The sequence below is a fragment of the Polypterus senegalus genome, chromosome 12 (genome assembly GCF_016835505.1).
Source record: "Polypterus senegalus isolate Bchr_013 chromosome 12, ASM1683550v1, whole genome shotgun sequence".
Taxonomy (NCBI): domain Eukaryota; kingdom Metazoa; phylum Chordata; class Cladistia; order Polypteriformes; family Polypteridae; genus Polypterus; species Polypterus senegalus.
The window spans coordinates 18,280,424-18,352,512 of record NC_053165.1 but is presented as its reverse complement, the minus strand read 5'-3'; the positions used below and the strand labels follow the sequence as shown (position 1 = coordinate 18,352,512).

General features: G+C 40.7%; 1 long non-coding RNA gene across 2 annotated transcripts; it reads left to right on the top strand.

Moving 5' to 3' along the window:
* The first annotated feature begins 17,347 nt into the window (after window positions 1-17,347).
* Window positions 17,348-50,992, top strand: LOC120541293. Of its 2 annotated transcripts, none has more exons than XR_005635976.1 (3): window positions 17,348-17,593; window positions 36,641-36,738; window positions 50,146-50,992. It is a non-coding gene; the product is annotated as an uncharacterized LOC120541293 (long non-coding RNA). The 2 variants fall into 2 exon arrangements; XR_005635977.1 differs by lacking the exon at window positions 50,146-50,992 and adding an exon at window positions 43,687-43,714.
* Window positions 50,993-72,089: the final 21,097 nt, after the last annotated feature.

Genomic DNA, 72,089 nt, shown 5'->3' with positions numbered 1-72,089 from the left:
GGAAGGAATTGTAGCCGCCAAGGTTTGTGGCTGCCAGTAACCTTTGTTCCGTCTTTTTCCTTAGAATGGAGGAGGAAGAGAAAACCTAGAAGACTGTTGAATTCTCTTCCTTCATTCACAAAGCCATGTCCCTCACAGTCACATCCTTGGTGTTCATTTGTGAGCCAGCTGCTGAGGACAACAGACCTCCAACCTGCTAAAGTCTTTTTCTTTATGGTGCTATGTTAATATCTTTTTAGCACGTCTGTGCTTTGTTTTTTAGTCACTTGAACAGCAAACTTGATAACAATATTAATACAAACAAAATGAACAATGCACAAAACTTTCATTTCTTTGTTCTTGTTTTCATTTTACATGATTAATCACACTCAATTAAATAAAAGTTAATTTCCTGCTCCTTCAAATTCATACATGATGCAACTAATTGGAAATTATGTTTGTGTTCACCTTGAAACCATCATGATCACCAAAAATTGTTCAGGAGGTAAAATTTGGAAAAAAAAAATGTTTACCAATAAAACGCACAGACAGGTAATACATCTTAATCATAAATATTATTTTCAAATAAGTCTCTATTTAAAGAACCATTTATTCATAAAAAGTAGAAAAGAAATCACATATTAAATTTCTGACCTTGGTGTTGTTTTTGTGCTCATCAGACAGGCTTCAGTATGACAGAAGTATTAGCGGAATAATTAGTGTTTACTAAGAACAACATCTGAAGTACTATAGAAAAACATGCATAGCGCTGGTGTACTTATCATAAATATCACGTTGTGCCATGTGGGTCAGTGTCAACACATTAGGATTGCTGCTTTTTCATTCTCTGGCACACACCTGCATTTTCTTCCAGCTCAGGGTCATACTTTTACCAAGTAAAGAAAGCACATTGATAACAGTTAATATTCCCACCATGTAAACACTGGACTTATTGTGGCGTACAGTTTTAGTTAGACTACAAGGTAGAGTTCTTGCAAACAGCTCCTTGTTTTAAAAAAGAGTGTCTTCATCAAGGCTGTTTCTTTGAAATGAACTAAGACAAAGCCACACGGTCTTCAAATTAAAGATAACAATGGTGAAGGCAATTAGAAAAATGCAAATTGAAGGCTTTTTGTGAAGAGATCTGCCTCCTCAAATATTTTGAATTCTATGAACAGCCATAGTGTGCATTAGATTTTTTTGTTCTTATAATTGAATCTTCCTAATAAACGAAAGGTTGTTGTGAAAAGGTTGTCAGCTTCAGCCTTGTAGTTTATGGTCCGGACCCTTAGATATGCACAATACATGAAAAAAGCAATAAAATGCACTGAATTTATATTATCTAAGGAAAATGTAAAAATTTTCTCATGGTTAGGCTATATCTGGTCAGACTGCTGAAGATCCAAACCTGCTTTTTGATACCATTTGGAGATCTCATACAGTTTTTGCCATTCTTTTGTCCTCTTCTCACAAACTTTCTCTATTGTATGTATTGTGTTGCACTATCATGTCCCACCAATTTTAGATGTATCCATGCGTTCAATTTATTTTTTAAATTTTGCTCTTCATTTTTACAATAGATAGATAGATAGATATTTTAGTGAGGTACGCAGGATAAAATAGATAGATAGATAGATAGATAGATAGATAGATAGATAGATAGATAGATAGATAGATAGATAGATTTTAATTTATAGTATAGTAGGTAGGATTAGATAGATAGATAGATATTTTTGTGTAGTATGCATGATAAAATAGATAGATAGATAGATAGATAGATAGATAGATAGATAGATAGATAGATAGATAGATAATTTAGGCTACTGTGCTGAAAGTTATATATCTCAACGCTTTGCTCTTTTGGCCAATAAATGATATTCCTCAAATACTTTGTAGGTTTTATTTAAAAAATTGAAGCATCATTCTTCCAAAAATAGGCTGCATGCTTTTAAAACCAGAGATTGTTTTGTGGCTTCGGGATTTAAGCGGCATGGCCTCTGTATAGAAGCGCTGCAGTGCTGGTATTGAGTGTGAGTTCCATGGGGCTTTAAGCCGATGCTACTTTACATTAGAGGGAAAGGAAACTGGGACCAAATTTTTCAAAAATGCACCAATCTGCATACATCTGAAAGCAGTATGACATGAGGTAGATAACTAATAATCTGCATTTTAAAACTGAGGAAAAGTGTCAATAAGCATAGAGTGACAATGGCAGGGCCCGAGCCTCCCAGTGTTCCACAATGTAAATCAATTCTTTAGGCCTTATTTTTTCCCCTCCTTTACTGCTTGCATTCTGACCTGCTGGTGATTTGAAGAGCAAGGCCATTTTAAAAATCAATTTTGCTCCCTCCTGAGGCATTGAAGCAGTCAACAAAAACTCTCTGGGAGATCTTTTACCGGGCTCTTTTTCTGTTTTCTCTTTCATTTATATAAGCTATATATATTTGCATTTTGGAGTTGCCCATTACCATTGTATACGAATGCATGTGCAGGCATGGTGTTGCAAAAAACAAACTTTAGTGGAAGATTACTTTGGAGTCTGTGTTATCAAACTGTTTTTTTTTTTTTTTTAAATCCTTTACTAAATGTTATTGTTTACTTATTGATTACTACTCTGTGGTTATTTATTTTTTTATTTTGCTTAAAACTGAAGCCAATACACTTGACAAGGATCATTCATCGTCTTCATTCCATGCATGTATTAGTTTTGAAATAAGTATGGTTGCACAGATCAGGATTCAGACTGTTTTCCTCTTGGTAATGTAAGAGTCAACCTTTTTTTCTGTTGTATAGCATTATAATCCACATTATTTCACTGTGATGTGATTGAGTTTACATTTGTAATTGAATTGGCTGTAAGAAAAGGTTCTGTTATGATCTGCAAAAGTGAGATATTTAAAGGCCACATTATTTTACAATCTATCCTCGGAAATTAGCTATTAGCACACAATACAATTGAGACTAAACAGGGCAAGGACATCCAATTAGTGTGATATTCTTCTTGGCTGTGTGGAGTGTGGAGAACATATGTCTCAGCACTGAGATTTCTGTTCTTCTCATCTTTATTTGCAATTCATACATAAATCATCACAATCCGTGTGGATTAGTCCCGGTGGTGCAACAATCACTTTCTCACACCAAAGCTGTTGATCTGTTGACAGCTAAACCCTTATTCACTACCATCATCTGACCATTTGTGATATCTTGTGTCACAGTGGAAATTTTGAGTACACTTTGCACATTCCAACTACTGCATGTACAACCTGTATTATCATCTGTACAGAGTTCGGTGAAAATATTACTTTCTTGCCTGTCAAACATGTAACAATTCATATAATGATTCTAGATTAGCTCCATGTGTGTGAATGGGCCCTTAGATAGATAGATAGATAGATAGATAGATAGATAGATAGATAGATAGATAGATAGATAGATAGATAGATAGAATTTAATTTTAGTGTAGTAGGCAGGATTACATAGATAGATAGATAGATAGATAGATAGATAGATAGATAGATAGATAGATAGATAGATAGATAGATAGATAGATAGATAGATAGATAGATAGATAGGATGGACTGAAGTCCAGTGCTGCTAGGACAGGCTCTGGCTCCACATACTCTGAATTAGACTAAGCAGGCTTTATTATATTATATTATATTATATTATATTATATTATATTATATTATATTATATTATATAATTACAGAAACACGTAGTCCCACAGTCCTAAAATAAAATGCAGATAAAAACCAAGTTAAAGATAAGGAGCTGTTCATGCTTGTTATTTTCTCTAAATAGTTACTTCTTTCAGTTCCTCTAGAGGTTGTAATGCATTTTATTACTTCTGGTGAGTCATTTAGAACAAGAGGAAAATTTTTATTTTGGTATTTTTTTGACATTCGCCTTGACTTTGATCACATCGCTGATGTAACTTTGCTAAGTAGCGATCTTCAAAGCAATACTGATGTAAGGATGTGAAACAAAGAAATGCTTTCATATGGTTGAAAGTTTTGACTAATTGACCATAATTGATCTTCTCGATTGTCATTGTGTATTTCTGTCTCTGTGACATTCATGCATTCTGCATCCTGGACTTTGACTTGTTTGTGGGGGGGGGGTTTGGGGCTGGATTAGGGGTGGGTTCATAGGACAGTTTTATACACAATTTACATGACATTTCTATTATTATTAACTTAGAATATCATAATAGAAATAATTTAGCTTACCATAATGCAGAATCAGTGGGTCCAGAATCAGCAATCAGACGATCCCATCTGGGGACGATGGAAGACAGTGACATGCGAAGTGTGTTGCTTATGTTCAGTCTACTCCGTAATCTCGTTTTGTTTGCTGTCACTGCAGAAAATGCTGCCTCACAAAGATAGGATGTTGGAAGTGGAAGCAGCTTCAATAGCTTCTTTCGCGTTATTTTAATCTTCTCCTGTCTACAAGTTGTACATCCATCCATTATCCAATCCGCTATATCCTAACTACAGGATCATGAGGGTCCCAGCCAACATAGGGCCAAGGCAGTAAATAAACCCCAGGCAGCACGCCAGCCCACCGCAGGGCACACAGAAACACACACACACACCAAGCACACACCAGGGACAATTTAGAATCACCAATGCACCTAACCTGCATGTCTTTGGACTGTGGGAGGAAACTGGAGGACCCGGAGGAAACCCACGTAGACACATGGAGAACATGCAAGCTCCACGCAGGGAGGACCCAGGAAGCGAACTAACTGCGAGGCAGCAACTCTACCCAATGCGACACCTTTCCATCCATCTACAAGTTATGCTGACGAGAATTCTTCTCAGCATTTCCTTGCAATATACACTTTCAGGGTGCGATTGATGCCCAAACCCAATGGCTGAAGCACTGCTGTCCAATTGAGTGGGAGGAATTCAACGCAAACATTATCTAAATGCGGAAGCATGTTGTGGGCAGCACACTTATCAATCAGAAGCCGAATCATCCTTTTCTTCTTCTTCATATTGTGAGATTTCTTTTGGGATGGGATCCTCCCCCCCACCCAACGGGAACGTCACACTGAAGTGCGTCCCGAAGCGCGATTTGCCGCGTCTATGTAAGATTGTTTGTCCATTGCCAGGGCAGGGAAACAGCAGGCTAACAGTGTGATGTCCCGTTGATGGAGGTCCCAAGAGAATTTTAAAACCTCACATTTTCTTGAATGAGTGCCGCATTAATTGGAATGTTTCTTGAACGAGCGTCACTGAACCACATAAAAACGGCTTCTTTGACGTCTTCAAATGCAGCAGTTCGCATACGTTTTCAACCTGATTTTTCTTTTTTTTTTTGTATATAACAAAGACATATGCATTGCATTTGTCATTCAAACAGATTGCACATCACATTAACACTATTATCGTTTTTTCGTGCCTGCCGTTTCTATAGGAGGGTGACATTGAGTTAAATTCCAATGGATGTTTTTCAAATGTTGATGAGCAATAAGCAAAAGGTATCACTGAAAACCACAGAAAACAAAAATAGCAAAAGAACAGTACAAGGAAAGTTCGAAGAAAGAACATTTTTTTACAGTGTTTCTGTTTGGGGATCGTTGTGCAAATGTGCACAACTGAGCTGCGAGACTCATGTCATACGGGGAAACTGTCAGAAACATAGAAATACTTTGTTGTAATACTCTCTCACCTTGGTCCTCAGTTAAGGGGGCAGCCTTTTTGCTGTAGCCCTTCACTGAGTGAGTCTCCGTTGTTGGCAATTCTCTTGTGGCCCGGCTGTGAGACCCGGTTGGGGACCCCTGCTCTAAAACACACGTAGCTCTGATCTCTCTCTCAAAAATGTCAAATGTTACTCTTTAACAATCTGTAGATGATAATGTCTGTTGAACAAACAGGTATCACTAGCTAAGTGGAGGTGAGGTAACACATGGTGAGAGGTACAGTGACTCGAATGGAGGCTGTCGTGAGTGAAGAGGGATCCGCCCCCACTCCCCTTGGCCCACCACCTCTGTCTCGGATTCACATGAATAAATCACTCCAGCAAGCGAAATATGATACTTAGTGCGATGAGAGGATATTCAAGCAAATTATAGACAAAAAACCTGATCTAAATCTGTTAAGTAGTTCTCTCGTGAAAAGTGGACAGACAGGTAGACAAACAGATTTTTTTCCTTCTGGTGCAAAGATCTCAAAATTGCAATAAATAACTCAAGCAAGACTGAAAGTTATACTTTAAGAATCTGAGTTATGTTTTGAATTAGATTAAATAAAATAAACTTTACTAATCCCATGGGAAATTAAAGTATACAGTGGTGCTTGAAAGTTTGAGAACCCTTTTGAATCTTCTATATTTCTGCATAAATATGACCTAAAACATCATCAGATTTTTCACTCAAATCCTAAAAGTAGATAAAGAGAAACCAGTTAAACAAATGAGACAAAAATATTATACTTGGTCATTTATTTATTGAGGAAAATGATTGAATATTACATATTTGTGAGTGGCAAAAATATGTGAACCTCTAGGATGATCAGTTAGTTTGAAGGTGAAATTCGAGTCCGGTGTTTTCAATCAATCGGATGCCAATCAGGTGTGAGTGGGCACCCTGTGTTATTTAAAGAACAGGATCTATCAAAGTCTACTCTTCACAACACATGTTTGTGGAAGTGTATCATGGCACAAACAAAGGAGATTTCTGAGGACCTCACAAAAAGAGTTGTTGATGCTCATCAGGCTGGTAAAAGGTTACAAAACCATCTCTAAAGAGTTTGGACTCCACCAATCCACAGTCAGACAGATTGTGTACAAATGGAGGAAATTCAAGAACATTGTTACCCTCCCCAGGAGTGGTTGACCAACAAAGATCACTCCAAGAGCAAGGCGTGTAATAGTCGGTGAGGTCACAAAGGACCCCAGGGTAACTTCTAAGCAACTGAAGGCCTCTCTCACATTGGCTAATGTTCATGTTCATGAGTCCACCATCAGGAGAACACTGAACAACAATGGTGTGCATGGCAGGGTTGCAAGGAGAAAGCCACTGCTCTCCAAAAAAAACATTGCTGCTCATCTGCAGTTTGCTAAAGATCACGTGGACAAACCAGAAGGCTATTGGAAGAATGTTTTGTGGATGGATGAGACCAAAATAGAACTTTTGGTTTAAATGAAAAGCATTATGTTTGGAGAAAGGAAAACACTGCATTCCAGCATAAGAACCTTATCCCATCTGTGAAACATGGTGGTGGTAGTATCATGGTTTGAGCCTCTTTTGCTTTAGCTGGGTCAGGACGGCTTGCCTTCATTGATAGAACAATGAATTCTGAATTATATCAGAGAATTCTAAAGGAAAATGTCAGGACATCTGTCCATGAACTGAATCTCAAGAGAAGGTGGGTCATGCAGCAAGACAACGACCCTAAGCACACAAGTCGTTCTACCAACAAATGGTTAAAGAAAAATAAAGTTAATGTTTTAGAACGGCCAAGTCAAAGTCCTGACTTGACCAATCAAAATGTTGTGGAAGGACCTGAAGTGAGTAGTTAATGTGAGGAAACCCACCAACATCCCAGAGTTGAAGCTGTTCTGTACGGAGGAATGGGCTCAAATTCCTCCAAGCCGGTGTGCAGGAATGATCAAAAGTTACTGGAAACGTTTAGTTGCAGTTATTGCTGCAAAGGGGGGACACACCAGATACTGAAAGCAAAGGTTCACATACTTTTGCCACTCACAAATATGTCATATTCAATCATTTTCCTTAACAAATAAATGACCAAGTATAATATTTTTGTCTCATTTGTTTAACTGGTTTCTCTTTATCTACTTTTAGGACTTGAGTGAAAATCTGATGATGTTTTAGGTCATATTTATGCAGAAATATAGAAAATTCTAAAGGGTTCACAAACTTTCAAGCACCACTGTATACAGCAGCAAAAACATAAAAAAACAAGGATATAGACTCACGGGACAAATAATACATCCAATCAATCATCAATCAGTCAATAAATGTATATTCTGCAGATATTTCAGAATAAACTTAATTAGTGCCTCGGGAGGAAGCATTGAATTTGTCTGATAGCAGTGGTCAGAAAAAAAACCCCAGAGGCGCTTCTTAGCACACTGTGGTGGAATATGTCTGTGCCTAAAAGGATTTTTCATGATGACATCCTATTCTGCCATCATCCTCTTTTCCACAAAAGCTTCCAGTGTGTCCAGGGTCTGTTCTGTGATGTATCAGCTTTCCCGATGAGATGAACTTTTTTGTTTGCCAGATTTTGAGTGTATGGCTTGAAAAACAAACCTGTGTGTAAAGAATAAACAAACAAGCAGAGATTGTGCTTTGTAGATACAGAGATGATACATAATAAGCGTTAATCGATGAATGACTAAAAATGTTGTGGTGTCTCAGGTGGTTGAGAGTTATTGGAGCTTTTGTTACTAATTAAGAAGCAGACAAGATCTTTTTGATCATAATAGTATTCATTCCTGGTTGGAGAAGTAAGTGCTTCAGAAACTTTCACTAATGAGTTCAAATAAGGAGGTGCACTGAGCTTTTTAAATCTAAAATTAGCTGATTAAGCCTCCTGTTTAGTACTTCACACAAATATTCTGGAACATTTAATATCATGCTAGACCGATTTCTGCAACAACAAAAAAAAGCAGCAGTTCTCAGGCCTATAAAATCTTGTAAATTTCCTGCACATTTTATTGTTTTAGTTAGTTATAATATTGGAAAGGCCAGAGCACATGTCATATCTCAACACTAATCTTCCAATACTATTCATTAAAGAACTGAATATTAGGACAATCTAGACAAGAACAGGCCATTCAGCCCAACAAAGCTGAGTGGTCAACAATGAGTTTTAAAAGTCCCAAACGTCCAACTGTATACCACACTACTTGGTAGCTTATTCCAAGGGTCTATGGCTCTCTGTGTTGAGAAGAACTTCCTAATTTTAGTTCAAAATTTACCCTTAACAAGTTTCCAACTGTGTCCCCGTGCTCTTGATTAACTTTCAAAGTCATAGTCTCGATCCCTTCATAATTTTAAACACTTCAATCTTGTCTCCTCATAATCTTCTTTTTCTTTTGAAAAGGCTCAGCTTTTTTCACCTTTCCTCATAATTCATCACCTGTAGCCCTGGACTCAACCTAGTCGCTCTTCTCTGGACCTTTTCTAGTGCTGTTATGTCCTTTTTGTAGCCTGGAGACCAAAACTGCACACAGGACTCCAGATGAGGCCTCACCAGGGTGTTATAAAGCTTGAGCAGAACCTGCTGTGACTTGGACTCCACACATCAAGGCGCTATATAACCTGACATTCTGTTAGCCTTCTTAATGGCTTCTGAACACTGTCTACCAGTTGATAGTGTCATGTCCACTACGACTCCTAAATCCTTCTCATAAGGTGTACAGAAATCCCTCCTCGATCGCGGGGTTGCGTTCCAGAACTCCCCGCGATAGATGAAAATCTGCGAAGTAGAAACCATATGTTTGTGTAGTTATTTTTATATATTTTAAGCCCTTATAAACTCTCCCACACTGTTAACATTATTAGAGCCCTCTAGACATGAAATAACACCCTTTAGTCAAAAGTTTAAACTGTGCTCCATGACAAGACAGAAGTGACAGTTCTTTCACACAATTAAAAGAAGGCAAATATATCTTCTTCTCTTCAGGAGCAGAGAATTTCAGAGAGAGAGAGAGAGCGCTCGCAAAGAAAAGCAAACAATCAAAAAATCAATACGTGTGCTTTTAAGTTTGCCGCAGCATTTTTTAGAGGAGCGTCAGTATCTTCTAAGCAAACAGCCCCTCTGCTCACATCTCGTCCGTCAGGCGCAGAGAACGTCAGAGACAGAGAGAGAGAGATTAAAGCAAACCATCAAAAAATCAATACATGTGCTTTTGGAAGCACCGCGATAAAGCGGCATTTCTTAGAGGAGCGTCCGTCCGTATCCAGTAGGCAAACAGCCTCAGTGCAAACAGCACCTCTACTCACAGCTCCTCCGTCAGACGCAGAGAATGTCAGAGAGGGTGAGATAGAAGCAGAGAGAGACAAGCAAACAATCAAGCTCCGCGTGGGATGCATATCTTATAGCATTGAGGAGTTTTAGTTAATATGTAATACATGCTCTGATTGGGTAGCTTCTAAGCCATCCGCCAATAGCGTCCCTTTTATGAAATGAACAGGGCAAACAAACTGAGGAAGCGTGTAGCATAAATTAAAAACCCATTGTCCAGAAATCCATGAACCAGCAAAAAATCCGTGATATATATTTTGATGTGCTTACATTTAAAATCCGCGATAGAGTGAAGCCGCGAAAGTCGAAGCGCGATATAGCGAGGGATTACTGTACTCTCAATTTTACGACTGCCCATTGTGTATTCAAAACCTAACAATTTTACTTCCTATGTGTAATACTTTACATTTACTGACATTAAACTTCATCTCCCACAAATCTGTGCAAGCCTGTTGGCTGCCCAAGTCCTTCTGTAATGATTTAACAAATTCCAGATTATCTGCCAATCCACCCATCTTGGTATCATCTGCAAAGTTAACCAGCTTGTTACTTATATTTCTATCTAAATCATCATTGAAGGTGAACTTTCTATTTTCATATAATAGAAAGTAATTGCATAGTTGAGTACACTACATACTGTAAAATGCATGTTTTTAAATCACATTTATAATATCATGTAATTAAAATATGAGCCCAAATGGTGGCTGAAATCACTTCAGTGACACCAGATTCCAACTCCAGTGATATAAAAATGTATTTTTATATTATCATTAACTTTTGGCTCTGAGTAGTTTTAAACATAACACTTTTGAAAGATGGTGTGTTAAAATCTATGATTAAATCAAGTTTAAATTATCGACAGAAACAGATCCTAATGAATCATGACGGATAATTGTGCCCCATTGCCAATAAATTATGCTTGTAAATGAAATGCTCATAATTTTTTGATATTGGAGTCGTGAGGTTGTTTTTAGTGTGATGTAAATAATGAGTACTCGTTTATTCACATTATACATTTTTAAAACAAGAACCAGACAAAGATAAACAGTCGGGGACCCAGAAGATGGCCCCCAGTTTGACTGGTAGGAGAAATGGCCAAGAGAACAAGGCTGGAGGTGTGTACCCTGCCATGCCTGCTGACATTACAATACCTCGTGGAGTTATTCTGGAGTGGCTATGGGACGAATGAAAGAGGAAAATGTACAAATTGAAATAATCCCTCATAATCTAAATTAGACAGTCAATTAATCAGTAACCAAAGTCACATGGAATGTTTCTCTGCTTTAAGATGGAAAATCATTAAAATTTGCCAGTGCTTTCTAAATGGGAGTGTTTCAAATTCTGTACATAGACAGCACTAATTGAAATATCTCAGCAGAAAATAAACTTCCTGACACATTTCCTCTAAGAATAAGCACCAAATTTCAATGATAACGACGACAGGAGGTACTGAACCAAAAAAAGACAGTGATCTCTTACAAAGCCTTACCATGGATACCCCATCTTGTAAAAACGGAAGAGATGAAGGCCGGAAACCTGTCTATTCAGTCTTCAAACCACCTTTTAAGACACTGGCCTTGACAAGCTGTTTGATTTATAATGATTTTTAAAGTTCAAAACAGAACAATGTAGCTGAGGACAATCTTCTGAAGGTCTGTCGTTAATTCATGTTCTCAGCAGGGTCCCTCACAAGAGCAGCCCATGATCGGCAACAGGATGTTTTTAATCAGAGGTGTGGGAATCAGTTTGTGGCATATCATAGGGAAGACAATGGAAAAGAAACATGAAATATAATAATAATGGAAAACATAATTAGACATTACTAACAGGCAAAACAACTAAAAAATTAAAGACATTGATTCCATGACATTATTTTGGAATTTTATCATTTACTTATATAGTGTGGTGTATTCTTGCCGGAAGAGTCATTTTGCTTGACTTTTCACCACTTTAAGGAAAAAAAACAGTTGCCTAAGATAAAGATAAGCTGAAAACAATATGATGAAGACCAGACTAGGAGTTTAAAAGCAATGTCTGTTAATTCAGGTGCCAGTTTCAAGTATGACAGAGTGAGGAAGATAAAGGACAGTGAAACTGCCTGCCTTCAGCTCTCTGTAGGTAGAGGAGTTTTCCTTAGAAACAGTACTGGTCATGATTTTGGTGGTTTAATAAAGTTCACGTATTTAGTAGGTGTTAATCATTTTCTTTCCAACTACTGTGTCTTGAAGGCCACCCCAGTATGATTACAGTAAGACTAATTCATTTCTCGACTTTATGAATATATTAGTATTCAACCGTTCTGCACATGTGCCATTATTGACTGCTAATCTGAGTTCCCCTTGTATTATTATACTTTAGGAATGGTGCTTTCAAACTCACCTCATGAATCATAATGCCATTTACTGTGCTATTGTGCAAAAGACTAAATTGAATCATTATTTTCAAATTTATTTCTTCATAGAGCATGAGCTAATAATATTTTCTTTTTGTTTTCTTTTATGGCCCCATATCATATAACCTTTAGTTGTTATAATGCATTTTCACAAATCACGTAACGGCACATTCTGTGGAGCCACTAAACTGGGTACGTGTGTCTTTACCTGTACAGAAGACCACCACTCAGTCAGATGTGCAGACGATTCTATTCAGAGTAGGTAGGTAAGGACTAGGGCTACATCCGCACCATAGCTCAATTCTCACTTTTTCACTCATATCTAACAAATGTGATCACTCTAAAGAAGATTGAACAGCAAAAAACTGCATCAAGTCACAGCTTTTCAGATTTTTTTAGATCACTTTTGCATGTGTTACTAAATCGAATACACTTGAACATTTGCACTGGAAATTTTTAGATATTTACAATTACTTAACTAAAATCTCTCTCTATATAAAATCTAATGTCTGTCTGTTTGTCCACTTTCCATGAAAGAACTACATAATGGATTTAGATCAGCTTATCTTTTTATAATTTGCTTGAACATTCCCATTGATTTTGCTACTTCTCTCATCGCGCTAACCCTAAACCTAACCCTAACCCTAAGTATCATAGTTTGCTTGCGGTACTGATTTATTTGCAAAATTCCAAGAAAGACACAGCGGGCCGAGGGAAGAGGCCCTCCTCACTCATACGCCTGTCTTGGAGCACAACTTACATCTGCTTAGCTAGCTAACGAGAGAACTACTTAAAGGATTTAGATTGGTTTCTTTTTTTTTAGAATGTTTTTGAACATTCTGGTTGATTTTGAGACTTCTGTCATCACACTAAGAATCAAAGTTTGCTTGCAGGAGCAATACATGCATATTCGCGCTAATCCGAGACAGAGGCTGTGGGCCGAGGAGAGGGGAAGCGTGACGTCAAGAGTGGGCAGTCAGTCTATCTCTACGTTTCGGAGTGTCGCTTATCTATAAGTTTTTACTGTTTCACTAGGGACGCCTAGTCTACTATATAATAAAAACACTAAGGTCAATTTGTTCAGTTTCTCAGAGCAATGTGATTGGTCTGTTTGGGTTTCTTGTGATTCGTCAGTTTGGTTTTGGTGAAGTGATGAAAGAGGAAGTGTAAGTGTGTGACGCACAAGGAGGAGTAAAGAAATAGTAGCAGCGCAGAGATTGTTGCCGAGAATAAATACAGACAGGAGGTGAGAACGACGCCTCGCAAATAATAAAAGAGTGTGAGATGCTGGCTTTACAGGAACTCAATCGAAAGAGGGAGCACATAAGGGATGTTCACACACACACATGCAAATATGGAGGAAAGGTGCTGAAGGTACACATAGGGCAAGAGTCAGAAAATATTTTTATTCATTATCTATTACCTGTCTGCGACAAGTGCTTTGGAAAAGTTTGCAAAACTGATTGACTGGTTGGATTGTTGCTTTTCAGGGAAATTTAATGACTGAGTGATTCAGGGTCACTGCAATAATAAGAGTAACAACAATGACAAAAAAGATGAATTAGCCTGTGGCGGCAAACCATAAAAAACAAAACTGTTAAGCCTTTAATTAAACTCTAAATCTCTTTCTAATGTTCCTAAATGCAAGAAACATGCCATAATTTTACCTGATAAAATCTTTATCTGATTTTTGCAACTTTTAACTGATATGAGTGCAAACTACAAAGTATTGACTTAAACTTTGAGTCTTTACTGATTTGAATCTTTATCTACTGCTTCATTTTTTGGAAGGTGCAAAACTGCCTTTATTTATCATCCTGGTGTAATTAATATCAGGAGAGGCAGTCAGCCTTGTTTTATGTACAGTATATTGATTATTAATGTAAACATAGTTATATTTATGCAAAGTGGGCCTTTTAAAGTTTTGGAATATTGCTAATAAAAGAACGGAAAAACAGGAGAGAGAGGATCATCACACACACAAGACATCTACATTCCCAAAAACACTGAAAGATACAACACCCTGTGGACTAATGAAAAAACTGACACAGCTATGCACCCAGACACGCCATCATCTGTATGCAAACGTCAGTATCTTTCAATAGGACTCATTTCAAATATATTTCCCTGCTTTTTGATACGATTGGTTTTCCTGTGTTTTATTCATTTTGCTGTATAGTAATATTGATTTTATATTGTAATTATATTGTTTAAGGGCACCTACTGTGGTTGTTAACAACTAAAAAAATGGTGCCTTCAAAAAGAAGCAGCGCAGCAAGTGGGCACCTGTCTTGGTGATTGGCACAGGTCTGAACACAACTGTTTGGTCTGCTTGTGTCGAATTAGCTAGTCTGTTCACTTGATGTATCATTCCATGTGCAGGTAAAGCCGTACATGTGGGCTGTTATAAAACAGTTGTATTAAAGTACAGGCAAATGTCCTCAGTAAAGCAACACCTATATGGCATTTTGAGCACTTGCTAAATTAATCTGAGCAGTCAAATGAATGAATGAAAAATTCACTTAAAGGCCAAAAATCATATTTGAGCTGCAGTGCGACACAGCCAAACGGATTGTGCATTTATGCATCAAGAAGACATTAGAATTTGATTTCTGACATTTCAAAACTTCATTTGGATACCGTATATATACTCGTGTTTAAGTTCTCACGTGGATAAGTCTGGACTTGATTTTACTGTATAATTTCCGGTATTTTATAATGTTGGTCGTATAAGTCGAATGCGGAAAACTCACGCAATTGGCCCAAGAGATTGCGATATGCTAACACCCACCTGATTGAGCAACCACGGAGCACATGGCCTTTTTTTTTGTATGTATTGTGTCTACGTGACCACACGGTAATATCCAAACTATTCGAAGCAACGTTTGCACTGTTTTGTGCTTTTTGTATCTCACACCCTCATACACCTTTATCGTAAGAGCATCCCTTATCTATGATGGAGCATTTGATCAGAAGAAAATATGAAGTTGGTTTTAAGTTAAAAGTTTCTGAAGTGGTGAAAGAAACTGGTAACTGCACTTCTGCAACAAAATTCAATGTGTCTGAGAAACTGGTTGGAGATTGGAGGAGGCATGAAGATGTAAAAATAAAATAAAATAAATTAAGTGTTGTATTTTTGAACAGGCGTATAAGTCGGGGTCTGATTTTATGATTGATTTTTTGGACTTATACGTGAGTATAAACGGTATGTCATTCATTTTCATTTCTTCATTATTTTCTTTTTTATATCGTTGCGTGCTTAACTATGGGGACTAATGTTTTGTGTTCTTGGACACAGCACATTCCTATTCAACAACTGTGTAACAAGTTCAGAATCAGAGTTCACTTTATTGGCCAGGTACACTAATGTGTACAGTACTAGGAACTTGTCTTGACATTATTGGTACAACATATAAGGACAACATAGAATGCAACAGATGAACGTAAGAAGATAAAATATGTTTTGGTCATCCAAGGGAATGACAGACTCAACAAAAATAAATTTTGGGGCGCCAATCTTGCCATCACCGTTTACTTTAAAAAAATTACAAAAACAAACACTCAATGGCATTAAACCAGAACAAAATAATAGCCTCCATTTCATGTGAGGCCGGTTGTTTCTAGGGGTTATTTGGAAGTTACTGAGGAGCTCCTTCTCTCGAGTTGCTCGGTTGTGAAGTGACGCCTCCTTCCAAGCAGTTGTGCTTTTATGGCCCATGAACCATCAGTTACCCTCATTGGGTGTTTTTTTGTACTGTGGAGGAATAGGAAGACAGCAGAATTAGTGGATGTGCCCCCTTTCAGTCCACAACTACATACCTGGGAGGTACCCAGAGGGTGACCCTCTGACATGCATGCTTGACAACAATAAATCAGCACTACTGCATTTTAAAAGAAAGTAGTGTGTGCGAGGCCCTGGGTGCCCACAGCCTTGGTATCTTATGTTTCTTGGCACATTGATAGTCATGTGCTGAAATGGGCAAGCACAATGAGGAGACAAACAATAAGAATGGTGCAAAAGTCACCAGTTATGCATTAGAACATTAGAACAATTTAGACAAGAAGAGACCATTCAGCCCTATAAAGAGTGCCAGTCTTATCCACTAATTTCTTCCAAAAAAACATGAAGTTGAGTTTTGTAAGTCCCTGAAAGTCTTACTGGCCACCACACTGCTTGGTCTCTTATTCCAAGTGTCTATAATTCTTTGTGAAAAGAAAAACATACTAATGTTTGTGCGAAATTTACTCCTAACAAGTTTCCAATTGTGTCCCCATGTTCTTGATTAACTTATTTTAAAATAACAGCCTTGACCCACTGGACTAATTACCTTCATAATGTTAAACACTTCAATCATGTCATCTCTTAATCTTCTCTTAGTATTCTCAAACAGTTTGCAAAAAGTACAGATCTTCAATAAATGAATAATCCTTGATAAAGACAGTGTCTATGTGGATACAATATTACAATCCATAAATAATTTAATCTAGTAAACAGGATAAATAGGTTAATATTTAGAATAAGAACACAGTCACAATCAGGTACTTTTCCCTTCTCTAATCTCCGAGCCAAACCCATCCTCTGCTCACCAGGCTGGCCTGCTCAAAAGACAGAGATGCCAAAGAGCACAGTCAACAATCTGCGGCTCTTGTCCACCACCCCTGCTCCCTTTTCCCATAATCCTTTGGCACATGTAAAACAATCACCAGATGAACTGGCCACTCCTGCTCCTCTAGAATGCTCAGCATGAACGACCCCACCCACTGGAGCCCCGTTATCTTCACTCTGCCTTTCCTTCTTTTCTCTGTGCTGGCTCAGTCCCATCCTGGCATTCATTCACTTCCACTCTCCCATGATGATTTTTTTTTTTTATTTTTCTTGTTGTTCTTGATCTTCTCCTTTTCACTCCCCTTTTGACCTCACTCTTAGACCCCTAAATGAGCTGCTGAGCTTTGATGAGGGTCAGCTGTGCCAACTGCCATGTAGCACATTATGAGCATTTCACTAACGCCCTCATCAGGTTCTCCACGGCCGCGTGACTTTCGTCCCACTTAACCACAGTCACGGGGTCAGAGCTGCCTCACTGTTTTACTAAAACCTCTATGCTGCCACGGACCCCTGATGCATTTCTCAAATGCACACAGCTAAGCATCCTAAACTTTGATTAAGAAAGAAAAGACATTCTTGAGAGAATCGAACAACACACCATCAGACAAAAAGGTAAGCCATTAGAGAAACAATTACTTCATTCAACTCTTGTTTCATTTTGTGGATTCTTTTTTTTTGTTTTTTGGAAATGTGTCAAAAGATTAGTAATGTTTCCTGTAAAGTAACTGCTGAAATCTTCCAGAATTTTTAAATAAAATGCAGCATATAAATTGCTGAAAATCTATTATTATTGAAAGATCAGATTATTTTATTAATGAAAACTGACACTTGATTTTATTTACAGTAGACAGTCAAGGACAGATTCAAAGACATGCCTGGCAGAACAAGAAAAGATACAATAAAGAGTTTTTAAAATAGGGCTTATTCACCATTTCATAAATTAGAAAAAATTCAATGATTGCATTTTTATGTTATTCCAATGTTGACTTTTCCTTGTATTTATCAATAAACAAACAAACAAATAGATCATGTTGTGTTAGATGTGCCCTGCGTTGAGCTGGCACCCTGCCCGGGGTTTGTTTCCTGCCTTGCGCCCTGTGTTGACTGGGATTGGCTCCAGCAGACCCCCGTGACCCTGTGGTTAGGATATAGCGGGTTGGATAATGGATGGATGGATGTTGTGTTAGATCTTCATGGGATACGGAAAAGTTATGACATTTCTTTTTCAGCAATATTCTAGTAAAAAGTGAAGTTCAGAAGCCATGTGAAAGGTAAAAAGTAGATGTCTAAGAATGTCAGCCATTCAGCTTACCTTAGCCACTTATGACAAGGAGTCTTTTTTATCTCCATTGAAAATCTGGGAGACATGTCCAGGAAAGCCAATCTGCCATTTCTAGTTCAAGAAGTAAAGCATGAATCAGTGCTTCAGTTCACACTGAACATTCATCAATCAATCCATCAACCAATTTATCTTTATTTTATACAATGTCGTTGTGACGGGTCTACAAAACACACTTGAGAAAATGCATGAAAGACAAGAATGTATAGAAAAGTCAACGCAGTTTAATGAAAATGAGTAGCACAATTGCAAAAAAATACAGAAAATGGTGAAAAACAATGGAGCACGGAGTTCTTCAATGCTGATCTTATTATCAACCTAGAATGAAGATGTTTGTGACGCCTACTTGGGAGTCTTGAATTTCACACTTTGAAATAAATTGTCTCAGATGTAAAACCATTGATTTTTTTCTTTTACAGGTGCATCTCAATAAATTAGAATATCATCGAAATGTTTATTTATTTCAGTAATTAAATTCAAAAAGTGAAACTCATATATTATATAAATTCATTACACACAGAGTGATATATTTCAAGCGTTTCATTTTGCCTATTATGGCCTAAATGTAATGAAAACTCAAAATTCAGTATCTCCGAAAATTAGAATATTACATAAGACCAATTAAAAATAATGATTTTTAATTCAGAAATATTGGCCTACTGAGAAGTCTGTTCATGTACGCACTCAATACTTGGTTGGGGCTCCTTTTGCATGAATGACTGCGTCAATGCAGTGTGGCATGAAGGCGATCAGCCTGTGGCACTGCTGAGGTGTTATGGAAGCCCAGGATGCTTTGATAGCGTCCTTCAGCTCATCTGCATTGTTGGCTCTGATGGCTCTCATCTTCCTCTTGACAATACTCCATAGATCTTCTATGGGGTGTAGCTCAGGCGAGTTTGCTGGCCAATCAAGCACAGTGATACCATGGTCTTTAAACCAGGTATTGGAACTTTTGGCAGTGTTGGAAGATGCTGAGTCCTGCTGGAAAATGAAATCAGCATCTCCATCAAGCTTGTCAGCAGATGGAAGTATGAAGTGCTCTACAATGTCCTGGTAGATGGCTGCGACTTGATAAAACACAGTTGCTTAACACCAGCAGATGACATGGTTCCCCAAATCATCACTGACTGTGGAAACTTCACACTGGACCTCCAGCAACTTGGATTCTGTGCCTCTCCATTCTTCCTCCAGACTGGGATCTTGATTTCCAAATAAAATGCAAAATTTACATTCATTTGAAAAGGATACTTTGGACCACTGAGCAACAGTCCAGTCTGTTTTCTCCTTTGTCCAGGTAAGACGCTTGTGATGTTGTCTCTGGTTCAGGAGTGGCTTGACACCAGGAATGTGACAGTTGTAGCCCATGTCCCAGATACATTTGTGTGTGGTGCACCTTTTTCTGCAGTCACATTTTTTCCATCCACTCAACTTTCCATTAATATGCTTGGATACAACACTCTGTGAACAGCCAGCTTCTTTAGCAATGACCTTTGGTGGCTTACTCTCCTACCCTCAATGACTGTCTTCTGGACGACTGTCAAGTCAGCAGTCTTCCTCATAACTGTGTGGCCTACTCAACCAGACTGAGAGACCATTTCAAGGCTCAGGACCCCTTTGCAGGTGTTTTAGGTTCATTAGCTGAGTGGAGTGAGAAACCATGAGTCTACAATATGGAACTTTTCACAATATTCTAATTTTATGAGATACTGAATTTTGGGTTTTCATTAGCTATAAGCCATAATCAGCAAAATGAAAAGAAATAAACGCTTGAAATATATTACTACGTGTGTAATGAATCTATATGATATATGAGTTTTACTTTGCATTTTTTTTCAACATCATAGACCACCACCAACACTGATATTGAACTAGTTGTCTTTCATCTACCATTTGCAAAACACTTAGAACTGTTCAGAATACAGTGAGCACCATATCCACAGTATTGATCCGTCCACCTCTTACCTAACCTACTATATCTAGTTCAGGGTAATGGAACCTGAAGCAGGCCCTGGCAGGAGAACCCAAATCTAGATAGGCTGCCATGTCTTCATATTATCTAAAGGTCCCACAATAGTTAACATATTAGAAGTCTTTAGCACAAAGACATCATCCTCTAAAAATAAGCTTTGTATTTATAAATTCTTACAAAAAACACATACAGTGCACCCAGAAAGTATTCACAGCGCATCACTTTTTTCACATTTTGTTATGTTACAGCCTTATTCCAAAATGGATTAAATTCATTTTTTCCTCAGAATTCTACACACAACACCCCATAATGACAACGTGAAAAAAGTTTACTTGAGATTTTTGCAAATTTATTAAAAATAAAAAAAACTGAGAAAGCACATGTACATAAGTATTCACAGTCTTTGCCATGAAGCTCAAAATTGAGCTCAGGTGCATCCTGCTTCCCATGATCATCCTTTGAGATGTTTCTGCAGCTTAATTGGAGTCCACCTGTGGTAAATTCAGTTGATTGGACATGATTTGGAAAGGCACACACCTGGCCATAGAAGGTCCCACAGTTGACAGTTCATGTCAGAGTACAAACCAAGCATGAAGTCAAAGGAATTGTCTGTAGACCTCTGAGAGAAGATTGTCTCGAGGCACAAATCTGGGGAAGATTACAGAAACATTTCTGCTGCTTTGAAGGTCCCAATGAGCACAGTGGCCTCCATCATCCGTAAGTGGAAGAAGTTCAAAACCACCAGGACTCTTCCTAGAGCTGGCCGGCCATCTAAACTGAGCGATCGGGGGAGAAGGGCCTTAGTCAGGGAGGTGACCAAGAACCCAATGGTCACTCTGTCAGAGCTCCAGAGGTCCTCTGTGGAGAGAGGAGAACCTTCCAGAAGGACAACCAAAATTCTCTGGTCTGATGAGACAAAGATTGAACTCTTTGGTGTGAATGCCAGGCGTCACGTTTGGAGAAAACCAGGCACCGCTCATCACCAGGCCAATACCATCCCTACAGTGAAGCATGGTGGTGGTAGCATCATGCTCTGGGGATGTTTTTCAGTGGCAGGAACTGGGAGACTAGTCAGGATAAAGGGAAAGATGACTGCAGCAATGTACAGAGACATCCTGGATGAAAACCTGCTCCAGAGCGCTCTTGACCTCAGACTGGGGCGCGGTTCATCTTTCAGCAGGACAACGACCCTAAGCACACAGCTAAGATATCAAAGGAGTGGCTTCAGGACAACTCTGTGAATGTCCTTGAGTGGCCCAGCCAGAGCCCAGACTTGAATCCGATTGAACATCTCTGGAGAGATCTTAAAATGGCTGTGCACCGATGCTTCCCATCCAACCTGATGGAGCTTGAGAGGTGCTGCAAAGAGGAAAGAAACTGGCCAAGGATAGGTGTGCCAAGCTTGTGGCATCATATTCAAAAAGAATTGAGGCTGTAATTGCTGCCAAAGGTGCTTCGACAAAGTATTGAGCAAAGGCTTTGACTACTTATGTACATGGGATTTCTCAATTTTTTTTTTAATAAATTTGCAAAAACCTCAAGTAAACTTTTTTCACATTGTCATTATGGGGTGTTGTGTGTAGAATTCTGAGGAAAAAAATGAATTTAATCCATTTTAGAATAAGGCTGTAACATAACAAAATGTGGAAAAAGTGATGAGTTGTGAATACTTTCCGGATGCACTGTATTTAAAATGATGATCTCAATGCTCACTGGGTAACTTGTTCAAGACATAGTAGGTACAGAATACTTTAGTTATACAGAAAAGGCCCACTCAGAGCACACAGAAATAATAAAACACACCAGAACGCACTTTTGGGTGTTTCTGCTGCCGTGCTTATGGACGTCATTTACTGACTCAATGCTGGATTCGGTCCACTGTTTTTCTAGGTAGCTGCAAAGTCTAAGAAAAGAAAATGTGATAATGAAGAAAAGTCACAAGGCATTTTACAAAATTGTAGCAACCAGAGGGGTGCATGTGTGTCTTCCTTTTAAAGAAAATGCGTCGGAAGTTGTTTGTTGAGATATTCCATCCTGTGTAGAGTTATTTTTGGCCCTCAATAAAACTGAGTTTGACACTCCCGTTCTAGAATCTTAGATGAAGTAGAATAACAGACATGAGAAGATGTATGAACTATTCTAAATGTCCCACTTCATACACCAAAAGCACAAATGAGGTTGGTCTGCAGTATCCTAAGCACAAGGCCTTCATTCACCTGCATTCCACTGATTCCTAATCCCCATGTTCTACCAACCGACAACAATGAACAGGCCCTGGCCATGCACTATGATGCCATGTTTTAGTATTGTCAACATAATCCTCTATAACAGGGCGGTGACGTCAATCTCCCATAATGCCCCAGGTAACTACTGCTGTTTCACCCACCTCATCTATATAAGACAGTAACTCCTTTACACTTAATATTGCCAATTCCGTGTTGTTTCCTAATCAACCATCTTGCCGATTGTCTAGCTGTGAAAGTGCTTTTGTCCTCTGTTTGTGCTAGGATCTGTAATAACCAACGACGGGACTTCACCAGAGAAGGGTGTGCTTAAAGTAACGTTAAAGTAGCTTTAAAATGTACTGAGATCAATTCCATTCACCTCATTAAATGATTATTATAAGAAATTGATGGCACAAGAGCCCATTTTAGTCTGCTGCAGCAAAAGAGGCAGGTAATTATGTTTCATTAATTTTCCATTTTAAACTTTAATTTTAGAAGAACCTGTAGGGTTTTTCCATGTTCTATTGTAAAATATGAGACATACACGTGGTATTATTGTATTCTGGCATGATGGCACAGTGGTCAGCACTGCCACCTGGCATCCCAACTTCAAACCTTATGATTTACTGTCTTTGTGGAATTTTCACTGTCTTCTCATGTCTGCGGGAGTTTTCTGGGTCCTCTAGCTTTCTTCCAATTCCCATGTGTTAGTCTTTCATTGCTATACAACTGTGCCTTTCATTCCCGCCAGACAACCACACGGTATAAGCAGGAATCTCTGCACATCTCACTGATACTGTAACGTAGATAAAGAAGCAGCATCACCAGTTCATCCTGGAAAAGACAGACCTACTTGTTCTCCAAGCTCATCAGCCAATTCAATACCCCATCTCTGTTCAATTTGGCTCATTAGTGCTAACATTCAGTCAAGTCAGTAGGTAACCCTGGAGTTGGTATCAATGACCAGCTGACCTTGTTTCAAACTGTCTCCTGGTCTTGCAGATTCACTCAATACAACATTCGCAAGATCAGCTCATATCTGATGGAGTATGCAGCACAACTCCTGGTCCTGGCTTCCTGGCCTGTAAAATAGAAACACGTGGCTGGTTAGATGGCCTAGCAGACACTCTACTGTAGAATACCCAGAAGGGGGTGGTTGGCCATTTGGCCGAGGTCTGCAGAACTGTGACTGTGTCTGACTTTGTCTTTGACATTTTCTGTTATAACCAATAAAGTCCAGCTGCAGTCAGAACAGTTTTAGGCCTCGGACAGATTCAGCGACCTGCGACATTTAGAGCCCTGTAATATGACGCCCCTGTCAGCTGCATCTCTTTTGACTCCACCCACTTTCCATGCCCCCATGTGTTAGCAGTACACTTTTGTGCTAAATGTACTATTATACTAATGGTGGCAAACTGAACGTGTGTGCAAAAAAAAAATATATTATAAATATCAAAAACTTCACCAGGATAAACTGTCGTGCTAATGTAATAAACGTCTCTTTGTGCTTCCTGTGAGGTCACGAGCCATCATCCCCAATGGGTATGCAAAGCTGCTCGGCTAACAAAGAAGGTCTTAGCTGGGCGACTCAAATGACTACTTTATACCACTTCGTGCTTTTGAGGGCGAGTGGGTCATTCCTCTGGAGCATAAACTTCACCACAATTAATGCATCGTTAATATAAATATAAAAATTTTGTACACCAGTAATAATACAGTACTAATGATATGACACAGAGAGGACCACAAAGACAGTACTCTAAGGAACTCCTAAACGTCCGGCATGTAGTATTGCATATTTTGACTGTTTACACAAATTATATGATTTATTTGATTCAGAGTCTATAAGAATATGTAGAGTTAATCGTAGCTGAGTGCAACATATAATTTATTCTTCTTTGACTTCTTCCTTAGCATTTCCCATTTTTATATGTGGTCAGCCTTCTGATTACCAGTGTAGATCCTTAGCCACAGAGCCACTACTCCATTGAGTGCAGCATACAACGCACATATTAAAAAGTGCAGTCTCATGAATGAGATATGGCAAATGCAGATATAAAATGTATACTGTAAAATACAAAATGTTACAATTTTTTGTTCAGTTGTTTTCTGGTTTGGATGCAGAACTGAGAGACCTCGATAGTTTAGGAGTTTAATAAATGCTAAATACACATTTGAGTGCAGGAACTAAAGAGAACTGAAATCGTCTTGATGGGCGTGTAATATAGGCGTCAGTTCACCAGCGAGTCAGGAGAGTGGCTACAGAAGGGGCGTCGATTTATGGACCTCATAGTGTGTGAAGTTCTCAGATAGTCCAAGGCCTAAAACTGTCCTGACTGCAGCTGGACACTTCTCATTATAACTGACCATGGGTCATGAAGAGGTTTATTTTCTTCAGGGATGCTGCTGGCTGGTGTTTTTAAGTTCCTGTTCTTCGTTGTCAACTGGACATAATTAATGGACAGATAGTCTGGGCTCCATTGATGTTAATCTGTTTCCTGTCTGTTTAAACAAAGTGGTGTCTTTATGTGTACCCATTATGTAATTAGTAATATGTAAAGTTTGCATTTGTAACTACCTGTGAACATGTCATAGAAGTCTGGGCCTGCACTCCATGAAGAGAGTGTTTTACAAAAATAAACTGAACGGAATTGAATTGAGTGGCTGCATATGGTGAGAACTGAGCTCAATAGTTTCATCCATGGTTTGACTGGACAATGGTTTCCAAAACACTTTTCAAGTAGCTCACCTTAGACAGAAAATAAAGTTCTAAAAAATAATCATAAACATTGTGAAAATTATTACTGCGCTAGGACTATTGTGAGGAGAACAGGCCATTTAGGCAAACTAGCTTGTCCATCCTTTTCACCTAGATTGTTCATAATGCCCTCCTTGAGCCGTCACCTTATCGTGGTGGAGGGGTTTGCGTGTACCAATGATCCTAGGGGCTATGTTGTCCGGGGCTTTATGCCCGGTAGAACCACCAAGGCAAACTGGTCCTAGGTGAGGGATGAGACAAAGAACGGTTCAACACCTCCAATGAAGAATAAAAACTGTGGACAACGTTTTCCCTTGCCCGGACGCGGGTCACGGGCCCCCTCTGGAGCCAGGCCTGGAGGTAGGGCTCGATGGCGGCGCCTGGTGGCGGGCCTGCACCCATGGGGCTCGGCGGGCACAGCCGAAGAGGTAGCGTGGGTCCTCCTCCCATGGGCTCACCACCTATGGGAGGGGCCAAGGAGGTCAGGTGCAGTGTGAGTTGGGTGGTGGCTGGAGGCGGGGACCTTGGCGGTCTGATCCTCGGCTACAGAAACTGGCTCTTGTGAAGTGGAATGTCACCTCTCTGAAGGGAAGGAGCCTGAGCTACTGCGCGAGGTTGAAAGGTTCGGCTAGATATAGTCGGACTCACCTCGACGCACAGCTTGGACTCTGGAACCAATCTCCTTGAGAGGGGCTGGACTCTCTACCACTCTGGAGTTGCCCCCGGTGAGAGGTGCCGAGCAGGTGTGGGCATACTTATTGCCCCGACTTGGAGCCTGTGCATTGGGGTTTACCCGGTGGGAGAGGGTGGCCTCCCTCCGCCGGGTGGGGAAGGGTCCTGACTGTTGTTTGTGCATATCGCCAACAGCAGTTTGGAGTATCCACCCTTTTGGAGTCTCTGGAGGGTTGCTAGAGGGCATACCTTCTGGGGATTCCCTCGTTTTGCTGGGAGACTTCAATGCTCCGTGGGCAATGACAGTGAGACCTGGAAGGGCGTGATTGGGAGGAATGGCCCCGATCTGAACCCGAGCGGTGTTTTGTTATTGGACTTCTGTGCTCGTCACGGATTGTCCATAACGAACACCATGTTCAAGCATAAGGGTGTTCATATGTGCACTTGGCACCAGGACACCCTAGGCCTCAGGTCGATGATGACTTTGTGGTGTGTGCCGGACTTGCGGCCATATGTCTTGGACACTCGGGTGAAGAGAGGGGGGAGCTGTCAACTGATCACCACCTGGTGGTGAGTTGGCTTGATGGTGGGGAAGATGCGGTCAGACCTGGTAGGCCCAAGCGTGTTGTGAGGGTCTGCTGGGAGCGGCTGGCAGAGTCCCCTGTCAGAAGTAGCTTCAACTCCCACCTCGGCAGAACTTCAACCACGTCCCGAGGGAGGTGGGGACATTGAGTCGAATGGGCCATGTTCCGTGCCTCTATTGTTGAGGCGGCTGACCGGAGCTGTGGCCGCAAGGTGGTGGTGCCTGTCGTGGCGGCAATCCCGAACCCGTTGGTGGACACGGCGGTGAGGATGCCGTCAAGCTGAAGAAGGAGTCCTATAGGACTTTTTGTCCTGTGGGTCTCTGGAGGCAGCTGATAGGTACCGGCAGGCCAAGCGGACGCGGCTTCGGTTGTTGCTGAGGCAAAACTTCGGGCATGGGAGGAGTTTGAGAGGCCATGGAGAGCGACTTTGGACGGCTTGAGGAGATTCTGGTCCACCGTCCGGCGTCTCAGGAGGGGAAAGCAGTGCAGTGTCAACACCGTATATGGTGGGGATGGTGCGCTGCTGACCTCGACTTCGGGTTGTGGGTGGTGGGGAGTACTTGAAGACCTCCTCAATCCCACTAACATGCCTTCCAATGAGGAAGCAGAGCCTGGGGACTCTGAGGTGGGCTCTCCCATCTCTGGGACTGAAGTCACCGAGGTGGTCAAAAACTCCTTGGTGGCAGGGCCCGGGGTGGATGAGATCGCCGGAGTTCCTTAAGGCTCTGGATGTTGTAGGACTGTCTTGGTTGACCGTCTCTGCAACATCGCATGGACATCGGGACAGTGCCTCTGGATTGGCAGACCGGGGTGGTGGTCCCCTCTTTAAAAGGGGACGGAGGGTGTGTTCCAACTATAGAGGATCACACTCCTCAGCCTCCCTGGAAAAGTCTATTCGGGGTTCTGGAGAGGAGGGTCCGTCGGATAGTGAACCTCGGATTCAGGAGGAACAGTGTGGTTTTAGTCCTGGTGGCGGAACAGTGGACCAGCTCTTCACCCTTAGCAGAGTCCTGGAGGGTGCATGGGAGTTTGCCCCACCGGTCTACATGTGTTTTGTGGACTTGGAAAAGGCATTCGACCGTGTCCCTCGGGAATCCTGTGGGGGTGCTCGGGAGTATGGGGTACGGACCCCTGATAAGAGCTGTTAGGTCTCTGTACAACCGGTGTCAGAGCTTGGTCCGCATTGCGGCAGTAAGTCGAGCCCGTTTCCAGTGAGAGTTGGACTCCGCCAGGGCTGCCCTTTGTCACCGATTCTGTTCATAACTTTTATGGACAGAATTTCTAGCGCAACCAGGGTGTTGAAGGGGTCGGTTTGGTGGACTCAGGATTGGGTCACTGCTTTTGCAGATGATGTTGTCCTGTTTGCTTCATCAGGCCGTGATCTTCAGCTCTCTCTGGATCGGTTCGCAGCTGAGTGTGAAGCGGCTGGGATGAGAATCAGCACCTCCAAATCCGAGACATGGTCCTCAGCGGAAAAGGGTGGAGTGCCCTCTCAGGGTTGGGGAGATCCTGCCCCAAGTGGAGGAGTTCAAGTATCTCGGGGTCTTGTTCACGAGTGAGGGAAGAATGGGCGTGAGATGACAGGCGGATCGGTGCGGTGTCCTCAGTGATGCGGGCTCTGCATCGGTCTGTCGTGGTGAAAAAAGAGCTGAGCCGTAAAAGGCAAAGCTCTCAATTTACCAGTCGATCTACGTCCTACCCTCACCTATGGTCATGAGCTATGGGTAGTGACGAAAGAGCGAGATCGCTGAATACTAGCGGCTGAAATGAGTTTCCTCCGCAGGGTGTCTGGGCTTTCCCTTAAAGATAGGGTGAGGAGCTCAGTCATCCGGGAGGGGCTCAGAGTAGAGCCGCTGCTCCTCCGCATCGAGAAGAGTCAGATGAGGTGGCTCGGGCATCTGATCAGGATGCCTCCTGGACGCCTCCCTGGTGAGGTGTTCCGGGCACGTCCAACTAGGAGGAGGCCCCGGGGAAGACCCAGGACACGCTGGAGGGACTATGTCTCCGGCTGGCCTGGGAGCATGGGATTCTCCGGAAGAGCTGGAAGAAGTGGCGGGGAGAGGGAAGCCTGGGCTTCTCTGTTTAAGCTGCTATCCCCGCGACCCAACCTCGGATAAGCGGAAGAGGATGGATGGATGGATGTTCATAATGACGTCAAGTTGAGATTTGCTTCCATAAAGGTTCATAAAGTCCTACTCTCCACAGCACTATTTGGAAAAACTTTCTAACGTTTGCACAAAATCTGCCCTTAACAAGTTTCCAACCATGTTCCTGTGTTTTTGCTGCGTGATTAATTGTTAACTAACAACTGGGATCCACTGTACTAATTCCTTTCTTCATTTTAAACACCAAAATTATGTCACCTCTTAATCTAAGTTTTTTTAAACTGGAAATGTTCAACTCCTTGAATTCCTTAGTCCCAGAATCTGCCTAGTTGCTCTTCTCTGGACTTCCTCTAGTGCTGTTATGTCTTTTTTGTAATATGGAGACCAAAACTTCACATAGTACTCTCAATGAGGACTCACTGATGTGTCACATAACTTAAGCATAATTCACACATTGTGACATAACTCAACATTCTATTAGCTTTGCTGACCACTTCTGTACACTACATGAAGATGGTGATGAGTTCACTGTGTCTCCTAGGTCCTTCTCATAAAAGTTGTAAATGCCACACGGGTTGGATGAGCATCCTGACCAGACAAGAGGATGGTTCCTTACCCAGACAGGATGCTCTAAACAGGCAGATGGGCATCCCGACCAAGAGACAGGAAGGAGTCAGACCCAGAAGTGACGGCCGGAGGAGATGGATGGGCAGCCCACCAGAAGTGGAAAATATTGCTGGGGACTTTTTATCCCCCAGAACAGGAGATGGCAGCAGCCCTCCATATCGGCACCCATTTGGCAACCAGTAGGGAATGCTGGAAGATGTAGTCCAGCAATACAGCCCTGCTGGGGACTATGGATGCCACAAGGGGGCAGTGTCGTGAGATGCAGTTCCTAAAATGGGACTGCCATTTGACTTGGAAGTAGTTCCATTGGGCAGTGGCCCTGGCAGCAGAAGTACTCCTGGGTCCTTAATAAAAGGGTCTGCACTCCCTTATCCAGGTGAATTTGGAGCTGGGAGAACGTAGAGCAACATTCAACTGGAGGAGGGTATTGCGGTGGTGAGAGAGAGTATTGTGGAAGGAGAAGAGATTATTGTGGAGACAGAGAGAGAGAGAGACTTGTGCTTTTTTGTTTTAAAGGAATTTGGTTAATAAACCATCCTTTATTTGAACCCGGGACTCTTTGTGTGTTTGTGTTGGGGTTTGGGGCAGGCTGACGCCCTGGTTTTTATCACAAGGTGTATCTTCAAATTTCAGACCTCCATCTGAACTGTATGTGCATCTTTAAATGTGTTGAGTTAGGAAATCACATTTTGTACTCTCTGATCCATCAAACGCTTGTGGGTGGGTCTCCATTTCTGAGAGAAATCTGTTCCTCTTACCTCCCAGATTATCGTACTATCACAGAAGATATGAGGGCTACTTTATGGATATAATCATTTACCCTTTTTCTTTTGAGTTGTGAGCTTCAGAACTATGGGAGAAACAGAAAGGACCGTTGGATTTCAGGCTTTAGACAATTCCCTTCCTATGGTCTGTTCATGCTCTGTAACAGTGGCAGAATGGTCACATAATTATCATTCATCATTTTCAGCATCTTCTCCAACTGTTTCATTCAAATGAACTTTAGCACAAAGTATGTGAGGACACAATGGATTTTTTGTTTATTGTTCTGTTTTTTATTTCTCATGTGGGGTCTCAAGGTTGCTAGAAAGGGGTGTGTGGTGGTCCCAATATCTTTGCAAAAGGATGAAGGTCCAAGTCTTTAGAGTCCTGGGACTTCCTGTGTTGCAATATGATTGCGAGACATGGACGCTATCCAATGACCTGAGACGAAAACTGGACTCCTTTGGTACTGTGTCTCTCTGGAAAATCCTTGGGTACCGCGGGTTTGACTTTGTGTCGAATTAGTGATGGCTCATGCAGCCCCAATGAGGCACAACATCTGCATTGTGAAGGAGCGTCAGTTATGGCACTACGGCCATGTGGCACGATTCGCAGAGGGTGATCCGCCTCACAGGATCATCACCGTTGAGGACCCGAGCGGCTGGACCAGACAAGGGGATGTTGGCTGTGGCAGATAGATGATCATTTCTGGGGGGGTGGGACTGGACTGCATATTTGTCTTGGGGGTCGCCAACCAGGATCCTGAGCTATTTCATTGTGTGGTGGGTTTGGTGACGCGCTGTTCCAGTGCATGTTCCCCTACCTGACCTGATCTGACCTTACTTACGTTGGAAATTCCTTACAATTAAAATAAAGTGGGTCTTGTCATGTCAACCACCTGACATTCTCAAATCGACTTTGTTCACATTTTTACTCAATGTGCCAGTAAATTCCTTCTACCAGCCTTTATGTGTTGCCTCGCTGACCTATATGGTATTCATAAACAGTGGAGCTGCTCAGTACCTGCTGTCCCGACTCCAAGCACTGTCATTGAGTGCCTCTTCTACGTGATAACGTTTTGAGTTCATTAGGGCATGTGTTAAAGTGATCTTGCTAATGGCTCGGAAGGGCAGGTGTATCCTGAAAAATGGGAAGTGCTGGCTGAAAATTGCATAATTGAAGAGTTAAAACTACACAGAAATTAAAGGATAAGATCTCTATTTTTCAAGTTTATTTCTTCACAATCAAGGTATACAGTATATTAGTTTGCAACATGTTAATGCATTCTAAAGTGAAGCATATTTTGTAAATTAAAAAAAAACAAAAAACTAGTGGGGCACTCTTACCATTTATAAAACAGGTGATTGGTACCAGACTCTCAGTATGATGAAAAGCCTTAACACTTACACAGTATGTCCATTTTCCAGCCAAAAATGTTATAAAGTATTAATCTGTGTCTAGAGATAACACACATATGGCAAACCAGTGTATCCATTTTACTTTAAGAAGAAAAAAAAGCTGATGATTGTTGTGAGATTCAACTATTTTCAAAGGAGACTGGCTGTGTATTTCACTTCATCATCTACCCCGCTCGTCTTCCTTTTCGGTTTCAGGGGCATGGATTCACCTTGAAAAGTCATTGTGAAGTGCTGTTATTGACATTTTTTTGAAGTGCTGTATTCTGTAGATAGCTAGACAATAACAACTGAAAAAAAAAATCATACACTATCTTATTTTCTTACACTGTATACATGATTTGTCTGCTAGTAAAAAAGAATATCGACCTTGCAAGTAGCTAGCAATCAGGTGACAAGAACTGGACAGGTGTAGGTATACATGCATCTCTTCATCATCCTAACCACTTCAGAATGCAACTAACTGAGCTACCCATCTACAGCGAGTTGAAATCTAAGTACTCAGTGTAAACTTCAGCATTGATTCTTGCAGAGCACCATCTGTTAGAATGTATTTTGTCTTATATATAAACGGGGGCAGCATGGTGGCGCAGTGGTAGCACTGCTGCCTCCCAGTTAGGAGAGGTGAGAGTGAGAGGTGGAGTCGAGGTAAGGGCTCCGCCTCCGAGGAAACAGAAAACTCGCTTAGCCTCTAATAACACAAGTGAGGCGAGCACATTGGCAAAACAAGATCTCCGAAGAAAGACAAAGTCACTTAGCCGCTAACATTGGTAATACGGTATCCCTTTTACTCTCCCCCCCACCGCTAATGCACAATCGATATCAGCACGTCAGCAAAATGAAATCTCTGAAGAAAGACAAAGTCATTTAGCCGCTAACATCGGTAATACAATATCCCTTTAATTCTCCCTCCCACCGCTAATGCACAAGCAATATCAGCACGTCAGCAAAATGAAATCTCTGAAGAAAGACCAAAGTCGCTTAGCCACTAACCTCGGCAAAACGGTATCCCTTTTACTTTTTCCTCCTGCCGCTAATAACAAGCGATGCGAACACATCGGCAAAACAAATCCTCCCACGAGAGAGATGCCCAGAGTAGTTTCTTTCAATTACCTGACATCTCTACATTTCAATTTTTTTTTCTGACGATTTCAATAGTTTCTAGGACCCCGGGCTTTTTACAGCATGGGCTTACAGAGCTAGTAATAAATAAATGCATTACTACAATGGTTTGTGATGCACCATCTTTTGGAATGAGAGAGACATACGTAGCAACTGGACAGACAGACAGGTAGACACACAGACAGGCACTAACCCTTTTATTAGGGTGGATTTCATGTGGCAAACTAATTTACGCCATGATTGTGAAGAAATAACTTTGACTTGAAAAATGATTGGTTATGTAAACTTTTTCTTTTTTTTTGTTCTTTTCCTTTTTCAACCCTTCCCTGACACAACATTCCATTGTTTTGCCATTTTAATATATATATCACAAAAATGATTAACAGTACACTTCCCATATTTTAAAAAATAATTTCACTGCGAATGTGTTTCAACTGCAATAATCCTGCATGCAGAGCACTAGCGCCAGGCTTTTCTTATAATTGAAGATTCTCAGTATTGATTGAAAAGTTGCTATGGATGCCACTGTCAGACAAAGGACATGCCAAGCTAGACAGCCCAATCTATTATTAACATATTTTATTGCTATGTGCCTGCAAACAAGCAGGTAAGGCTGACAGGGATATTAGAGTGAGGAGCTGGTCAAGGGCAAACTCATACAGATTAGCAACTTGGCACACTTTCAGACAAAAACGATGGAGTCCTCCTTGTCCATAGAAAATGTTTTAATGACATTATTTGCCATGGGACTGTGAAGGAGAATTGTTGTATGATGTGATTTTTTTAAAACAAATCTCTCTATATATAAAATCTAACGTCTATCTGTCTGTATATCTGTCCAGTTTTCACGAGAGAACTACTTAACAGATTTAGATCGGGTTTTTTTCTATTATTTTCTTGAACATTCTACTGTAGTTGATTTTGCAACTTCTCTCATTGAGCTAAGTATCACAGTTCGGTTGCAGGAGCAATTCTTTCGCGCTAATCTGAGAGAGAGGCTGTGGGCCGAGGGGGGGGCATGACGACATGATTGGGGAGCTGGGCAGGTCCCCCCTTACTTATGCGCCAGCCTCTGTTTGAGTTGCTCTACCTCACACAACATTTTGGAGCGTAACATAACCCCGCTTACCTAGCGATACCTCTTTGTTTATTGATTTTTAAAGTTTCACTACTACACGGGCCGAGCTGCGGGGGACAGTTAGTAAGTAATATAATAGCAATGTCTGCTTGGAGCCCCATAATAATCATAAGAATAATAATACATTTTATTTATGTAGCGCCTTTCCCATGCTCAAGGTAAACATCATAGGTGTGCGTCAGAGTAGTTGATTTAAGAATCCAGCACCAGTGTTTAGCAAAACTGCATGATATGAGGAGAAGTTAAGACACCCTTATGGAAATTTCTTGTTCTGTTCTTTGAAGTTTGGGATTAGGGTTAGGGTTATCAAATACCTGTGAACCCAAAGGAGGACACCAAAGGTTACAAAGTAGGACAAAGCCATGATAAAGGAGGACAAAGGAAAACGCGTCCTGTTCTATTCACGAAACACAGTGTGAACTGTGTGTTACAATGAAAACTTTACAAACAACTGATTTGACAGGTCACAAAATGAGTCATCAAAATAAAAAGTTCTAGTATAACTATGCAGTTTCATATTTTTCCGATGAGGCAACTTTTCGCAGCAGTTCATCGTTCCAGCAATGAAGGTGTGAATCTCCAGACAAGAAACGTTCTTAAAATTGTACATTGTAAGAAGAATTCCTCTGACAGAGTCAACAGTCCACTGTGCGTTGATCAAAGAAAATGTTCTTTCAACGTTGGCATTGTCCCCAGGAATACAAAAGAAAACTTAAGCAGCTGGCTTCATTGGCTTCATTTGCACAGCTTTGAAAGTATGAACACTACTGTTCATAAAGGAGGCTGTCAAAAAACTTGTCATCTTTCTGTCCTGCCAATGATTACAGGTTGCAGCACAGGTCAAACAACTGAACATCGTCTACAACAATACCCTTTTCACTCATATACTCTAAGCATGGCAACAGATTGTCGAATGTACCATCTTTCACTTTGCTTAAAAACATCCAATGAAAGCACTGAAATCAATTGAAGGGTGCCATCCACTTTTCCAAATAATTGTTGCACCCTTGGCGTCGCATTCTTCATCTCGGCCATCTTCACGCAGGTTTTTTCAGAAGTTCCCTCAATTGCAGGGAAATAAAAGTTTCATTCTGTCTGCTGAGCAGAGTTTGCTTTGTCGACTGTAGGATGCTACAAATCTTCCAACCCCAATGTTTCTTCCCTTTCAATAGCTGCATTTCTCGCCTAAACTAATAATATCAGCGAATGCAAAAAGCACAAATATACACACACACATATATAAAAAGCCGTTCTCGAAAAAATTCATGATCAGTACCAGTGGCTGATTTATGTTCTGAAAGTATTCTTTCAGCGTGGGGACTAACTGCAACAGCCTCTCAATCGCTGGAAATAGGCTGAGTAACATGTAACCATGTTTTGTTTCTGATAAAAACATAAATGATTTATGTAAAATATAGAGATGATAGTGTGTGAGTTCAGCCAATAACACTGTCAAGTCAGCGATTGATGAAAGCCGGACGTTTTTACCTTTTTGAAGCAATGCCTGCTGGACAGAAACACAACGCCGAAAAAGAGGACATGTCCTCCTTTTGCTGGACGTCTGGTAACCCTAATTAGAGTTCAATATTTTAGACTTCTGATAAAAGATGTCTAAGCAAAAAGCAGCATATTTTGTCACAGAACACCCCCCCAGAAATAAACTGTTTTCCTCCCACGATCCAGCTAGTAATGTTGTAACGTTCACTACAGTGTCTGCAGACAAGTCATTTTTAAACCCCGTGCCTACTGTGTCTTAAGTCAAAAAAGGCAAAAGATAAATGGACCAGGAGATGATCACTGGATTTATGTAAAATATAGAAATGATAGTGTGTGATTTCAGCCAATAACACTGTCAAGTCAGCGATTGATGAAAGCCGGACGTTTTCACCTTTTTGAGGCAATGCCTGCTGGACAGAGGACACAATGCCGAAAAGGAGGACATGTCCTCCTTTTGCTGGACGTCTGGTAACCCTAATTAGGGTTCAATATTTTAGACTTCTGAAAAAAAATGTCTAAGGAAAGCAGCATATCAGCCCCTCCAGAAATAAATTGTTTTCCTCCCACGATCCAGCTAGTAATGTTGTCACGTTCACTACAGTGTCTGCAGACAGCCATTTTAAAACCCTGTGCCTACTGTGTCTTAAGTCAAAAAGGTCCATTCTAAAAAAGGCAAAAGGTAAATGGACCAGGAGATGATCAATGGATTTAAGGGTCCAGACAAAATATAATGATAAGCAGACTGTAACAGAAAAGCCCAATGTATGAATTTATGAACTGCTTTACGCACTGTCTGCCTGTTAAACTAAGACATCCTGACATCAATTATACCAGCACGTCAAATTTACAATGAGATCATATGACGTTTTAACTTTTGTTCTTTAATACTAATTTTCATATAAGGAATTTTTTTTTTCTCTTAACCCAGATATTTACCCAAGACGTTTTACCTGTTTAATTGTTTTGGGACCTTTAGATAATACTAAGCCATAGGGAGGTTCATTTATCTGTTCTCTGATTGGTATTAAAATGCTTCCTTGAATATATTATGTAAATGAACCTCACTGATAAAAAGTAGAAACTGTTTTGTTAGGATGAATCAGTTTTGCCATACAAAACCCAACTATTCACATGGCAGGCCTCCACCATCCTGGGTGTCCATCTTTGTGTCTATAAAGGACATCCATCTTTGGATTCATTTGTCATGACCACTCACAACTTTTATTTTACTTAGAGTATTTCTCCTAACAGTTGAACGATTGCCTTGAACCCTAGAATTTCTACACATTTCATTGTGACCTTTGAGCCTGTGGCATCCATGAGTTAGGGATTCTCCTCATCAGTGGGTTGGATGGCCACAGAAGAATCTTCCTCACTGTGCCAGGTTGAACCGGATGTGTGGATATTTTATGTTATTTAATGATGTGTTTTGTGTTTTGCGGATAGGACTCAATAACGTAACAACTCTACCTGTGGCCTCATGTCTACTTGAAAGGGGGCTTACGCTGCCTCAGGGAGCAACTGAGATACACCTAAAATTGCCAGTGAGTATGAATAAGTGTTAAGTGACTTCTGGCCTGCGTGGCATATTGACCAGTCTGAGTGTCATCCTGGTTAGTTACCTTTCTCTTTCTGTTGCTTTCTTTGGGCTTATGACCACAGACTTTCACCTGTCGGTGCACCAAAACAAACACAATTTACCATTCGTTTTCTATTTAGTGCAAAAACTTGGATGATGAATACAGTATGTTGGCATTATTTATGCCCTCAAATAATAATATTAACTTGTAAACATCAGTGTTGATTCAATACCCAACATCTGACCATAACAATGGTAAGCACGATTTCCACAAACATTGACAAAACACTAAAAGATGGTGGTACCCACAACAAATCTGTTATAATTTGATGCATTATTACATTTCTATATGTAGTTTCTTGCCTTGTTTAAAGTTTTACCACTCACTATAGGTGTTTTCTTACCTCTAGAATTTACATTCACAGTTTTACAATTTAAAGCTTGCTTTTTTGAGGACGTCACACACATGCGTTTAGGAGACAACTAAAGGGCTTGAATACTTGTGATTCCATGCCAGACCAGGGGTTGGCGAAGTGCACTAATTTTCCCTCTCGATATTTTGCAGACCATTCTAGGGAAATCCCGCCCGGCTCTAGGGCAGCCACTGACGTCACTTCTGGTTCCAGTATTGATGACATTACTTCCTTTGCTGGTAGCCGCCATCCTGTCTCCAGAAGATTAATTCTGTTTTGGACTCAGTTGGATCAACACGTTTTGTTATTTAAATCAGTTTTGCAGCCGGGAACAATTATACGGGTGGCTGCCCCAAACCTTCTCAATGTTTGATGGTCGTTATTGTGACGGGGTTAATTATTTTGTATCATTTTTGCTGCCATCTTGGTTATTTATGATCGCTGCCATTTTTTTCTCCCAGTCGTTAAGGCAGCTTCTGTGTAGTCAGGTACATGTCCTTAGAAGTCATGACCTTCAAATTACAACGCAATAGTTTAAAAGGTCATTCTTGATATCACTTCCCTATCCAAGTTGGTAACATCCTCTCCCATCATCCTTTTCAAAACCCTTTTTGTCTTTTCTGTATTTAATCTCACACTTGACTGTTTGACTCTGGTTTGCATCTCGTGTTTTGGTTTTGATATTTAGGGTGTTAGATCTCCTTCTGTTGGCCTTTTTCTGTCTTTGTCTTTGGCTTGTCTTCTGGGTTTCCTCTTTAAAATGGTTCTTGCTAGTTTGTTAGCATAAGAAAATCAAAACAGTAAAAAATAATATTATGGGGAAAAAAATAAATATCCTTGGGGAACTATAACAGTGCTGTTAAACTGTAAATGTCCTTACAGTCATCTGCTGGATCAGCAACCAAAACACCTTTATGTCAGCACCAGCAGCAGCAATCACTTGGCACTGCCAGTTCAAAGCTACTAATCATCCATAGTTCAATTCCTTGTAGCCTTCTATGGAAGCACCCAAAAGAAAAAGAACTACAAATTAAAATTCACATTTAAACGTTTACAAAATTATCCAAGAGTTCACTAAATAAGTCAAGTAAAATGAAATATTGGCAGAGGGGGCAGTGAAGGGGATTTGCCTTTTCATGGTGTAACACAAAATGCACCAGCAAGGAAGGAGGATTGGGCACAAGGTGCAAAATACAGGGGTCCTAGCAGAACCAGGACTCCCTAATTAACTCTTTGGACCTCCTGGAAACCTTAAAATCTAAATTATGGATAGTCCCTGTAAATAAAGACCAGCCAGACCTATCCTACGTTTAGATCTGGACCCCCTGAATTGTTTGTCACCAGCAAGGTAAGCTGAAAAATGGTGCCATGTGTACTCTTCAACTACAAATCCAGTTTCATCTTATTGTAATCGTCACACTTTGTCAGGGCACTTTTGTTTTATGTATATTTTTGACCAATTAAGCAAAGACTGGTTAAGTGACTAAGCCCGCAACCTTAGCAACACAATCCAGTAAAAAAGATTTTTTTTTTGGACATTGGAGTCCTTTCAGTTTTCACAGGCAGGCTAGCAAGCTAGCGACAGTTCAGCTACTGTATCACAAAAAACAAAGTGTTATCTCCAGTAAGTTGCACACAAGATCCTTAAGAGTCCGTGACTAACAGATTATCTTCGCTTTGAACTGGAAATGAAAAGAACTGCAGTTCAGTCTAAGAAATGTTCATCATGTCAGTTTGTTAATGAGAGCTTTCAGGCAGAAAGAAAGGAAGAAAGACGCTTACTTATGCCCAGTTTTTTTACAGGCTTCATTTCTGCATGGATTCCTTATTAATGCTTTGGAGAAATGTACCAGATTACCTCATTTTAGGACCAGCACTTTAGAGGAAAGGAAGAATGTCTACTTAAGGCTGCCTTAATAAAACAAAACACATGTTGCATTTCATATGAAATCATCAATCCACCTTCTCGTGCTAACAGATAGATACAGTAGATAGATAGATAAATGTTTTAGTATAGTAGGCAGGATCAGGTAGATAGATAGATATTTTAGTATAGTAGGCAGGATCAGGTAGATAGATAGATCTGAAATATACTATATAATGAATGGACAAGCATATCTGAAAGGTGCTATTAAAAAGATAAAAAAGACACTGTATACTGGATAGATAGATAGAAAAGACACTATATACTAGATACAATAGATAGATAGTGCCTTTTCTATCTGTCTGTCTATCTATCTCTTATATAGTGTCTTATCTATCTATCTATCTATCTATCTATTAAATATTGCCTTAAATATCTGTCTGTTTTTTCTGTCTGTCTGTGATTCATCAATACTAATCCTGCCTACTATACTAATCTATCTAAGAGATAGTTAGACGGATAGATAGAAGAGGCACTATATATCCGTTGGTTATATTTTTGGCTCAATTTAAATTATTTAGTTTGACTTCCTGGAGTTTAGTGTTGGCTAAGTGTAAAGTGTTATTCTGTTATTGATTTTTTTTTAAATTATTATTAAGCCAGGCTGTGTTTTGTAGTGTTTTGTGACGTTTTGATAGAGTGGAGTCATTCTAGTGGTCCCTGCATGGGGTAGATGGCAGATCCCTAAGTGACAGTAGGTGGGTGTGATAACTGAACCTTCTTTAACACGGTTACAAATAGCTGTAGTAAGAAGATTGGTTTATTCCAGCTGGTCGATCAAAGAGAGAGTTAGGCACAACATGTGTAGGAGAGCTTGTTGGTTGTGTGTTGGCTACATCATTTAAGCAAACAGAAAGTTGTCCCAACCTGCAAGTACCCCTGAATATCTGACGTGGAGGACCATATTTTGTGTGAGGGTTGATTCACATCCCATCATTCATTTACTTATAATGCACCTCTATGCCTGTGGCCAGAATAGGTGTCTGGATTTTATTTTTCATTTCCCTTTTTCTTGTTTCACAAGAAGAGCATTTTTTGCTTTTGTGTATATTGTTTGTTCATATATATTTATTGCATCCTTAACTGTGAGTTTATTTTTAAGTTGACTATGTGAAATAAAATCTATATTTTTGTTTAATATATCTGCCTTATTTATTGCCTCTCATTATAATCCTTGGACCCAGCTGGTCTCAGACTACTAGAGTAAGTCATCTGCTTGTGACACCCCGCATGGTGGCAATGTTGGCACCAGACTACACAGTGGGTGTCTTGTAGTTTGGGACCGACCGGGATCAGATTTGAGAGAAGTCAGACATTGAGACACGAACACTAAAAGGTGTTATTTCCAAAACAAAAGTAAATTTTATTTACAGGTGCACAAAAAACACCAAAAATAATGTCCCAATCCAAAACAGTGAATTGCAGTATAGTTACAGTGAAGCTGTCAGTCCCAAAAATGCATATACACAAAATTGCAGTCTTCCTAAAGAAAGAAAATAAGCAAAAAGAAACTACACACAATGAAAATGAGAAAAAAATCCACAAAAATAATAATAATAAAAAGTGTATTTACGAGAAAAACACCTCCATCAAAACAATACTGCAACTAGAAGATACTGTATCTATATAACAAAATATTTACAAACTAGACATTAAGCCCGTTACAATAACGGGCGCTAGAACAGTAGTGCATAAACATTAGTAGGAACAGTCTCTATTAAATGGCAAGGGACCTTGATGTTCCTTTAAGCTTTCCTGCTGATGCTCAAACCAGACCAGAGATATGATGGAGGCTTAAGAAGCTGACAGAATGAGGATGTTAACGTGGCTCTAAATGGTACCTGGGTTGTTGCTTTTCAGTATTTTGATAGAGATCCACACAATGGCATTTTACTTAAATGTGTGCCTAACTCCTGAACTAATACAGATGGTGGCTGTGTTTTATTGTCTGCACAGGCTCATCTTTTTGTCGCATCTTGTTTAGTGTGGTTAACCTTTTTTGTCAGGGCTATTATCTAAGTACGCACCAAAGGAAACATATTTCTGTGGACATAATGGTCCAGTAGAATTTTTCATTTTGACAGAAAGAAGAAATCAGCATCGCCTTTCAATATGTGTTTTGTCATGTTCTTTGCTAAAAAACAGAAAAAAAAAAGATGAATCACCTCTTGATAAAATGAAGCCGACAGAGGGAGGTGAATTAAGATTCCTCCCAAGTGAGGTCAGGAATTGGTGGGAGATTAGTCAAGTGCCTCAGGAAGCCTGCTCTTAAAAGAGCGTTGCTGTCTCAGGTGCCTGGAGCAGTGATGAGAGACAATTTACTCTGCTCTGTTTTTTTCTGCAGGTCGGCTCTGTAAAGGATTGCCCACTGGGCATTCAGGCTGCAATTGGGAAACTCCTGTCAAGACTGTTTGTTACCCACCCTCTGGGTCTGTACAGAGCTTCCTGAAATGAGCACAGCATACAACACAGCAGCCGTAGATAGTGTCCACGGTGAAAGGCACTATACAAAACAAAGTCTTTTAATTGATTTTCGACTGAGTATGTGTGTCACAAGTAGTTTCTTTAACTATGCATTATCCACAGTGAGTAACGTGTCACTGTAGCCTGCTGCCTGTTGAGCCTAAAACAATCAAATTAAATATTAATTCAATATTAATTAGATATTAATTTGTCTGTACCCGTGTAAGAGTTGATAAATACAACTACCAGAGGGTATCCCAGTATAAATACCATCCTACAAATACCGCATATACTCAGGTATAAGTTGGGTCTTGAAACCCAAAAAATCGATCTTAAAATCAGACCCCAACCTATACGCCGATTCAAAAATGTGACACTTATTTATTTATTTATTTTCTTGCCTCCTCCAATCTCACATCAGTTTCTCAGACACATCAAATTTTGTTACCGCAGCGGAGTTCCTGATTTCTTTCACTACTTCAACGATGTTTAATTTCAAACCAGCTTCATATTTTCGTAGATGAGGGATGCTCTTATAATAAAGGTGTATGAGGGTGTGAGATACAAAAAAAAACAAATCAGAGCAAACGTCGCTTCGGTACAGTTTGGGTATTACCGTGTGGTCACGTAGGCACAATAGAGAGAGAGATAGAGAGAGAGAGGTTAGGAGCACATGCTGATACAGCGCATTGCAGCACCCACATAGAAAAAAAAAGGCTGTGTGCTCCGTGGTTACTCTCTCTCAGGTGGGCGGTAGCATATCGTAATCTCTTGGACCAATAGCATGAGTTTTCTGCATTCGACTTATACAACTGACATTATAAAATACCAGAAATTATACTGTAAATGCAAGACCTGACTAATCCACGGGAGAACTTATCCGCGAGTATATACGTTGTGGGCGCTGGCCCGGACACAGACAGACGGACAACATAGTTCACCCAACACACTGTTTATTTACCCTATATACAAATTTGCCGTGCACTCCAATCCCCAGTGCCTCCAGCACCGATCCCCCAAAGTCCAGGCCTTACAGTCAAACAATGCCTTTCTGGCCGCCTCCAGTCCTCTCTCCACCCGACTTCTGCCAATGACTGGAGGGAGGCGGCCCCTTTTATAGGAACCCGGATGGGCTCCAGCTGCTTCCCGGCAATCAGTCCTAGCCACACCCCAGTGTGGTGGAAGTGCCGGCTGCGCACCCGGAAGCCGTCCGAGTGTCCCCTGTCGTCTTCCCCCCAGCACTTCCTGGTGTGGCGGAAGTGCTGGGCTCCAGGGTTCCTCAGGCACCTGGGTGCCGCCTGGCCCCCAACATAGCCAGGATGGACGCCCCCTCGCGGTCTGGAGGAGGCACAAGCCCTCCTCTGGTCCTCCTGGGTGTCCCGGCCGGGGACCACAACGTATATACGGTACTTGTGCCATTGTAGTCTGGCCAGGGGTAGTGGTGTGCCACGTGTGTTTATTTCTCTCTGTGAAAAGTGGGTGACAGACATGAATGATTGTCAAAAAGGGGTTATTGAATTCAACCGTGCCAAAAGGCATACAGTACAGGAAGTTGCTGACTTTGCCAGTATGTCAAAGTGTACTGCTCAATGGGTCTTCTGGCAGTAGTGTACATTGCAGTCAATCACTAATCATTGACAGAACTGTGGTTGAAAGACGGTGCTCACAGATAGGGACTGTCACCCGGTGTCACACATTGTGACAGCAAACTGCTTGGCCACCAAACAAGAATTGCTGCAGACAGTCAATGCAGAACCAGAGCAAGCCATTTCCAGATGGATTCTCAGAAGGGAACTGCATGCCAATCGATATCCGGAGCAGAATACTATGGAAGAGACCCATGCTAAGAGCAATTCACAAAGCTGCACTGTTACAGTGGGTGCAGAGTCACAAACACGGGACTGTGTGATTGGTCGCTGTGAGTCTCGTCCCCTGGAGCAGCTTCAGCCACAGGGAAAACACTCACAGTACTCTAATGCAAAAAAAAAAACAAACACAGCCTGATGTCACACACATGCGTTTGAAAGTCAGTCAAACAGACCAGAAAACGTCAATTCCACACCAGGCTGGGGGGCGGCAGGTTGCACTGAATCTTTCACTTTTCTCTTGACAGACCAGATACGGGAAATTCTGCCTGTCCCGGCCCCGAGGACGTCACTTCCAGTTCCGCCCTGATGACATCACTTCCCTTATAAACTCGCCAACATTCCTACCATAACAGTTCTGCTTTGGACTGGAACCTATGTACAGCTACTATAACTTAAGCACTTATGCAGCCAGGGAAAGCACATGGGTGGCTGCCCCAAACCTTCGTTGTGTGCCCAGTCTTTTATTTCACACTCTGAATGGCAAATGTTGGTCCAACTGCTGCCATGCCACAATCATCACACATGGTTACAAGTCTGTAAAGTCATTTCTCTCACCTGTTGTCTTGTCCCACCCAGACTGTCTCTGTACCCTGTCCCATCACCTGCTGGGCCTTCCTCTCTACAGTCAAGTCCTCTAGCAGAAGACACCTACAGGTTCCTTGAAACTCAAGAACTGGAGTTGTTGTAACGGTGATAACTAGAACATCATCTGCTTTGACTGAAGGCTCCGAAATTGAATGAAGCTTGAGTACTGTTCCTGCAATTGCCAAAAGAAACATTTTAATAAATATCTGTATCCCCTGACTGTCTTTTATTATGCTTAGCAACCTAAATGTGACAACGTTTGGTTCCCAGAAAAGTGATATATGGCCTGATGAGTTGTGTTTCTGCTTGTCTTTGAATGATGTGAGGTGACGGGTACATTGTAAACCACTCAAAGCCTTCCATGAGGACTGTATACAAGGGGCTGCTCAAGCTGGCTGACTCTTTGATGTTACAATGAAATGGGACCTTTGGTTGAGGTAATGATGCACTTGAACCAGAAGGGCTGCACTGGGATGATCTTTAGCGCTTCATCTGCAGAGTGAATACAGAATGGCTACCCGAGTCTGCCATTAGGAACATTCGGAATAATTCTTACATCCTAACTGGCCCCAGATTTAAATCTCACAGAAAACCTATTTAACGTTGCCCATGTTGGTTCCTGCTGTTGGCGACTATTTCAAGTGTTTTATTCATCCTAAATTTAATATTATACCTTTATTATCCTAATAACAAAAGGCTTGCATGCATGTTTCTGAGCATTATTAAATAACTGTATTGAACATCTTTTAAGGCTATCATCAATCAAAGACTTGAAAGGCGTCTAAAATGAAGGTGGCGATTTAAAAGATAACATCCCTCATTGGTGTTTAAAGCAATCTGCAGTTCATGTAAAAATTGTAAAGTGTAATTTTTCCTTCATTCCTCAGATTGGTTTCTCAAATCTGTAACATTCCTTTAGAAACAAACACAAAGACTATAAGTCACATTCAGCCTGTCAAAAAGGCTATGAGAAAGAAAGAAAGAAAAAAGAAAGAAAGAAATCCCAGCTATTGATTGGTAGAACATATTCCTCTGGGCAAGTACTGTGCTACAGAAGAGTTATTTTGCTGCAAAACCTCAATGGTCAAAGAAAAGCAAAAGACGGAGATGTGTAAGGTGATATTAAAAAAAATCCGAAGACGATGATTTCACCTGCCCATGCTGTGCTGCTACCCTGCATTCTTCTCACAACTTCATGTTTTGATCCCAGTTTGCATAGGAGGGAAAGTGCTACCTCCAGCCTCCGAAGCTGTTAGCAGTGTGTTTGTGTAAATGAATACAGTTGGATTTGGCACTCAGTGTCCACTGAGGATTGGTGAATGGAGGTGTTACCTTCTGAAATGTCACTTTAATGATACCTCAAGCACTCTGCTTAATATTTCCATTTTGTTGGCTTTCTATTTTCTTTAGCCTTTTTCATCCTCTCTTTTCATTGTGTCACATCACTTACCTTTTTCACCTGAGTTTCTGTTCTTCAGCTCCCTGCTGTTAAGGAAGCATTTAATCTTATGCCAGTCATGAGAACACAAAGTGGACCAACAGCTCTGCAGCCCATTGCCTGTCTTTTTCCCAAACCAACCACTGTGGGTAATTTTAAGGCAATGCGTATTTAAGAGCAACTGTTATGGTATTTGAAGCAGCTAAAAAGAAGATGTTCATTTTTTTCTGGAATAAAATCAAAAACAAAAACTGAATATAGAATTGAAAATGGAAAGAAGTCTCTATTAAGGGTTGTAAGTTGATTTTTTAGAGCCAGAGAGTTTAACTGTAAATGGAGTCGGAGAAGAATTACGAGCAATTGTTCACCAAACAAAAAAGGCAAAATAGAGACAAACAACCAAGTCAAGATAAAAGACCTTCAAGTATCGAAATCAAGAAAACCAAATTAAAATTATTTACGAGGCGGCATGGTGGCGCAGTGGTAGTGCTGCTGCTTCTTTACTACAATCCAATTTACCACCAGTAGAGGACTTCACAAAAGAGTGAACAATCACAGCTTGTCAGAAATTCTACTAATCAATAATTGGACAGTGTCACAAGAATGACCAACAGACATCAAAAAGGTTTGGGACAGCCACCCGTAAAATATGCTTTGGCTGCAAAAGGTAGTTAAAGATTGTGAGTTGTTCACAAGACTGAGTCTAAAACAGAACTGTCACATATAGACAAAATGGCGGCTTTAAAGGCCAATGGAGGAAGTGATGTCATCGGGGCTGGAAGTGATGTCATCAGAGGCGGGCCCGGAAGTGACACTATCAAAGATGCCAGAAAACTGAAGTGATGTCATCAAAGGCGGGACCAGAGTTGTCATCATCAGGGCCGGGACCAGAAGTGACGTCATCAAATGTGCTGGAAACGGAAGTGATGTCATCAACGGCATCAGAAACCCTGTGGAATTTCCCCAACAATGGTCTGCAAGGGATCGAGAAAGAGAGTTAATGCATCCCACCGGCCCCTGGAGAGACGTGGAACTGCCATTATTCAGGCCCTTTAGCTGACTCCTACTCGCACGTGTGTGACAACAGAGACATTTAGTTTAAGGCTTCACTTAAATAATTATATTTAATAGCATAATAGCCAATTAGCAGCAAATATAAGCAACACAAAGAATTAAACAACCTGGGTGGGTTCATGCAGTCTTCATTCAGTTCTAGATGACATTTCCCAGATGGTCCAGTTCCTTAATTATTGATTATATATCCTTAATCGAAAAGTTAAAAGAAGCATTTCTTTTCAGAAACAGAGCTCCTTGGAAAGCGTCTAGAAGCAAAGCAGATAGCCATCTTCATTTAAATGTCTGTGGATGCTTTCAAAGTGTCAGAAAGGCAGCAACCAAACACTCCATTTTGCAACAAAGTGCCAGCTGAGCTTAAACTTAACTTATAACTAAACTCTTAAGTGAACTGAAAAAAGTTTTAATAAAAGGCAGCCACTCTCTCCCCCGTTCTCGCCTAAATTAAGTACATTTGACTTACTGTCCGCTAGCAAAGCAGCTAACACTTTGACAGTTTCTCAAAATGCAGAAAGGTTATCACACAAGCTCAAATTTAACTGCCCAGGGAGTCAAAGGCTGCAGTAAGCTGCAAACAGACTGGTTATACAAAACATTGTGAGGACCTGCTTTGCCTTTCAGCTTTTCCAGAACATGCTTCACTCTTGGTCAGCCTGACAGTTTTTTTGAGACTGCAGACATTTACCTGAAATCTGTCAGTTGAAAATGTTAAAGTATCTCCCATACAGGACTAGATAACCACTTCTCACCTGCTTTTAGCTCGACTTAGCAATAGTGGAATAAACTGATGGATTCAACTCCAATTATTAAAAAGCACTTTTGGGAGAACTGAAACTGGACACTGCAGCAGGGAAGATTCAGGATACTTTTATTAAAAGTCAGTAGAGAACACAACCCAGTACAGAAAGCACACTGAAGGCAGAGAGTTAGGCGGTCGTGTTTATACAATACAGGACACAGAGATTTGGTCAATGTACTAAGCAATCAGCGATAAGCTTGTGTCGATAAACAAGCTCATCACACTTAGGAAAAATACAGAAATTACCGAAGGTTCAAGTGTTCCCATAAATATGAGTCACACAGATAACACGTACATTTTCGTTTGATTTGATATACATTGTTAATCCCCAAGGGGATATTGTCTTTTCACATGACCTTTGGAGGTCAGAGCGCAGGGTTAGACATTGTACAGCAGTCTGGAGCAATTTCCAGGTTAAGGATCCCTTGTGGCAGTAACGGGATTTTTGCTGACAATTTCCAACATGCACACAAAACAATACCTTTTAACCCTTCACAGACAACAATAGCAAATGTATTGCTTCACACACCAAGGATCTACAATTCCAGAATCTCCAAATCCCACACATGTCAACCGAGGACTGTTTTTTGGGCTTTAAGTGATTGTAGTACACAGAGACATTTGTTATTTTATGTCAGTTTTTGATCCAGTTACTTTATTTGTAAATGTAAGCTGTCAGTTTACCTTGTAATGTGTTACACTTGTCATGAAATATAAACTCACAGTAGTTGATAAACTAAATATTTCATACTGTTCCTTGAGTCAGTTATGTGCTGGGATGGTTGGTGGCTAGAGTTGCTTTCCATTGTCACTGGAAGTATCTGTGAAAATGTGCATGGATGCAAAAAACTGAAAGATGAAGAGGTAAGCACACTGAAGATGGCTGCGCTTATGGTGGCATCCTTCCAATCAGAAGCTCACAAGTCTGGAGAGAATCTTTAATTAAGTTTCTGATCAAAGATTAAATTAAATTTAAAGGGATAGAGAAACACAGCTGAAGAGATAAATTGAAGCCATTACCCTAAAATCAAATTTAAAAACAAAACTTGAATCAAAACTAGATTTTTAGAATATTTTCGATTAGATTAGATAAACTTTATTAATCCCATGGAGTAATTCAGATGCATACAGCAGCAGAAGCAGGACAGATAATACAGCTAATCAATCAATCAATCAATCAATCAATCAATTAATAGTGTATATTGTGCAGAAATTGCTAAATGAACATAAAGAGTTTCAGCATTTAGTTTGGGAGATCGGGCAGAAACATTGAATTGCCTGATAACAGTGGGCAGAAAAGACCCCCAGAGGTGCTTCTTAACTCTTAACGTTTAAAGCTCTCCACAACCTCACTGATCTCCTCCAGACTTGCACTCCTCTCGCTCACTCAGATCCTCATCTGCAGCTCGACTTTCTGTACCACACATCAAAGTCTGTGCTATGGGAGCTCGAGTGTCTCTCCTGGTGCTCCTCAACTCGTGAATTCTCTTCCCTCTCATATACGTCAGCTCGATTCAATAACACATTTTAAAACTGCCCTCAAAACGTATCTTTTCAAACTGGCATACCAATTGTGAATTTTGCACTGTTACTGCCAGTTATTTTTGTTTGTATGCTAATTATTGCTTTTTGATTTATCATTCTCTTGTTTTAATTTTACTAATGTTGTTTAATTTTATTGTAAGGTGACCTTGAGTACTAAGATTATAAAATGGGACTTTCTAATGGCCAAATATAAGCAAAACAATTGTTCAGCCTTGACTATGAAATGTAATCCCCCGGGATCTGGTTTGGAGCGTACAGCAGTTTGTACAATCCCAAGCAGCACATTATTCATTACTTCACTCCACAGCAGTGCCACTCGCAATATGGCAGCAACGTTGACATATGATGCTGCTGGTCATGCGGTGTCTAGTAATTCTGTGTCTATGGAGATGACTGAGTGGTGGGCGACTGGTGAACCACCCCTCGCCATCCCCATTCTTTCTTAATAGCAAGCCTACTTGTACTGTTACGCACATAGCAGGAAGTTGTCTCTTGTCAGTACATCAGACGTGTTGACGACGGGTGCCTTCCTGCTGTGATAGCGTGTCCAGTGCTGTGTAGAAGAGCTCATCTTAACGTTTTGTTTTCACCCTTCAAGAATGTCTCTGAAACACAAATCTGATACAAGTGCTGGTGATACAGTAAAGAAGAGAAAAACCATCACCATTGAAAATAAAGTAGAAATAATAAAAAGGTCAGAGAGAGGTGAAACTCCATCATTCATTGGCAGAGCACTTAGTTACAGTCGTCAACAATAGCATTTATTCAAATAATGTACCTGTTCTGACTTACATACAAATTCAACTTAAGTACAAACCTACAGTCCCTATCTCATAACGCGGGGACTGCTTGTACTGTTTAATGAAGCTGAAGTTCTTTCATAGGCAGCAGATTCTGACTCAAGTGATGAAAAGATTCCTGTGCTCTTGTTAGTCGTTGGATGTGGAGTATCTGTAACTAACTGGAGTTCAAGTTTCTTAAACATAAAATTTTTTCTGTGAAGTAACTGATGGAGATTTAAAATCTGTTCTGAATCTCAAGATAAAATTGTTGGCGTCATCTGAATCTGATAGGTTGCAGAACATTGTGGCTACCGTGTCAGAGAAATGCCAAATCTTTCTTATCTTTAGATAATGCAGCAGTGTAACAGATCACTTTTTTTTATACTTTTTAGTGTAACAGAAATACAGAGTAGATGTTTAGTCAGCTATTTTTCATTCACTTCTACATAAGTTAAGTTGATTTTGTTTTTTACTTTTGCAGACATGAACATCACAACACTTACCCACTTCAATTTCAAGAGCAGAAGAAGTGAGCAACTGTGAATGAGGTTCAAACAAGACACTGCACAGTCGTGGAGAGTAGCGTGAGATGGGACAGATAGTTTTAGTAAATAACAGGCCTACCGCTGCTTTCTGGTATTGTTAGGGATGGGGATGGATCAGGAAACAATATCATTGCTGTTGTAAATGCCGGATTGGATGGACTGGCATCCCAACTGTGGGCAGGCTTTATTAACTTTTTGAGGGCTGAATATTTTTTCCAGTTTTCTGAAAAGCACACAAACCAATGGTTTCACACAGAAATCAATATAAAACGTCTTTTGCTGCATGTCACAGCTGGGGTCGGCACTCGTTCAGTGACTCTGGCAGCAGCAGGGGCAGCTCAGTTACCAGTAGGGATATGCGATTGGCCAGGTGCCTGGCTGTCTTCGCACAGCAGTCGAAGTGGGACACAATCTGGCTTGTCATCGTAAGTGGCAGTCCTCCCAGGTGAACGTTGGTGTAGGCACATTAGCTACACGAACATGTTCTGCACCACGATCAGCTGATGCCTGTACCTTCATTGTCATTTTCGATCTCCAGATCACTTACATCAAACTCCGACAACTCAGAGTCTGACTCAGCGAATTGATACGCAAAACGTCGTCCACAGAGTATTTTGCTTTGCGCATTCGCTTTGGTCTTTTGGCAGAAGTCGATGCCATGTGAGGGGTTGTTTGCTCTTTGTTACTCACGCATGCCAAGAAATCTCGGTCAAGTCAACAAAGCTAACTTTAAAGAAAGTCAAACTAAAACATAACGGTGAGTTTTGTCACAGTTTACAGCTGATTACCATCCTCTACCCCTGAATTTCAACAAAAGTCGACATCCGCCCTGAAAGAGTTAATGACAAATACCTTGTTGGACTGTTGAAAAAAAAAGCCTGTGAAAGTGTCTCTGGGTAATAAAAAACCCTTTATTTTATCTCTGTTTGGTGGAGTCGTGTCTAGTGTTTGGGGCTCTTAAGGTTACACTGTATTGAATGAAGAATATCACTACTAGTGAAGTAAATAAATAAATAAATAAATAAATACATTATTTAAGCTCATACTTTCCTTGGTATGGTAAACTTTGGTCATTCAACCACTACCTACATCTGACTCCGCCCCACTCCATGTCCTGCCATGAGGTTTACTGCAAGTTTATCACTGTTTTGCCATGAGGAGCAGCTGTTGAACGAATAAAAGAAAAAATATAAATATGAAATATACAAGTTGACTGCGGTGGGCTGACACCCTGCCCAGGGTTTGTTTCCTGCCTTGCGCCCTGTGTTTGCTGGGATTGGCTCCAACAGGCCTCCGTGACCCTGTAGTTAGGATATAGCGGGTTGGATAATGGATGGATGGATATACAAGTTGAAGTAATCACTCTGAAGTTAAATTTGAAACAGTAAATTAATTTGTAGTCACACAGAATGTTTCTCTGTTAAGATAGACAAGACTGCAAATTTGGCAGTGATCTCAACGAGAGACGTATAGCACACTGTGAATGAGATAGCTCAATGAAAACTGCACTGACATGACATCTTTCCTTGAAGAATCAGTGTGCCAAATTTCAACAAAATCAGTCGACCGGGATCTTAGTTATTGCATGTGGACAAATAGACTGACAAACAGACATGGCTATCATAGTAGTTGCTTTTTGTAATAAATGCAAACGGTTAGTAATGGAAATGTGTCCTTTTAAACCCTCTGATAGAGGTCCAGAGCGAGCTAGATCATTAGCAAAGGATCAAAAATAAAAAATAACAAATTTAACATCACAACCTTTAAATTATTTAAAACAGTGAAAGGCAACCTTTTTCTAGCTGCGGCACACTAAGTCCAAAAATATTCTTTCGCGGCGCACCTGAGGGACTGCCCATAAATAAAGTCATGACGAGATTAAATTATGTATGAATTTTTCTACATAAAGTTTAATTAAAATTACTGTAAATAAAAAGCGAGTGATAATTGTTGAGAATTAAATTACAAGAAAGTATCGAATGCTGGTGTCACAACAAAATGTTTTTCACCACAAAGAACTGGAAAAGATCACTGAGTTTACAAAGTTTACTGTGTTGATCAGCGGTATCAGAGCGAAAATAAGGTTAATTTTTCCATAGTAATACTCAGACGATTAAGTAATGAGAGCTGCAGCTACAGCGATACTCTCTCGTCGGCAAGAGCTGAAATGTAGCGTTCGTATTTTATCGTTCTATATTTGCTCCACTTTCTTCTATCCGTACAGTGAGCGAGATCTTCTAACAACAAGACTTTTTAAGTCTCACGAGATGTGTTTTTGACACCGCTGGTGTTGATATTATGATGAATGGTGAACAGCGAAAATTTTAACTTGCATTCAAAATAAATACATTCATTTATTCAACAATCTTATTAACCGTGAACATGAAATATATTTTTTAAACATTATCTTTTAAATCAACCAAAAGTTCAAAAACACTAGCAATTTTTAATACTTTACAAAAGTTTTCGCGCCGCCCCTAGAAAAGCACACCGGTTGCCCGACAATGATCTAAAACAATACCCTACATGCTTTTATTTAAAACGTGTTATTTTTAGCCTTCAGGGAGTGGTTCTTAGGGGGCTCAGACTATGAAAAACCCAGATCCTTTGAGATTCAAATACCTACCAAATAAATCTCAAAGATTTGCTGAAGACTGAGGAAACCAGTTTTTATTTTAGATCTGGATGATTTACCTTAACTCTTTCATGGCGGATGTCAATTTTTTTTTTTCGAAATTCAGGGCTTAGATGATAAAATTACCTGTAAACGGTGACAAAACTTGACATTAATTTTAGTTCAACTCAACTTTGCTAGAAGAACCGTTAGCTTCGTTGAACTGATCTCGAGCAAACAACCTCTAAAATGGCATCGACATCTGGCGAGGGACTGAAGCGAATGCTCAAAGCAAAATCCTCCGTGGATGACATTTTGCATATTATCTCTGAATCAGACTCTGACTTGTCTGACGAAAGTGATCTGTAGATGGAGATCGAAAACGAAAGTGAGGTTCCAGCATTACCTGATCGAGGTGCTTAACAGATTTCTGTAGGTGATGCGCCATAAGCAATGTTAGCATGGGAAGACTGTCACTTACAATTACAGGAGGTACAAAACCAGATCGCATCACACTACAACTGCCGTCACCACCAACACCTCGCACATGCCATGCGATAACAGCCAGGCAGCCAGCCTGCTCTGCATTCCAACTGGCCGCCGAGTCAATCCCCGTGCAGCTGCTTTCGCCAGAGATGGCGATCAGGCGCCAACAGCAACCACAGCATGCAGCAACACACGTTTGATGTTGATTTATGTGTGATATTCCAGAACAGGCACCTGCTTCATCACCTGTGAAAGAAACTGTGACAACAAAAGTAGACAGAGGAGAACTGTAAAAGGTCAGCGTTTGGTAGACTGATAAGAGTACAAGCACGCTATTTTATGTAAAAGGTATACATGTAATATTAACTGTATACAGTAGCTCTCAGATTTTATGTTGCGGTAACCATCTTACACTAAGTTCACTTTCTCTTCTGTCAGTCACTTTCCCCTCAGGGGTCAATAAAATGTGATCTGTCTGCCTATCTGTGAATAGAGAGGTCTGGCAGAAACTTGTGATGATTGATCTGCCTTTTTATAACTTTCTGCATTTTACATTTCTTTGGTATGAAACTATCCATGCAGCCATTATCCAACCCGCTATATCCTAACTAACTACAGGGTCACGGAGGTCTGCTGGAGCTAATCCCAGCCAACACAGGGTGCAAGGCAGGAAAAAAATCCTGGGCAGGACGCCAGCCCACCACAGGCACACACACGCACACACACACACAGACCAAGCACACACTAGGGGCAATTTAGGATCACCAATGCACCTAACCTGCGTGTCTTTGGACTGGGGGTCCATCCTGCGCCATCGTGCCGCCGGTATGAAATTAACTTTGCAAAATAAACCTTTTTTGACTGATTAATCTAAAGCGATATGCAGCTGATTCCTTACTATGTCAGCTGGCTGATACCTTTCTTTGGAGTGTAGTGAACCGTGAGATGTTTGACCTCGGACTTCCTTCCACTCCAGGCATTTTACATTGCTATGTTATTAGAAAGCATCCAACGTACAGCCTGGGTTGTTCAACAAAAACAGTTGATTGAGAGAAACTGGAACACTTTAATATCTGCTTGGTCTTGCGCATTTTCATATTACTTTAATGCAGTCAAAATTCAGATTTTTTCCCCCTTCTCTTCTTTAATCAGCAGTCCTCAGCACAGTTGACATAGTTTTTCTGGTAAGCTTATACTCTTCCTGTGTTTCATAATTAATTTTCATGCATTCCCTTTTACTCATACTCATAAATCCCAACAATGGCAGTTTTAAAAGTGTCAGCGTTCTCTTAATTTATTTGTTGCCAAACTGTGAGTCACCTTATTATAACAAAAAATGTGCCAAGGCATGCATTCCTCGTGCAATTCTTGGGAACTAAACCCAAGTGTTGAGTTATTAGATTACTTCAGGACGTGTTTTTGCCTACAAGGAAACCTTTAGGCGTTTGACACACACAAGCAACCTAAGGAAGTGAGTTAACCTCCAGCTACCTGGCAGAAAAATGGCGGTGAGATAGAAATGTTTGACAATCAATTTGGGGTATTTCTGAAAATTGAAATGCTTATGAATACAAGTATACATTTCAAGAAGTCAAAAAGGTATGAATTAGCGTAAGCCATCTGAATTCCGGATTTTCATAAGAAATGTAATGATTTACTTTGTGAGGTTGAGGTACAAAATAAACAAATAGTGTCAAATATTTAAAATATTAAAATGTATCCTTCAATTGAAATATTCAAAATCCAAATATTCCTAATTATAATAGAAGTGTATCATTTTTCAACCTCTGTTAGCGGTCCATAGATAACTAGAACACTAGTAAAGGTTCAAAAATCAAAAATAGCATAATCACTGGCCTTAAAACTGTCTAAAACGATCCTCCATGTTTGTATGTTTGAAGCTTGTCATTTGTAGCCTTCTGAGAGTGACCCTTAGAGGGCTTGGACCACCGGCAAAGAATGAAATATTAAAAATGTTATTATATTTGTGAACAGCAAACTCAAAATAGCATAAAATGACACTCCACCTGCCTATATTACTAATCCCCATTTTTTCAAAGTTTTATGAAAAGGAATAACTTTGACCCCCTTCATATCCCAATTAAGGGGATGCACCACTGGGGTCGGTTATGTGGCCTGCACAGCTTCAAGACTTTCTGATCATTTCTGCTGTAGGCAACTATTGGCTTACTCTTTATCATATCCACAAAATATGGTCTAAAATTGCAGGGGTTTTTTTCGGATCTAGAGGGCCAATAATAGTGGGGAATCCTAAAAACGACAATGTCTAGGCATCAAGACAAGTCAAATGGTGTAGGACAGTAGGATTTAAGGGACTTTCAAAACTCAACTTGATGTTATTTTAGAAGAATGAAGTGGACAGGACTGGTGAGTTTATTGGGCTGAATGGCCTGTTCTCTTCTCTATTGTTCTAATGTTCTAATCATATGAGGTATGTGGAAGCTTTCTCATATTGGTGTGTGTGGTATAGCGAGTCCACAGCTCACATTAAAAAGGCCAGTTTTTAAATAGACTAGGGGGCTCTGCCCCCTGCTCGCTTCGCTCACCCACCCCCAGGTATGGTTTACCGTATATACAATTTAAAGAGATTTTTATTTTCATGGGAATTGGTACATATGCATTATTTTTACTTTTACTTTATACTTTTGTAAAAACAATACGTGTCCTTTATTTCCGGCCCCGGGCGTGTTTAAATCTTTCTCACAGGACGTATAACGCTGCTCGTGTTTTGAAGGGAGTAGGGGGCGGCTGAACACACGCTAAGGAGATCCATCCATCCATCCACTATCCAATCCACTATATCCTAACTACAGGGTCACGGGGTCTGCCAGAGCCAATCCCAGCCAACACAGGGCGCAAGGCAGGAAACAAATAACGGGCAGGGCACACACGCATACACACCCACACACCAAGCATTCACTAGGAACAATTTAGAATCGCCATATGATTGTGGTAAATCCCACATAAATGGGCATATGCCTTACCGCAGACGCTAAGGAGATGGCATCAGATAATCTGCTGTCTTTCTGCTGCTGCTGCTGGCGAGTTCTTTTTGTCGTGATGCACGTCGATCATTCAAAAGCCTGTACTGCAGCTGTCCTCTTACCACTTCATGTCTCTGCCACTCGTGTTGTGAAGTTGGAGGGCCGAGGTTACTGAATGCACGCCAACAAAAAGCAGTTGGATCTTGGATCTTCTGCTGGCTTCCTGCTGTTGCTGCTGCTGCTGGCAAGCTACATGTTCTGCTTGTCGCTTGTCGTTGTTTTAAGAGCTGGGAGCACATGATGTTTGTCTGTCAAAGGCATTCCAACAACTGCTTGGTTAGATGTCCTTGAACTTGTCTTAAATGTGGTTTCACTGCCTTGTCTCGCATGACGTTAAAGTGTCTCTCACGGGACTTCCAATTGTCTTTGCGTGACGTTAAAGTGTCCCTCGCACAGACGTCAAATTGTCTTCTGAGAAGATCACGTCTCGTCCCTCCCAGGATATTTTTTTATAATAGAGAGATAATTACCACACTCACAGCTTAAAGAGGGGTTGTAGTATTGTGACCGGAGCAATTCCTGAAAGCTGCGTGAGGCGGGCATTTCCTCAGTTATGTGCACAGGTGAGGAATCGTCCACATCATTAATTGAAGCCGGGAGCTGCTAATCGCCACACCTGAGCCACGTTCCCGTGGTAAAAGTAAAGGAAGAGGCAGAGAGCAAGAGTGCAGCATTGGGGAAAGAGAGTGGATGAGCCAGCCCTCTGTGAAAGACAGAGGTCAATACGGTCAGGGAGCGAGTGATTGGCGCTCGTGGGACAGGATTGTGCCCACTGATATTATGGAAGAGTGGGGTACGATCGGGGAAAAGACCACCCTAAGAATCCGAGGGACGACTTTGAATGCGAGAAGGAGGACAGGAGGACAACCGACCCTAGTCGGTCAGGCAGACGCCGGCAGAGGCAGCCAGGATGGGGGTCGGTAGTATGAGGGCTGCGGTGGCTGAAGATGAGCTGGAGATCCTGGGAAGGATTTTAATCTCATTTAATCAGGATTTTAATCTCATTTTAGCCTTGTTTAAATGATCTGGGATTTATACCTGTTTTAATGGATTATTTATTTAATGACTGCAACACTGCACTATTTATTTGGACACTATTTTGGTTTTGTTTTAAATAAAAGCCCTTTGCACATTTTGCACCATCCCCTTGCTTCGTTGTTGATGTCTTCACTGTCCAGATGTCGGGTTCAAGAACTCCCAAAGTGGAGATGGGAGCCTGGTGCAGAACCCACATCGTCACAGTATGTCAGGAGGCAACAAACAAACAAACAAAACAAGTGATGTTAAAGCGTTCATAAGTAATTCTTATATACACAATAAACATCAATTTCTAAATATGATTCTGAACTGATAAGTGGGTCTATGGATGGGCTCATACAGACGTGTGCATTATGATCTCAAGATACTGGTCTTATAAAGGTTTCAAAAATAAGCGAAAGCCCCTGTTGGGTATGAAGATATGAATTGAATTACCTGCCTGTTTCAGTACGGAATGTTCCACTGATCTCTGAATATTAATGTAAGTCTGAGGCTAGGGATCTGTGCTGGCATTCGGAAGGTTGCCAGTTCAAATCCCGTAAATGCCAGAAGTGATTCCACTCTGTTGGGCCCTTGACCTACAGTTGCTCCGTCCTGGGTATGACGTTGATTTTCAAGCAGGTCCTCCAACATCCTGGGAAAACTCAGGGGTTGGCGGCAGGACTGGCACTCAAAAAAAAAAACTGGTGCTGAGGTGCCCCCTGCTGCATGGCTGCACTTGGATGCCAATCCAGGTGGTTCGTTGTGTTGTGGGTGTGACAACAGCGCATGTTCCCAACCTGACTGACTAATAAAGACTACTTTAGTCTAGAATAACATCTATAGTCCTGTTGATTTGGCCACTCACATTGCAACTTTGTTTGCAGGACACAGAAGGGTTGTGTGGGTAAAACAAATACAGCAAAATACAGGAGGAAAACCTGATGACGCCTAGAAGATAGCTACATTTTGGGAGATTTGTTTTCTGTTGTAAAAGATTCAACAAGAAACAACATAAAGGTTTGGGGTTTCCGGCCCCGTATATTGCAGACAAATCCACAATCCAATAAATCAAAAATCTGGTCAAAATATAAACATAAACAGTTCATATGCGCGACGCCAAAAATGGCGTCGGCGGCCATTTTATAAAGGAGGAGCCAGAAGTGAAGGAATGCTGGGAAGGAACCGTGAGGGAGGATGGGACTGATGACGTCAGAAAAAATGGCGGAGGAAGGGCGGAAGTAACGTGCTGCGGGAATGAGGCTTATGGTGGCAGAGCATCTTTTTTCCTGAAAGAAAGCAAAGGAGAAAGGTTAGTACCCAGCCACTCCCTGCCGACGAACGTCTTCTGAAGTGTGTTAAGGTCCGTCCTCAGTCTCCTATTCGTGACATTAAGACAATGATCATAAGATTAAGACCAAAGATATACAGGAATGGCTTTAAAATAACAATGTGAATGTCCTGGAGTGGCTGGGAATCTGTGGCTGGATTTCAAAAAGACTGTTGACTCACGATCACCTTGACACCTGGTAGAGCTTGAGCAGTTTTACAAAGAAGAGGAAAAATGACAGAGTCCAGATGTGTAATGATGATAAAGAGCAAGTCCTATGCACACAGACTCAAGGCTGTCAATGCTGCCACTGGTGCATCTACCAAATACCCAATTCGAGGGGGTGAATTCGTATGTGATCAACAGGGGTGGATCTACCGTCAGGGAGTTCTAGGTGTGCGTCCAGGTGCCTTTGACAATTAGGGTCCTTATTTACCAATAATCAATGAATCGATGAGTATCGAAATGATCAAGGGTGACAAACTCTCCTCACTTTCGATAAACCAATCAAAATGACCAAGACTCATTAAATGACCCGCTGTCTGCACAACACTTTGTTAAAAGTACGATCAAGTCTCTGTTAAGGAGCTAATAATAATACATTTCATTTATTCGTAGGCACCTTTCTAAACACTCAAGGACACCAAACAATAGATAAAACACACATTATAAGCAAAACTTAAATATAAAATTTAAAATCAGACAGAGTAATTTTATTCAAAGAGAAAAAACAGATTTGAAAAGTGAGAATGATTCAATATTTCTAAGCTCAAATGGTAGTGAGTTCCAGAGCAACTGAATGCTCTGCTCCCCATGGTGGTAAGACGGACGAAGGGGACAGTCAAGTGGATGGAGGAAGAGGATCTGAGGGTACGGGAGGGAATGGCAACATGGAGGAGGTCAGACAGATCTGGAGGAGCGAGGTTGTGCAGAGCCTTAAAAGTTAACAGAAGAATTATGAATTGAATTCAGAACTGAACTGGAAGCCAGTGAAACTGCTGCAAAACAGGAGTGATATGGTGAGTAAAGGGGGTTCTAGTAATGATGCGGGCGGGCAGCTCAATTCTGGACCAGTTGAATCTTATAAAGTCAGCTAGGTGTGTATTGGGGTCTTAATCAGGCCGTGGTGGGCAATTATTTTGTGTTTTGTAATCGTTGGCCCTTTGCTACTTTTCCTTCTTCTTTTGTATGCTGCTCTGTCCCTTAATTCCATTTCTACATTGCCAAACTACAATTCATATTTATGGGATGTGACACCAGAGATAGCAAGAGCTTTGGGATTTACCAATGTACCAGATTTATTTGCCTCTTTTTAAAACATTGAATACCCAGAAGGAGAAGGGCAGCCGGCTGGTCACGAGAACTCTGGTCTCTGTCAGACTTTGACTGTGATGTATTCTCACTGACAATGAACACCCCAGTGATTTATTTTCTTCAAGAATACTGTTGACTAGATATTTTGTTCCTTTTTTTCGATTGTCAACTGTCCATTTGGAAAATGCATATGTAGTAAAGTTAAATCTGTTTTAATGTGTGCCTAATAACATTTTTGTGTCTGTATCTGTAAATGTTTTATGGTTTGCTATTAGTGCATCACAGTTATGTTAAAGAAGCACTTTGAACCTATAGTCTGTGAAGAATGCCATATAAAATAATTTGATATTTGAAGGTTTGATTTGAGGTCTCTCAGGTGGATATAACATGTGACATTCTCAAACCTACTTAGTGCAGCTGAAGATGGCAGGAAGCTGGAGTCTATCCATGTCCGTCCTTCGCTCCTTCACATGCATACAAGATAATTGTCAGTTAAACTAATAACCATTTGTCTGAGGACGTGGAAGGAATGGAAAACAAATTTATTCAGAGAATGACAGTGATGACAGTCACTGCACCATTATGCTGTGTATACAGTATGTGCTAAAAAAAATACATGAAAACAAATGCACATAAAGAAGTGCAGATGATCACAATATTTGTCAAGAAATGCTAAAAAAAAAAAAGTAATTTCTCTTATGTACATGGTTTCCCATGACCCGAGAACCAGAACTTCTTAAGAAATCCTTAGAGGCAAAAAGGCAAGTACTTTAGAAATTCTGGGGAACAAACTTGAATTCTTCTTTCTAAACCTTCACACCCTGCACCACCTACAGTTATGAAATCTCTGGCAGACACCCTTCCTCAAGGGACGTCTGGAACTGAACCACATCCACAACCACAGAGGACTTCTCACACAAGCTGATACAAATCTAGAGAGCAGCTTAAAAGGCCTTCCTTTAGTAAGTAGCTTAATTTAAGCAGGAGCCATATAGTAAACAACATGAATAGATTTGTGAACCACCAATGACTACTGATTTTTGAAAGGACTCTTGCTGCATACAATCAAACAGGCTATGCTCAGATTTTCTTAATTTGTTATTGCTCAGGGCCTCATGTATATATGGTACGTACACACAAAAATGTTGCGTACACCCGTTTCCTTGCACACTTTAAGAAGTTGTCACACACGTGCGCATGGGAGGCAGCTAAAGGGCTTGAGTGACGGCAGTTCTAAGGCATACCGGGAGCTGGCAGAGTGCACTGACTCTTTTTCTCCCTTTCCTGTAGGCCATTCCCGGGAGATTCCACCTGGCTCTCTTGATGCCACTTCCGGGACCGAGCCAATGGATGTAGACCTTACCGGCTCCGGCCCCTGTGATGTCACGTCTGGGCTCGAACCAATGATTGAAGAACATGGGCCCGATCCTTATGACCTCACTTCCTTTCTTCCCCTTTAAAAGCCTACCCTTTTCCCCTTTTCCCTCAATCTTATTCTGGACTCAGTTGTATGCACTTCAGAGCTGATTATTTGATAAAACCGACTTTTGCAGCCGGGATACCATATTATACGGGTGGCTGCCCCAAACCTTTATCTGTTTATGTCTCATTTTTGTGACAAAGTATAAAAACTAATGTTGACGTAAAGCCACACACATTCACAGTTGCCCCCTATCATGCTACCATAGAAGATGCGATGTTAGAAGACAAGGAAGAATTAGAAGAGAGAGCATATTTTTAGATGATGACGACTGGCCTCTAAGTCGATTTTGACTTTCAAGAGCTATCCTCTTGGCGATGTGTGCTGAACATATATAAGATTTCGTTGCACTGTGGCTGAACTGGGAAACATCAAAGTGCAATTCACAGCAAAGTCCGGTTTTCCAAATGGAATCAGAGTGGTCATCTGCATGTATATTGCTATTGCAGCAACGCTGGACAAGTTAAATCAGCCAGGGATGCATCACCAAAAGAATGAGCTGACATTACATCATATATAGCAGGAGCAGGAGAGCCTATAAAAACAGCAGCTCCATAGAGTCGCAGGCGATTTTTCCAATGCGTGAGGCAAAGGCAAGCAGTCCTTTTAAGGATAGTGAGTCACCAGAAAAGAGCCATGTAAAGAAAAGAGAATCAATCCATTGTGGCGCTTGGTGGTGTTGCCACATTATAAAGGCACCTTCAGAGAATGAATCTGCTTATGTAAACAGAAAGCATTTCCACTCTAATAATGTGCTGCTCTATAGTGCACAGAAAGTGTGCTGCATTGTGCATTGTACCACGTTACAACTTCACTTGAATGTAATTAGAAGAATGTAAAAACAAGTAATCAGATGCAACATTTATTTTTTAACCAGTTCATTTCATTTGTGGTGAATATCATATAGTACAGCCCTTATATTCTAAGTTAATTGGCCACATCTCTTACAGCATCCAGTATTGCGTTTTATGACTCCAGAACAACGTCTGTCAGCACACAGCTAGCAGGTCGCCTGGCGGTCACCAAGGCAGAGGTGTGTGTAACAGCACCATCACCATGTGGATTAACAATCCTCAGCACAAGGGTTATCTGTTGTGTGAAATAGAATAAACAGATGGTGGGCTGTGACTCGCTTTCACGTCGACTTTGATATCTGACCACTTCATTTTTATTTCGGGCACACTGCAACTTTCTGAACTGGAACTTTGGAGTGTCTCCGCCACACTGTATCACTCCATCAATTTTCTTTTGTTGTTTATACCACTGCTTAAGCCAATAAATAGTACTTTTTTCCTCACCTCCACTTCACATTCGCTGAAATTCTTTTTTTCCATGTGCTTTTGCCATTGTCTTTTAACAAAGCACTGAAGAAAAGGGGCTCTTTATATTTATTTGCATATTCAAATCTGGGAGGAGTTGGGGTGGGGCTGTAGGCACGTGCACGTATGTTAAATTTCAAGTTCGTTGGGCTTTGTTAATGGGAAATGCGTGGAACTCGGCATACGCACAGATTTATGCATCTGGATTTTTTTGTGCATACGCACATTTCTACTTTTGTCCGTGCACCATTTTTAGTGTGAATTCTATGCACGGTGTTATACAGGAGGTCCCGACTCTTTTCTAAGCACTAAGAACCAACTTCATATGCAAAGAACCTGTCCCAGAATGAAACATTGCTTTGTCAAGCATTGAATTTACAAGGAATCATACAACCTAGCAAAGACCCTTAAAATGCTATCAAAGAAACGGCATTTTTAGGAGTGTGGCTATAGTTGTAATGCTACATTTCATCTTTGAATCAGATATTAGGGCTCATCAAATTAATTATTATTACCGGAACTGAGTCACTGTTGGTGTCTGGACATAACGCAGCACTCCAAAATCTGAGAGAATGTCCTGTTATGTTTTACAAAGATGATTAAAAAATTAAAGATAGGCAAAAGTTGCAAGGTGAATTAAGACTTGGCTAAAACTGAAAAAGGTGGGCACACAAAGTAGTGTGAACAAAAGCAGATGGACAAAGTAAAACAAAAAAATGTTTAGTATTAGTCAAATTAGAACAATAAGGCAAAGCATACATGAGACTTCAGCATAAGACAAAGAAACAACAAAATGGCAAGGTCTACTTTAAACATTTTATTTAATAGTGGAAAATCTCAAGTAATTTAGCAAAATATGCCTTCACCAAGCAACAGCAAATGACACCTGTAAATCGTGAAACAGTCAATGGTGTGGGCAGGTGAACTACAAGTGTACACTCCTCTCCACACACTGTATGTCCTCCGGGCACGTCTGTCCCTTTTGTTACCAGAATGATGGTAGGAAAGGCCTAATACAGGAGTGTAACATTCACCATCAGAAACCAGGGAATACCAAAGAGAACAAAACAGTTGCTTGAAAAGTAAGTCAGAAACAAGATCAACCAAAAAATACAACTTCATCCTGATTAAAATGATATTTTAGAGAATCTAGGTGCACTGTTGTCGTCACAGGTGCTCTAATGTACTTCAAGAAAAAGCAAAAAAGGTGTTTATGAACTATTGCCCTGTAAATGAAACCAGTATGGTTAATGGAGTCTTTGGTTTCTTGAATTCATTGTTTCATAATTGGAAAGTCATCAGCACAAAAGATGTCTGAGCAGTTAAAATTAGCCCATCAGGTAAGGTGATGATCTAATAACTGGAGTAGATGAATCTGAACACAGCAGTTTTCATCCAGTCTAACAGAGCTGGAAAGGATCTGCCAGGAAGATTGGGATCAACTGCCCAAATCCGGGTGTGAAAAATTTACATTGGCCTACGCAAGAAGAATCAACCTTGGCCGTGCAATGGCTCTCAAAAAACAGGGTAAATACAACACACAAAACAGAACCGAAGTGATCCTCTTCACAGAGCTAGATGGCCAATCCATTATGGCCACCTCAGAAATACAATGCAATGATACAAAATGCTTTGTACTTGCACAGCACACCTCACCAATTGCAGGCACAGAGCATCGAGACAACTCTCAAGGATAAAATACAAGAATAAAAGATACCACTCAGTAAATACAGAATGATCACAATCAGGATACAGATTTGTTAAAATACATCAGAAACAAAGAACAAACTAATTAATATAAATGAAAAACAACAACCACTCTGCCACCAGGTGTGGGTTTGAGTGAGAGTGGCCCATCTGAAGGACTAAAGTCCTACCCAAGCCTGCTGAGAAGGTCTTTGGCTCCCGCAACCCTGAAATGGATTGATGAGGCTATAGAACCGGCCTACTGAACTTGTCCATTGAGTTCTCTTCTCGAACGTGCCTGATGGTTTCATCATGCTTAGATTTTCTAAATTGTAATACTTTTAGAAAGTACATGTGAAATAGCCCCAGCCAAACCAAGCCTCAAGTTATACACACCTTAACAGCTGTTTCCATTGCCTGCTATCAAAGGCATGTTGGAACTGACTGCTGGACATATCTGCCAACTGCCTCCAGTCATGAGCATAACACAATCCCCGGGTCACTGGGTAGAACTTTAAATGTGTGCACGGCTTGTAAGAGGAGGCAGCAGCGGCTTCTACATCCTGGAAGAATCTTTTAGTAAAATTGATGAAAGAGCTCTTTGGGACAAATGCAATCAGTAGTGTATTACACAAAATATATGTGATAATGTAATAGTGCAGTGCCCTTATATATATATATGTATATAGTAGCCTGTTACCTCCACGCTGGGAGGACCGGGGGAGCAAGCGTGGATGGAGCGTTACCTCCCTTGGGACGCTAGATGGCAACCCCCCTGGGTTGTACCAGTGCCTCGGACTCCCACAGGGCTTCATGGGAGTTGGAGATCGATACAGCCCTGTTGGGATCCGCAGGTGCTACCAGGGGGTGCTGCAGCAAGAGTTGCTGAGCCCTTATGGGCAGTTCTTCCGCCAAACCCGGATGTTCAGCCGGAAATGCGTAATCAAATACCTGGAGCACTTCTGGGTGAACTCTTTAAGGGACCTGCAGACACCACTCCAGGAGCCAGAGTCAGGAGGAGAGGGACTAAGCTTGCCTAGGAGTAGTAGAGGAGAAAGGAAAAGAAGAAAAGTGTGTGTGTTTCAGTGCTTATCAGGACTGTGTTGTGCCTGTGGGAAACAGGGAAGGTGTTTCCAATGTGGTGAAGAATAAATAAAAAACAAGTGTGCCTCCCATGTCTGTCTGTGTCAGGTCAGGCAATGATATAGCTCCTTTTTGTTACTAAATATGTATATATATATATATATATATATATATATATATATATATATATATATATATATATATATATATATACTGTATATGTATGTACCAATATGTATATATACTGTATATACTGTATATATATATGTATATATATATTAGTAGCTAGAAATTCACAAAGGGAGAAAGTTAATCATGTATCTTAAAACAGTTTGTAATTCCTAAGCTTTCAAGGAAAATGATTAGACATACAGGAATCAAAGGTAATATATAGCAAATGGCGGAAGATGCCATTTGGCAGCATCGGGACGACGTCTCCGCACCTGTTGTTTCTTATTTTGCAGGACCGGACCGTGGACGATGTTATGTCGGCACCCCGCCATGGGAAACCCTCGCAGGACAGGCCGCTTTGCCGGACGGGCATCAGCTGGTGAGGTGGCAGTGTCCCAGATGGATGATACCTCCCCTGGGCCACGAGAGGGCAGCCGCCCGGGTCTGCTTCGGGGCCACGGGAACAGAGCTGAGATGCTCATCCCTACGGGAAGACGTGGCCACCACCAGGGGGCGCCCGGACGATTAGGGAATCCTGGATGCCAGCACTTCCACCACACCCGGAAGTGCTGCCGGAAACAATCCCAAGGGTGCTTCCAGGTGCTCTCTTGACACTTCCGCCACACCAGGAAGTGGCGTCAGGTGGAGCACCTGGGGCTCATCCGGGTCATGATAAAAGGGGCCGCCTCCCTCCAGTAGAGGAGCCAGAGTTGGGAGGAAGGAGATGAAGCTTGAGAGGAGGGGAGAGGAGGTCAAGAGAGAAGGAAGAAGAGAAAGAAGAGGAGAAAGAGAGAAAGGAAAAGAGATGGTGAATGAAGGCATTGCGGTGCTGCAAGGAAAAATAAAGAAGTGTGTTTTGGACATTCTGGTGTCTGTCTGTCTGTGTCCGGGGGTATGCTTTCCACAATATATATACTGTATATGCAGGACAGCACTATTACATTATCATCTTTTATTTCAGATGTAGCCCCTAATAGGAAGGCACCATTTCTCTACTTTAAAAATGAAGATAAAGCCATACTGATTAAAAAAGCAAAAACAATAAACACAAAAATTAAACAGTCAGCACTTGAACGTAGATACCATATAAATGCAAATATATATATATATATATATATATATATACAGTATATATATATATATATATATATCCATCCATCCATTTTCTAACCCGCTGAATCCGAATACAGGGTCACGGGGGTCTGCTGGAGCCAATCCCAGCCAACACAGGGCACAAGGCAGGAACCAATCCTGGGCAGGGTGCCAACCCACCGCAGGACACACACAAACACCAAGCACACACTAGGGCCAATTTAGAATCGCCAATCCACCTAACCTGCATGTCTTTGGATTGTGGGAGGAAACCGGAGTGCCCGGAGGAAACCCGCAGACACGGGAGAACATGCAAACTCCACGCAGGGAGGACCGGAAGCGAACCCGGGTCTCCTAACTGCGAGGCAGCAGCTACCACTGCGCCACCGTGCGCCCATATATATATATATATATATATATATATATATATATATATATATATATATATATATATATATATATATATATATATATATATATATATATATATATATATATATATATATATATATATATATATATATATATATATATAATTGACGAATATTTCAGTTTTTAGCCACAGCCGTGCAACTCTTTTCAAATTCAAGCAGAGAGCTGCCACTTTTTCAAAGGTTAGAGCAAAGAATTAAATGTTCCAAATGGACTAAATTAGGACAGAAGATCTCTCATTTTAAGATAAGAAGGTTGCTCGGTGTAATTCTCTTTATGAGGAAGATTGTGTTAATGAACTCTTCAGGCATTGCACTGGATGTGCACTTTTCTAATTTAATAAGGAGAAATAATGAAAATAACAGCTTTGAAAAATCTAAAAATGCTACATTTGCATTTAAATATTCACTCTGTGTTTAACATTGATGAATGTCGCTAAAATAATGGTCCTAAGCTAGAAACATTTCAAAAAGACATTTTGATTACATTAATGAAAAGGAATAGCAAATAAGATTTTAGGGGATACAGTGCTTACTGAGGCGTACTTTAGTGAAAGGTGTTTCTGAATTGCTTTAAATATAAAGCAACATCAATCAGGCAGACTTCAGGTGATAAATGAGGATGTGTCAGGGATGTGTGTTTGATTAACATTTTGTGTTTTTTTGTCTCCATTTTTATTCCAATTTTATATCGACTTCCATCATTGTTTCAAGACCATTATGGTAAAAAAACACATTAGTATTTCCTTTGTAATTTTTTTTTTGCTTTGCTCTGATGTGTTACTCATTTTAATTTCTTGTTGTTTTATATTTTTCAATTGGTGCTTCCATTTTGTGCTTACACAGCTCAAAAATGATCAAGAAAGAATCAGTTAGGGAAAGAAAAATCTGTTTGCGACTCGTCTTCCATTTTCGTAACTTTCATTTTGGTTAAGTCCTAATGACATGGAGAAAGATACATAAGATGGGTGATGTGGCAAGGTGCTGCAGTGGTAGCACTGCTGCCTCTCAGTAAAGAGACCAGGGTTTGCCACCGAGTCCTCCCTGTTTGCATGTTCTCCTCGTGTGTATGTGGGTTTCCTCCGGTTTCCTCTTACAGTCCAAAGTCATGCAGGTTAGGTGGACTGGTGATACTAAATTTGGCCTGTGTTTGTATGCGTGTGTGTCTGTTTGCCCTGGGATGAACTGGCACCCCAGTGACCCTGTTCAGGACTAAGTGGGTTAGAAAATGACTGACTGACTGACAGATACATAGATTTCACATCAGATTTGAATTCTTTTTCTCCCAATACACTAGATGGCAGCATCCTTGGGTTAGGATTCCCGTACAGACACCCATAGGGCATGCTGGGATTTATAGTCCCATGGGGCAGCCCATTTGTGGTCTGTGGGGAGCTGCCACATTTAATCATCCCTACTTTCAAGTAATTCCATTTGGCCTGGAAGTGCTTCTGGCAGGCTACACTGCTCCTGGTCAGAGATAAAGAAGACGTTCAACCTTATCCAGATAAGTCAAAGTCCAAAGGCAGAGGACAACACTTGCATGGAGGAAGAATAGTAGGTCGGAGAAGGAGGGAAAATATTTTTTTCTGTGCTGTGCTCTGTTATGCATAGGATTCTGGAAGGGTCTGTAGGGTTCTCGAAAGAATAAAAGCCACTGCTATTTCAACCCATGACTGTGTCTGTGTTAGTTGTGTCCATAGTTTGGGGCACAGTGATATCCCCATCTTTCACAGCTCTTATGCTACTTATACAAATTATAATGCCGTTTTTTTAGTTGCAGGTCAGTTTTTTTGTTTTTTTTTCTCGGACGTTTCAAGAAGAAAATGGAAAGTATTTCAGTTGTACATTAGCATGGGAGCGACTCAAACCAATAGAAGCTTAGTTTGAGCAGAAAACTACAAGCAGAGAGCTTCTGACCTTGTGGTCCACGGGAGGTTTTGTTCCTCCCTGAGCTCACCTTAGGACACCTGCGTTCTGGTGTCACAGGTGTACCACCCCAGTCAAACTCCCCACCTGCCACTGTCCCCAGAGCGGGTTGCACCACGCACGAGGGAGTTCTGGAACTTGACATTAGAGACTCCCATGGAGAAGAGGAGAAGGTGGTGAAAATCATGTGAAGTTGTCCTACACATTGCTTCAGGAACTAAAAACTGTTTTGTGGCACATCATTCAAAGGAGCAGTTTTGGCTTTAGGTTCTTATTATGAAAAGTAGAAAATGATGAAAATACTGCAAGACTGAAAGTGATACAGCTTGCTCTATAGTATCAATATGTTGTCATAACATTAGAATTATATTATCTACATATATAAAAGCCAAATACCACTGACTCACTCATCATGAAATCTCCCGAACCATGAGGACTTGGGACTTGAAATTTGGAATGTAGGTTACCCTTGGCCCATAGGTGCTCACTAAGAAACGGTTTGAAAAATTTCGCGGTCCAAAAGTGAAAGTTCTTATAGTTTTTTAGACCCGTTTGTATGTCTGTCCGCTTTTCACGAGAGAACTACTTAATGGATTTAGATTGGGTTTTTTTCTATAATTTGCTTGAACATTCCATTGATTTTGCAACTTTCTCACCACGCTAAGTATCATAGTTCACATGCGGTATCGATTTATTAGCGCGAATCTGAGAGAGACTCGTCGGGCTGCAGGGAGTGGGGCGGAGCCCTCCTCAGTCACACGCCAGCCTCAGGGTGTATGTTATCTCTGCTTAGTTGGCAAACGAGAGAACTACTTAACGGATTTAGATCTTTTTTTTTCTGGAATTTGCTTGAACATTCCGGTTGATTTTGCGACTTCTCTCATTGCGCTAGGAATCATGGTTGGCTTGCAGGAGCGATATAATAATCTAATCCGAGAGAGAGGCTGCGGGCCGAGGGAAGGAGGAAGAGTGACGTCAGGAGTAGAGAGCTGGGCAAGGCCCTCCTTACTGTCCTGTTTCACAAAACGCGGGCAAAATCACGGGGGATGCTTAGTCATATAATAAAAATTGACCTGAATAAATCAAAATATTTGGTTTTTAAAATAGTTAAAAATTGCTGGTGAGCCTAGGGTTATAGGGATATATGCCAAAATACTGAGGAAAGTAGGGTTAAAAATATAAATGAAAGCTAGAAAAAGGATCTAACTAAAAGATACAGACCCTCTCAAATCATATGCATTAGAGTGTTCTTTGGTTACTTATACATGGCCATGTATGCCACACTAATTTTATGAAGTTACATGCTATGACCAGTTGTTTTATTAACAACCATGATAATAGATATTATCTTTAAAAATAACATTTTTTTAACATGAAAATAATGTCATTTAAAAACTGTATATCCACCACAATGTGAGACAGATATCTCATAAAATTCATTTCCTAATTACACATTTTATACTGCACATATAGGGGAAAATCAATACTGTGGAGGCTTAGAGCTTTCACGGATTTGTGATGGAGTACTGAGCTGTATTGCAAATGGAAAATGTGCAGTAACATCATAGGAACAAAACCCAGGAAAAGTAACATTACTTTAAGTGGAGTCCACAGCCTGAAAAGACTGCCTCGGATGAGCTGTGTCCTTAGAAGAAGACCTACAAATACGAAAAATAATGAATACCAGTCTGCATTTGAAACTGTGATAGCCTGTGCAGTAAATTCAGTCAATGATACTCATTCCTCAAATTCTAATCATCAAACTTATTTTTTAAAAATATCTGTCATCAAATAGAAGAGTAGAAATAGATTAAGGGTTGGGGCTCCACAGATAACCCTGTTGAATGTCCAGTCTTTATAAACTACAAAGAAATGCAAGAAAAAAAAGACATTAAAATATAAGAACATAAGAAACGAGAGGAGACTATTGAGTCCATCAAGCTCATTTGCTTAGCTAATAGCTAAGTTATCCCAACATCTCATCCAAGTACATCTTAAAGGTTGTCATTGTCTACTACAACTCCGTGGCTTGGTTGTTTGTTCCAGATTCCCAAAATTCTTTTGTGTAAAGAAGTGCTTCCTCGCCTCAGTCCTATAAACACATTTCCCCTTAATTTCCACAGGTGACACTTGAGCTTGGTTTTTTGTAGCATATTAAAGACTTCTTTCCCATGGGAGAACCTTTCTAGTCATTTGTCTGGTCCAGAATGACATTGGACTTCCTGTGACAATAACGTTTGTAGAAGAAGGGGGAGTGGCTGATGGGTTGTGACAGGAAATGACATCAGTAGTCCTCTAGGGAGTTCTCCATTCACAGGCAAACAGAATCTGTTTGGGGCAAACAGAAATCAACCCCGTAACCAATCTAGATAGACCCAAAACTGTGAAGCACCCTCAGCAGTACTTGTATGCTTGACCCTATATTACTTCTTTTCATATTTATTGTCAGTTCTCATTTGTTACCTGTGCTTTTCATCTTATCAGTTTGCAGGGATGACTGCATGAATCTATGAAAACTGTGAATTTGGACATGCTGCATAGTTTCTTATCCATTTCAGCAAAACATAAAACTATCAAACCTGCTCAGCTGAATTCAGGATCACAGGGGCGCAAGGGACCACAGCAGCACTATAAAGTACAGGTTAGGAGCTAACCCAAGATAAGGTGTAGTAGGGCAACGTAAAATGCCAATTGCATTTGTTCAATGTTTATACGTTTTGTGTTTTGTCTGATTTTTTTTCTTATTTAATATATATATACGGTATATCCATCCATCCATTATCCAACCCGTTATATCCTAAGTACATGGTCAATCCCAGCCAACATAGGGCACAAGGCAGGAAACAAACCCACACACCCACAC